Source organism: Nyctereutes procyonoides, unplaced genomic scaffold (assembly GCF_905146905.1).
Source record: "Nyctereutes procyonoides isolate TBG_1078 unplaced genomic scaffold, NYPRO_anot_genome, whole genome shotgun sequence".
NCBI classification, from domain to species: Eukaryota; Metazoa; Chordata; class Mammalia; order Carnivora; family Canidae; genus Nyctereutes; species Nyctereutes procyonoides.
The window spans coordinates 8,274,195-8,324,860 of NW_026575020.1; the positions used below are offsets into that span (position 1 = coordinate 8,274,195).

General features: G+C 49.9%; 3 protein-coding genes across 3 annotated transcripts; 2 read left to right on the top strand and 1 right to left on the bottom strand.

Annotated features, from left to right (window-relative positions):
* Nucleotides 1-1,875: 1,875 nt before the first annotated feature.
* On the top strand, nt 1,876-31,074 carry ACSF2 (acyl-CoA synthetase family member 2). Its single transcript, XM_055318386.1, has 16 exons — nt 1,876-2,032; nt 18,033-18,228; nt 18,582-18,710; nt 18,980-19,033; nt 19,353-19,471; nt 19,595-19,760; nt 20,327-20,422; nt 20,538-20,695; nt 20,965-21,056; nt 21,338-21,414; nt 27,709-27,816; nt 29,068-29,219; nt 30,075-30,216; nt 30,313-30,423; nt 30,569-30,637; nt 30,926-31,074. Exons 1-16 carry the CDS (start codon nt 1,923-1,925, stop codon nt 30,974-30,976), a joined length of 1,830 nt encoding a protein of 609 aa, XP_055174361.1. The 5' UTR covers nt 1,876-1,922; the 3' UTR covers nt 30,977-31,074.
* CHAD (chondroadherin) lies at nt 21,630-26,145 on the bottom strand. The gene is made up of 4 exons (XM_055318396.1): nt 24,789-26,145; nt 22,805-22,968; nt 22,404-22,549; nt 21,630-22,168 (listed from the first exon to the last, which is right to left on the bottom strand). Exons 1-3 carry the CDS (start codon nt 25,560-25,562, stop codon nt 22,408-22,410), a joined length of 1,080 nt encoding a protein of 359 aa, XP_055174371.1. The 5' UTR covers nt 25,563-26,145; the 3' UTR covers nt 21,630-22,168; nt 22,404-22,407.
* Nucleotides 31,075-32,163: 1,089 nt separating the features above from the next.
* Nucleotides 32,164-45,367, top strand: RSAD1 (radical S-adenosyl methionine domain containing 1). Its single transcript, XM_055331193.1, has 12 exons — nt 32,164-32,231; nt 32,482-32,617; nt 32,772-33,173; nt 33,551-33,684; nt 33,800-34,004; nt 36,770-37,135; nt 37,324-37,387; nt 37,841-37,961; nt 38,184-38,238; nt 38,566-38,669; nt 38,851-39,000; nt 40,298-45,367. Exons 1-11 carry the CDS (start codon nt 32,164-32,166, stop codon nt 38,966-38,968), a joined length of 1,773 nt encoding a protein of 590 aa, XP_055187168.1. The 3' UTR covers nt 38,969-39,000; nt 40,298-45,367.
* The last annotated feature ends 5,299 nt before the right edge of the window (nt 45,368-50,666 follow it).

Here is a 50,666-nt window from a genome sequence, read left to right on the forward strand (position 1 = left end):
CCCCAGGAGCCTGGGATTCAGGGAGATCTGAGGTCACTCTCAGGATCTAAGGAGGAACAGCATAGTTCCCTTCTCAGGACCTCAGTTGAGAGAAAGCCAGACATTAGGACAGATCTTCTAGGGCCAGGCTCTGCCCCTAACCAACCTTTCTGCTTGGCCCAGATTTTCATTGCTGCCCCTGGGACAGGAACGGGGAAATCTCTTTTTTTTAATAATAAATTTATTTTTTATTGGTGTTCAATTTGCCAACATACAGAATAACACCCAGTGCTCATCCCGTCAAGTGCCCCCCTCAGTGCCCGTCACCCATTCACCCCCGCTCCCCGCCCTCCTCCCCTTCCACCACCCCTAGTTCGTTTCCCAGAGTTAGGAGTCTCTCATGTTCTGTCTCCCTTTCTGATATTTCCCACTCATTTTTTCTCCTTTCCCCTTTATTCCCTTTTACTATTTTTTATATTCCCCAAATGAATGAGACCATATAATGTTTGTCCTTCTCTGATTGACTTACTTCACTCAGCATAATACCCTCCAGTTCCAACCACGTAGAAGCAAATGGTGGGTATTTGTCGTTTCTAATGGCTGAGTAATATTCCATTGTATACATAAACCACATCTTCTTTATCCATTCATCTTTTGATGGACACCGAGGCTCCTTCCACAGTTTGGCTATTGTGGACATTGCTGCTATAAACATTGGGGTGCAGGTGTCCCGGCGTTTCATTGCATCTGTATCTTTGGGGTAAATCCCCAACAGTGCAATTGCTGGGTCGTAGGGCAGGTCTATTTTTAACTCTTTGAGGAACCTCCACAGTTTTCCAGAGTGGCTGCACCATTTCACATTCCCACCAACAGTGTAAGAGGCTTCCCTTTTCTCCACATCCTCTCCAACATTTGTGGTTTCTTGCCTTATTGATTTTCCCCATTCTCACTGGTGTGAGGTGGTATCTCATTGTGGTTTTGATTTGTATTTGGAAAGGGGAATTCTCTTGGCTAAGGCCTTCCTCCCATTGCTCTCCTCCTTCTCCTTTGGAGGAAATGGCAAGAGCGTGTGAAACTGACAGGTGTGCCACTCTCTGGTGCCCAGTGCCACCTTTCCTAGTCAGGACCAGAGCTGGAACAGGCACGGTGGATTGAGCTGCTGTACAGCTGCTTTGTATTCATGCCTCCGGCAGGGCATAGAATTGTGTCCTAGGCTGGAAATAGCTCTGGCAGGTGGGGGATGAGAAGCACAGGTTCCAGTACCTGATGCCACCTTACACAATGCACTGCAATGGGTCAAGGCAGAGGCCCAGGGTGGGAGGCTGCCCGTGGGAGACGGGGGTACGGACTAGCATCCCTTTAGCTGACTCCTGGCCCCGAGGGGGCTCGCCCACCGCACTCTTGTCCTGGCCACCTCCCCAGCCACCGCGGGTCCTCTGCTCCATCTGGCACGCCTGGAGGACACTTTGTGCCGGCTCCCTTGGCTCCGGCTCGCAACCTGGGGAGGTAGGGAAAGCAGTCCATGACCCGCGCGCTAAACTGGCCTTGGGGGTTGGACGCGTCCAAGCTTCGCCTCCGGCCTGCAACCCCCCCTCTACGAAATCAACAAACTCTTGGCGCCCTCAAACCTAGGCCCCTAGTGGTCGGGACGCGAGCCTGTCCTTGGACTGTGGCCGGGGCCTTCAGATCCGTAGGGAAACCCCCTGCACGTCTTGTGGGTGGGAGGGGAGGGCCGCGGGTACGGAGGGAAGGTGGCCCCGCGCGCGTAGCCGCTTCCTCCACGCCTCGCCCCGCCCCGCTCTGCCGGACAGAGTCCTCCGCACCCCATAGGCAGAGGCAACCCTCCCCGCCTCCCCGCCTGCTCGGCTCGCCCCGCCTCGGCTCACTTTAAAAGTTTCCTCGGGCCGGGACGCGCGTAGAGAGCCCTGGCCATCTACGTCGGGATGCTGTGCCTCGGGAGGCTGTGTGCCGGGACCCCAGGGGTGCTGGGGGCCCGCACCGTCCTGGCCCGGGGTTGGCAGGAAGCGAGATTGCAGGGCGTCCGCCCCTTCAGGTAGGCTGCCCGGGGAAGAGGCGAACGACCCAGACCTACCCACGTCTCCAGGGGAGTCTGGGGGAGGGAGGGGTCCTGCAGAGCTTGCCTAGGGGCCGATCCTACTCTGGCTGGCAGGCCGGAGGCTGCCGCACCTCTGGATAGCACGCGCTGGGGAGCAGATACTCCGCACCCAGCGCCTAGGCAACAGGAAATACTGGCCTGGCTCGTGCAGACTGGGGCTGCAGCTGGTGGCTGGCAGTGACCCTGCACTGACTCTGCGTTCAGATCCAGGACTCCTAGTCCTTGCCATTCATGAGCACACAGAGGACCGGGAATGTAGGCCTTTGGCGGTCTAGCCCAAGAAAGAGGGCAGGGGTAAGACTTTAGCTTCAGAACACTGTCTCTGAGCTGGACTCCCTTCAGGGATGCACTCACGTATCTTCGGCCTGTCTTGCAAGGCCGCTAAACGTAGCGGTCTCCCCTCTCCTCATTACATGCTGACGAACTCTTGCTTTCGAACCTTGGTACCTGCTGGGTCTATTTTCTTCTGTCCTCAGTGCAAAAAGTGGGATGGGGCCTGGCAGGTGCCCTTTCCCAGTAACTTTGCTGGCTCCTAGCAGTGCCAAGATTGCAAATGTGAATATGTGCTAGTTGCTTAAACAGCTGGGCTCCCACTGATGTTATCTGTGATGGTTATCTTCAGCAGTCAGAGGGGGTAAGTCTGGGCACCACTGAACGTGCCCTGCCACCCAGATGGGCCAGGAATTAAGTGGGGAGGAGAACAAAGGGGCTTCTCCTCTGGAGAGAACTGTTTAGTTAACAAAAATAGGATGGGGTGGGGGGTGGAATTGGAGGAAACTGCAAATTCCTCTTTTGGCTAAACTCCAAGATCACAACGTTTTGCAGTGTTTTGAACTTGCTAGTTCCCAAAAACTAGAATGCATGCAATGCTTTAAGATGGCTATGCCTGGTTTTCTGAGAAAACCTGGTGGTGGCTCAAGGCTGATCAGTAGATGGGACTGTGCCTCCCTAGGCAAGTTCTGCAGTGGCTAACCTGGGCCTCCAAGCCCCACCTCTAGACTCCTCAGTGAGGGCCCTATTACAATGTGAGGACCCTTAGGAAAGTTACTCCTTTTTTTTTTTTTTTTTTTTTAGATTTTATTTATTTACTTGACACAGAGAGATTGAGAGAGCACAGGCAGGGGGAACAGCAGAGAGAGGGGGAGAAGCAGATTCCCCACTGAGCAAGGAGCCCAAAGACACGGGGCTTGATCCCAGGACCCGGAAATCATGACCTGAGCCGAAGGCTGTTGCTTAACCAACTGTGCCACCCAGGCGCCCCAGCGAAGTTACTCCTAAAAGCATCCATGTTTCATGATGCTAAATCAGGCCACTTCTGATCACATAGTAACATTCCTGACCTTTGACATCTTTGTGTGTAAACAGCAGGACCCGGTATAGGCCTACATACAATCTCAGGTTATGGGCACCAGGTCTCAGAGAAATTCTGCCTCTGTAACCAGAAGGAGATCTATCTATCCAAAGAGAAGATTTCCTGAGCATTTGGCCTAATTCCTTCCCCATCCTTTCATTCCCTTGTGCTTGAACCCTTTTCTATTTGGCCTGATTTCACTCCTTTCCCCTTCAGAAACCCTCAAGAGTCTTAAGCATTCAACAGACATTCCTGAGCACCTATGTCATGTCAATTACCTGGTGGGTGCTATGGATATAGAAGCTGAAGAACCCAGTCTTCCAGAGACTTGAAGTCCCAGTGGGGGAAAAGAGAAGTCACATGATCACTACTCCTGTTCCAAGCGTAATGATATGGAAAGCTCTTGGACTTCTATTTTCTGCTTCTTCTGATCTAGTTACACATAAAGCCTGCTTCTCTGCCCTGTAGTGCCTCCCCTACCCCCCTGCAGGCCTATTACATATTAGATCCCTAGTTTTGCCTGTTAGGAAAGAATAAGAACTTTGAAGCCAGACTACTTTGGGGTAATTTATAGCCTTGGATTCTCCACCTACTGACCTTGTGACCTGGAGGGCATTACCTAACTCCTGAACCTGGTGAGTTTGTCATTAATGCTACCTACTTGCTGGATTGACAGTCTTGGCTCTGTTCAGCCTTTCCTTTGGGGTCGGTCTGGTCCCTGAGACCTTCAAATGGTGTGTGGGTAGGAATTCCAACTGATTTAAAAGTAGAAGAGGAGTGCCTGGGTGGCTCGGTCAGTTAAGCATATGACTCTTTATTTCAGTTCAGGTCATGATCTCTGGGTCCTGGGAGGGAGCCCCACACCACAAGCCTCCACTTTGGGCTTCATGCTAAGCAAGGAGTCTGCTTGAGGATTCTCTGCCTGTCTCCCTGCTCAGGTATATGTGTGCATGTGCATGCGTGTGAGCTCTCTATCTCTCAAATAAGTAAACAAACAAACAAATAAAAAGGAGAGACTCCTTGTCAGTGGTTTCCTTCTTGTTCCCGGTTCTTCCTTTTATCCAGTTGCCAAGATGGTAGCCTCTGCCCAGCCCCAAGTCCAGATCTGGGATCTGCCAGACATTTCCCTCTCCATCAAAGTTGGGGTTATTTAAAGCCTTTTTCCCCAGAAGGAAAGAAGAGGCTCTCTTATTGTTCACCAGATCTCCTGAACCACCAGCTCCTTCCCCTTGTCAACACATCCCCTTCCCCAAGGAAGATGGATGGGCTAGTCTGGGGCTTCAGGGAGCCTTGGACGGAAGATTCCTTGATGAACTTGAAGTGAGCCAGATTCCTCCAGACCACTGAAGCTGGCCTGGGGCTGCCTCACAGTTGCATCTTGGGTGTTGGGACCACTCAGAGCAGAGAAGGACAGAACATTGGCTTAAGCCTTCAGAATTAGGAATGATATTCAGAACTGGAGCTCCAGTGACTCCATGCTGATAGTAGGGCAAAGGGGTAATTGAACTTCATGGACAACCCTCTAGGTGAATGGCTATAATTAGGTGGGACGAGTATCAGAAACTATAAAATATTGTCCCTATATGAGGGGATTGCATTAAGCCAAGAAGTGTTTTTGTTGGAAACCATAGTAATTAGAAAAAATAGACTCTTCCAATAATTCCCCAAAGATGATTAACAAGCCATCTGGTAATAATATCCCTACACACATTACACTGGGGATCCTCCAGTCTAAATGTAACAATGGAAAATAAACTACAAACTTGGATATTGTAACCAGTGAATGGTAAGCATCAGTTTTGGTTACCCTTTCTGCTTGCTGACTTCATGCAATAGATGTGCGGTCTCCTTTGGAGGCTAGAGAGGGAGTGTAAAAATGAATGGCCTTGTTTTTACTGAGTTCTTTGCCTAAAACAGATCCACAGAGGAAGATTATAGACTCTCTCATACAAGGCAGAAAAGGTGCTGCAGTCCCTTGGAGGATGGCAATCAAAGCAGGGAAGAATCTAATTAGTGGGAATGGGACTGGGAAAGACTTTCTGATGAGGCTGGAGTTTGAAACTGATCCTATGAAGCCCATATCCTTGCATAAAACTGCCTGTACTTGAACTCTTATGAATCCTGGGTATCAAGCCCTCCCAGCCTCCCCCACATTTAATTTATTTGATCAATAGGCCGAAACTTTGAAGCCAAGCAGATTGGGTTCAAGTGAACCATTTTAGCTGGTAGCTTTGGGGATAAATTGAACCTGGCCTTAATCCTATTTTTGAGAGTTTAATAAGGTGATGTTAAGAAAGTTTTTAACTCGGGCAGTCCCAGTGGCTTAGTGGTTTAGCACCGCCTTCAGCCCAGGGCCTGATCCTTGAGGCCTGGGATCAAGTCCTGTGTAGGGCTCCCTGCATGGAGCCTGCTTCTCCCTCTCCCTCTGCCTGTGTCTCTGCCTCTCTCTCTCTCTCTCTCTCTCTCTCTCTTTCTCTGTGCCTCTCATGAATAAATAAATAAAAATCTTTAAAAAAAAACTTAAAAAAAGAAAAAGAAAATTTTTAATTCAACAGCCTGATACTAAAGAGATCTTCAACTCATTGCAGTGATGAGCTATTATTATACAGGTAGTGCTTGGTAACAATGGGTTTGTGCATTCCTGCAATGACTTTAAGGTCCACAGTTTAGTAACTTTGTATGGAGAGTAGGTGGGAGACAGTTCTGGCAGGGCAATTGCCTATACCTAGCTGGGCTGCTCCAGGTATGTAACATGCCTGTGCTCACAATTTTTGTTTGTTTGTTTGTTTGTTTATCATATGTTGAGCAAACCAAGGTACAGGGCATGATTTCATCTCTTGAATAGGCCTTGCTAGGGGAGTGTCCTTATACATGACAGGTACCCCATAATTCTGCCCAATAAGATTTCTTGCTTCAGACATAAGCAAGCTGTGTTTCTAGCTTACAAATCCTGTCTTGTGAAACCTTGTTGGTGTGTATGTGTTTCTCACTGTGGGAATCAGATGACAAGAGAGTGAATCCCAGCCCTACCACTTCCCATTCATAAGGCTTCAGGCAAGTCACTCAATCTCTCTGCCCCTTGGCTTGTTTGCAAAATAGGCCACTTGGATAAGAAGCACTCTCCATTTCTGCAGACATTCTGTGATTCCTAAGGAGGCTGGGCTTTGAGCCTGATCTCCTAATTCAAGAGTGCTGTGATTGAAGTATGAAGCCTTCAGACTCACAGGAAGTCTCACTTGTGCTAGTACCATTACAAACTCCTCCAAACCGCCTGACACCTTGTAATTCTCTCTCATCCTCCAAGTGAACAGAAACATTGAGGGTTTTGTCTCTAGAAAGCTAAGGTCATAAGCTAACCTCATAGGTAACTTTGTGATCCCGTCAAGGAGCAAATGTTCTGAATCAGCTCATACAAGCTATTTTCTTGAACAATAGCTGTATGTTGTCACTGGTATAAATGTATCAACTATCTAGGCAGGTACATAAAAATTTCAACTTTATTTCGGGACAAAACAGCTGTTACAGGTTCAAAGTTTTCCCCTCCTACCCTAGCATTGGCCGTCTCTACTCTCAAATATCAAGTGTCACTCCCAGATCAACCAATAGCCTAAGTCTTTGTACAAATTACAGAGAGGAGCGGACACAGCCCCACCATGCATGGATCCATGAGTGGTCCAGTGGGCTGGAAGAATGGAGTGTTGGATAGTTATCCTCTGAATCTTGGTGTACAAGGGGGACGGAAGAGGAGAAACTGCCTCTCCTCCACCACAAACTAGAAGATGCACTGGCACATTTCACTACAACTGTGTCTCCTACAAGAGGGAATGTGTTCACTGTGGAAGGAGGCTTGCCTGTGAGTATAGCACATGAACTTCAGAGAGAGATCAGGGCTCTTTCTCATTGCATAAATGTTGGTCGTAACCCAGCCTCTCACTTGATAGAACCATTGAGTCTCCCTCTCTCTATGGTGCATCATTTGAATGTTTGCATTCAAATGGTGCATCATATGAACTCCCAAGAAGGGCACCAAGAAGGAGTTCATCAACCCTCTTGTATTTTCCTTCTTTTTTTAAAGATTTTATTTATTTATTCATGAAAGACACAGAGAAAGAGAGAGAGAGAGAGAGAGGCAGAGACACAGGCAGAGGGAGAAGCAGGCTCCCTGTGGGGAGCCCAATGTGGCATTCTATCCTCGGACTCTGGGATCATGCCCTGAGCTGAAGGCAGATGCTCAACCGCTGAGCCACCCAGGCATCCCTTATATTTTCCTTCTTAAATATTTCATATGGAAAAAAATTAACCACAACCACAGGATAAAATAATGAACCCCTAGGTATCTACCACTCCAAATTAACATATAGCCATACTTGTTACAGAAAATTATAAGTAAGAGAAATAAAACAATAGGGATCAAGTTCAAGTCCCTTTTATAGCCATCCTACAGTCCGACTGTCACTGAGAGCCAATGTCATAAATTGAATGCATGTCGTGTCTAAGTGGGTTTTTTGCTTTTAAGCTGAAGGCAGATGCTCAATCGCTGAGCCACCCAGTGTCCCTCAATAGTACATTTTAGAGACCTATTTACACTGACACTATAGATCTATATTCTTTTTCCACCATATAACTATGTTTCTAGCAATGCAATTGCTGTGTTAAAGGGTTGCCATTTCCAGTTTTTTTTGGAAATTATCTGGAGAGAATGTGGCACGGTGACCACCAGTAGTCACCGAAAGTCTTGTGTCCCCACATCCTCGCAAATGCTCAGTGTTGCCGAGTGAACATTAAAACATTTCCTCCTCTGATAGAGGCCAAAGCATACCTCACTGTGGGCTGAATGAACATTTCCCTGATTAACAGTGAGACTGGGCTCTTTTGCAATGTCTTCTGTGAATTTTCTGTTCATACTTCTTGGCCCATTTATTATGTTAGATCACTTGTCCTTATGGATTTGTGAATTTGTTTGCTTTAAATCTGAGCTAATTTTCTGTTCATACTTCTTGGCCCATTTATTATGTTAGATCACTTGTCCTTATGGATTTGTGAGTTTGTTTGCTTTAAATCTGAGCTAATGAATCCTTGGTCTCTAACATACAAAATGAAAGTTGTAAACCCAGACAGCTGCTTGTCATTTAGCTTTGTTGATGATTTATGTCTTTCTTAGGGACCAGGGACCAGCCTGGCATCAAATGCCTGTGGGGGGGGGGGGTGGTAGGGGGGAAGGGCAGAGGCCAGTCCATGACTTGGAACAAAAACAGGCTATTGCTTTCAATTTCATTTCTAAAGCTTTCTTGCTGTCATTTCTTGCTGCCATGGCACCTTGCCCAGGAGAGCAGGGGTCTGCCTCAGCTTGGGGGGTGTCCCTGCAGTTCCCTGGAGCCCTCATATCTTGTTATACTCCCTGCTTGGTGGCTTCTGAAAGAATTAAGAGTTTTGCCCAGGGTAACCTGGCTAATTCCTGCCCCCAGCAAGGACAGGATCCAGCTTCAAGCCTCTTGCTCACCTCCTTCCAGAAGGTAATGAATGAGTAATAGGAGGCAAAAGGGTTTCTTTCCCAAGTGGACTCTGCAGACCTGTTTACTCATATGCCCCAATTGTACCTGCCTCCACAAACTCCTCTAGGACCCAGCTCTGACCCTGTCAGGACTGTGTGATCCTGGGTGCCCATGGTAGCCTCTAGCCCTGACTGTAGTCACCAGCCCTGGAATGTCTAGAAGGCCATGGGAATTCCCCAAACCAGCCAGCAGGGCCAACACTGGAGCAGAAGGCTTTTCAGCTTGGTATCATCAAGAAACTGCCTCTACAGTTATGGGGCAAAGCCACTGTGGTTGGCGCCAGGAAGAGGGAGCTGGAACATGAGAACAGGTTGGTAAGATCAGAAGCAGTGAAGGTGAATCAGTTGCCACAAATAAATCACAGAAAAGGATCAGTGTGTGCTGGAGGTCTGGGAGGTGGGGGCCAAGTGGGGATACTTCTCCATGTACCTGTGGCACTCAGAGGGCCACAGGTTTGCTGCTTCTGACCCCATAGGTCCCTCAGGGAAGGCTGTTTAAAAATACACACAGATAGGGGTTCAGGGTTTTCCACCCACCAGATTTGGAACCATGAGAAAATAAACCTCTTGCTTCTTCATTCATAAAAAAAAAAAAATAATCCTTGTAAATGTGCTCCAAGACTGATAGTCATCTAACACACATGTGGAAGCCGTCTTTGAGCAATAGGGCTTTACAGAGATTCACTTTGTATTGTATGGAGGCCTTGGAAGTCCTGGATTTGAATACCAGCTTGGCCATTTATTGGTATTTCTTTGAGTTTCATTCCCATGTGAAAGTGAGTATGTACTTTGGTCAGGGAGTGCCTCTGAAGATCACAAGAGATCATACGTGTGGAGAGTGTAGAAGAGAACCTGCGTGAGGATACATCAGTAAATGTCAGTTCACGTTGTCCTGAAATGTGCTTTTTACCTAAAATGTATCAGACATTTTCCATAGAGGTAAATATAGAGAGTATCTTCATTTTTAAAAATTTTTAATGGCATAGGGTTCCTTTGTACAGATGCCCTGTACTTTATCTAATCCCTTGCTTCTAGAAATAAAGTATTTTTCTCAATTCTTTACTAAGCAGCAATTAATGTCTTTATTCATACCTTTAGACATTCGTTCGTTTTTTTGTTGCTTGTTTTTTAGGATGGAATGGCTGGCCAAAGGATATGCACATTCAAATGTTAATAGATATTACTAAGTCAGAAGGGATCCAGATTTGGGGGTTCTGAAGCTTGTATAATTTGGGGTGCCATCTTTATTTAAAAAAGCCCACAAGATTACAAAAGCCAAATTTAATGCAAATTAGATATTAATATGCGAAAAGAATTTGCATGTACGAATTGCTGGGTCCTTGAAGATTCAGATCTTTTTCTTATGAGATTTCTTTAGGCAGTTTGCCAGAAATGCTGACACAGAAATGCCTCTTGATTTGCAATCAGCTTCCCTCTTTAACTCCCAGGAAGCCCCAGCTCTAGGGAGCGGCGAGGGATCCTGTAATATAAGCAATATTATGGGTTTTATCCTTACTACCCTTTAAAAACCTTGTGCCAATTTACACTCGGGCCCATTTCTTCACATCCTTGCCAACATTCTGTATTATCAATCATTCTTGCTTTCATGTTGAGACTAATAATCATGTTATTAATCTTCTCTAGTTAGGGAGCTTTATTTAGGCAATATTGAGGGTAGCGTTATAATCCATGGGCTCTCTGCTGAGTACCCCCTGGTCTTTATCCTGGGATAAGCTCCCGTACTGGCTGCACAGAGCTGAGGATTCCACAAATTGGCTCCTGTGGCAGGGATGAACTGCTTTCCAGAATTGCCTCAGAGTATTCTTTGAAAACAATACCTGTCATGGAATTTTGAAATTAGACTCTTCTAGAAAGACAGCAATCTTTGGTTTGGGCAGATAACTGATTTGTTATATTTTGTCCTGTAATGACTTCGTTTATTACAGAATCAGACAGACTGAAAAAAATATATATATATATGATTTTTGAAATAACAGCTCTTGGGGCCCGGTGGTATAATAATCCAGATGAATGACCAGAATGATTGAATTTGGAATACCAGCTGCTTACTTTTCAGAGGTCCTTCTTTCACTAGGTCCTTCTTCCATATCCATCCTTTCTCTTTCTGTAAATACACACACATGCCACACACACACCACACACACCATGCCACACCCACACACTACACACACATGCAACATACCATACACACACCGCACAATGCAACACATACACATACACTACACCACACATACACAAACACCAACATGCACATGCCAACCACACCACACATACCATACCACTTATACCCCCCACCCCCACACCATACACATATACCACATGCATATATCACACATACCACACACCAGACACACACAGCAGCACATATGCACCACACACACGCCACACACACATACATGCCACATCACACCATACATACCACACCACTCACACCACACAATGCGCCACACACCACATGCCACACACACACCATACACCACACACACCACATATCAGTCACATACACATCCCAAACACCAGACATATACATCCAGACACATTCCAGGCATACACATACACCATACACCACACACTAGACACACACACGCACACACACACACACACACTCCATAGTTTTTTGCCACCACTTGCAGACATTATAATATCAGTGTTTTCCAGCTCTGCTGATCTCTTGGAAAACAAATGCCTCATGGTTGTTTTGCTCTGATTTGTGACACAGACATCTTTTCCTAGATCGTCCTTTGTCCTTGAGTTTGTGGCCGATTTGTGTTTCATGCATCGATGCCACTTGATTTATTTCTGTGGAAATGCTCTTTGTGATTGAATGATGAGGCATTTTAATCAACTTGTATTGCAGCATCTTGGATAATTTGCTTAACCTCTCCCTCCTCCTATAAAACAGGGACAGAACAACTCAAGACAATTTCCTTGAGAAAACCAGCAAGACAGCCTTGCAAGGCGAGGTACTTGATGTTCTCCTTCTACCTTCAGGTCGCATACCCTGCAGGAGATATACCGTTACTGCCCTTTGCCACTTCTGGTGCTCATCTTTTTCATAAATCAGAATCACCCCCACTCCTAACTCATCATTAAAGACATTCCTGGAAATTACATTGTAAGGCAGATGGTTATCCGGTGGTTCTGGTTTCCTGCTAGAGCATTAGTATTCCAGTTGGGGGCTGCCTACTGGATCACAGCCTTGCACCCAGGAAGCCATGTGTGTCATGCAATGTGTCATGAGCTGCTCTGTGCTCCTGAACCTGGGGAACATCCATCCATGTATGAAACAGGTTGGTTGGGCCAATAGTCACAGTGGGACCATGAATTGTACAGAGGACACATACACTGCTTTACCATCTGCTGGAGTTCTCAGGAAGAAAAATCCTGCTACATTCAAAAAGGAGATTCTTTCTTTGAGTAATTTCTGGGACAGGGATCTCAAACAGATGTTGTCTGGTTGACTTACCCAGCATTAGTTATTAATGTATGGATGGATTTTGCACAGAAATGGCACATGCTGCTTTTATTTTTGTGACAAAATGGTAAAAGATGCCACAATCTGTCACTAAATTTAGTTTATAAATTATGAGTATAGCAACACTAGCTTAATCCCTAGGAGAGTTTTCTTTTAAATTTTGCATTGAAGCATACCATAGGTTCAGAAAAGGACACATAGTTTAAGTGCTTTGTTGAATTTTTGATGAACTGTACACACCCATATAACTAGCACCCATTTGGCTACTCTCCTGATTTCCAACAGCATAGATTAGTTTTGCCTGTTTTGTACATAGAAATGAAACCAGACAGTATATACCTTTTCCTTTTTTGGCTTCTTTAATTTTTTTATGAGTTTCACTCATATTGTTGGGTATAATCATGATTTATTTGCTGTCATTACTATATAACATTGAAAATAACGTATCACCATGTATTTATCCATTCTACTGTTGAGGGGTTGAGTAGTTTCCATATTGAAGACAACACAAAAATCCTCATACCTGTCTTTTGGTGAGCACATGCATGAATTCTGTTGGATATAAACTTAGGAGTGAAATTATTCATTTTTTAACTGTACAATTAGTTTTTAGTACAGTCATAGATATGTGCAACCATCACCATGGTCAATTTTAGAACATTTTCCTCACCTCAAGGAGAAACCCCACCCCCCTTAGTTATCACCTCTGTATCTTTCCCTCCCCTCAGCCCTAAGCAACCATGTAATCTACTTTCTAAATCTATAGATTTGCTTATTCTCAATATTTTATGTGCATGGAATTATACCATATGTGTCTTTCTGTGTCTAGTTTCTTTAGCTTATAATATTTTCTTTTTTTTAAAGATTTTATTTATTTATTCATGAGAGATGCAGAGAAAGAGAGAGAGGCAGAGGTAGAGGGAGAAGCAGGCTCCATGCAGGGAGCCTGACATGGGACTCGATCCCAGGTCTCTAGGATCAGGCCCTGGGCTGAAGGCGGCACTAAACCACTGAACCACCGGGCTGCCCATTATTTTCAAGGTTCATCCATGTTATAGTGGATGTCAATACTTCATTCCCTTTTTATGGCCAAATAATATTCCATTGTATGGATATTCCACATTTTGTTTACCCATTCATTAATTGCTGGAACTTATAGGTTGTTTTCATCTTTGGCTATTGTAAATAGTACTGCTATGAACATTTATGTACAAGTCTGCATTGGAGCACCTGTTTTCAATTCTTTTGGGTAGATACCTAGGAGCAGAATTGCTGGGTCATTGGTAACCTCTATGTTTAACTTTTTGGGGAAGCACCAAACTGGTTTCTACATTGGCTGCACCATTTTACATTCCCACCAGCAATGCACAAGGGTTCCAGTTTCTCCACACGCTCACCAGCACTTGTTATTTTGGGTTTTTTGATTTGAGCCTTCTGAGTGAGTATGTATAATGTAGTAGCTCACTGTGGCTTTCATTTGCATTTCCTGTGCTTGTTGACCACATATCTTCTTTGGAAAAAAGTCTATTCAAGTGCTTCACTCATTTTTTAATTGGATTGTTACGTGCAATATTTATAATTCACTCATCTGGTTATTCCACTGAGCACCTCTTATGTTCTAGGCTCCGTGAAGCACTGGAGATAAAACCATGAACACATTAGCTGCCAACAATAAAAGGTCAAGAGAATTCTTTTTTTTTTTTTTTTTAAGGTCAAGAGAATTCTTAAAAAAAAAAAAAAGGGAGGGGCAAGGATGACTGGGTGGCTCAGCCAGTTAAGTGTCTGCCTTCAGCTCAGGTCATAATCTCAGGGATGGAACCCTGTGTTGTCTGGCTCCCTGCTCAGCAGGGAGTCTACTTCTCCCTCTCCCTCTGCTCCTCCTCCCTCGTACATGTGCTCTCTCTCTCTAATAAATAAAATCTTAAAAAAAAAATCTTGTTTCCTGACAATAGAAGTGGGCCTGAATTCTCAAATGCCAACTCTCTGAGAGCACCTTGAGGTGGGGCTTTGTCTCCATTTCATCATGGCTCCCACCTGGCTGACTTAAGCACTTTAGGATGCCCAACCCATGTAGCTGAAGGCATCACTAAATGTTTACAATAGTCTCTCCTTATTCACAGGGGATACGTTCCAAGACCGCCAGTGGAAGCCTAAGACCACAACCAGTACCGAAGCCTATATATGCAAAGCTTTTTCCTATCCATATATACCTATGATAAAGTTTAATTTATAAAGTAGGCACATAAAAGATTAATGACAACAGTTATAAAATAGGACAACTATAATAATATACTATAATAAAAATTACATAATGTGCTCTCTCTCTCTCTTAAAATATTGTATGCTCCTATACTCACCCTTCTTGTAATGACATGAGAAAATAAAATGCCTTCATGATGAGAGGAAGCAAGGTAAATGACATAAGCATGTGACACTGTGTTAGGCTACTAGTGACTTTTTTAAAAAATATTTTATTTATTTATTTGACAGAGGGAGAGAGAGAGAGAGAGAAAGAGCATAAGCAGGGACAGGGGGAGTGGGAGAGGGAGAAATGGGCTTCCCACTGAGCAGAGAGCCTGATGTGGGGCTGGATCCCAAGACCCTGAGATCATGACCTGAGCTGAAGGCAGGCATTCAACTGACTGAGCCACCCAGGCACCCCATGACCTTCTGACTATATGTCAGAAGGAGGATCCTCTGCTTAGCCACAGGTAACTGCATATGAGGGGGGTACTTTTGGACTTTACTTCTTTGAGTTGGGAGCCATAGGGACTGCTGGTTCTCCCTCTCCTGCTCCTTAAGCTTCCCACTCAAATTAAAAAATAATAATAAGGGGTGCCCGAGTGGCTCAGTGGTTGAGCATCTGCCTTTGGCTCAGGGTGTGATCCCAGTCCGGGGATGGAGTCCCACAGTGGGCTCCCCGCAGGGAGCCTGCTTCTCCCTCTGCCTGTGTCTCTGCCTCTCTCTATGTCTTTCATGAATAAATAAATAAAATTTAAAAATAAAAATAAAAAAATAATAATAACAAAGCCAGAACTTTTCCTCAAAGCAAATCTCTGTTGTCTTTTTCAGGATTAGGTGGAATGTATGCCACTTGGTTTAGTTACAGAAAAAGAAATGGCTGCCTCTTTCTGCCCAAGGCCTTTGGGGTGTGTTCAAGGAAGGAGGAAAGTAGAATCAATTGTTTGCCCTTGGGGTTTGGAACCAATGGGTGGTTCTTTCGTTTATGAACAAAGTGCATTCATCCACATTTCTAGGTCCCTTAAAGTCCTTTGGAGGAGCCGCCTCTTTCTACCTCAGTCCAGCCCTGCCCCAATTCTGATTAAGCTCAACCAGCAAACAGTTGTGGAAGAAATAAAATGGAGATTAGATAGTCTGGAGGATACATCCAAAGCCTAAAGAACAGAATTGGCTACCCACTTCTCCCTGATTTGTGGGGGTTGGGGGATGGCGGATGGTCATAGCTCTCCTTTGGGGCAGTTGTGTTGAGGCCTCCACTTCAGGTCCAACTACTACCAGCCGAGTGGGCCACTTGGCCTCTTTGTATTCTTGTTTCTTTACCCAGAGCATGGCAGTTCATGCTTCCTATCTGGACTTTTTAGGATTAACTTAGTGTATGTCACAGAAACCCACTCTCACCAAGGCTTCAAGTGGTGGCGGCATGGTATGGTATGCCCCGCTGTCAAACTCCAGCCCAAGATGAGAGCTACAGTCTCTTCCTATAGCAGATGACATTCCACCCAGTGGAAAGGACCAAGAGATGATGCCCCTTCCTTTAAGGGAAGTGCACATAGTACCTCTCCCTGGCCAGACCACCTGCAAGGGAAGCTTGGGAATGTGGTCTGGATTCCATGTGTTCATGGTCAGCTTAACACCCCGAGTGAGGGTGGTTTATTAAGGACAAGGGCCTCCTGGGGACCTCTGTCGCAGCACCTATCAGAGCTGCCATGAAGATAAGGAATGTAAATGTAACACATGTGACAACTGAAATGGATTTTGTTTGTCTTTTGTTTTGTTTTGTTTTGGTATCTGTTTGTTTGCTGCACATAAATCAACCTGTTGATTTTCCAACTAGAATTTCCAGGAGGTGACTATCTGGTCTGAAATCCATGGCGAATGAGTAGAAGCACGGGTTCCAAACTAAACAGGACTCCTGGTCACTGTGAGAGTAAGAAGAAGTGTGTTGTCAGGCTCTGTTGACCACAAAACCATGAAAGTGTCTGAGATTTGCCCTTTGCTCCCTCCTGATTCTGCCCTGGGCTCCACGCTGATCGTGGAGCCTATTTTTTTAAAAAAAGAAAAGAAGAAAGAAAAGGTTAACCAGGCCATTTAGGTAATATCCCTTTCACTTGAGAATAACCAGTGATCCAGTCCTAAAACTATTCATATATGGGTGGGAAAGCTGAGGTCTAGAAAGGCAAAATCCTGTGTCTTTACTTGGATTCCCCCGAGAATGAGGACTACAGGTGGTTTGTAATGCTAGGAAGCAGGAGTGAGGAGAAAGAGCCTGGAAGAGAAGCTGGTATAGGGTGTGATATTGAAGTCACAGCCAAGGCAACCCCCAGGACCTCTGAGAAGGTCCAGATGCCTCCCAGATCTGTCCAGCTGCAGAAGGGGAGAATTGAAGCCCCCATGCGGATAGAATCTCCAGGGAACTGTCCCAGTAGCGGAAACCAGAGGTGCTCCATGGAGGTGACCTGGGACACCAGAGGTGTCTGCGGCAGTTGCCTACCCAGCCAGCAGCATACCTAGGATGAGATCTCAGACACCTCCTCCTCAGACCCTGTCCCTGATCCCAGCCTGGTGCTCACCTGCTCCCTACAGAGCTGTAGCGGGTGATTTCATGTGTGACTCCACATCCTCTCCCTGGTCCAAAGCAGCCACCAGTCCGGGCGGCCTCCCCATCTGCCTGCCTTGTGACCAGCCCTCCTGCAAGATGGCAGCAGGCTCCTTTCCCATTTATGGGGCCACCCAGTTTTGCTCCCCTCTGCCCTGCATACCTTGTTCTTCCCAGAAATTTTTCCCCCACAAGACCTAAGCAGTCAGTCAACAGAAGATACACATGGTCTTTCTAGCATAGTAGCTGCAGCAGTGAATGGTCAGAATTGGCTTTCAGGCCCCACACTACACCCTCTCTGATGAGAACAGGGTCTCAGACCTGTTGCACTGAACCTTGTGCCCTGCCCCCCACCCCTGTGAGGCCTCAGCGGGAGCCCAGCCCCTGTCACCCAGAGGAACAAGAGAGTGCATGTAGGCCTAAGTCCACCATGTGATAGTTCTACTTCTGGAGGACTATTTGTTTTTGTTTTTAAAATAATAGATTTTTGTTTGTTTGTTTGTTTTAGTACAGTTTTAGAGTGACATAAGAGCTGAACCTTTCTATTGGGTCCTGATTCCTGCAGATGGGGCAGGGTCAGGCAGTTTCTGAGGTAGTCCATCCCATGTTGTGAGCAACCTGCCTCCCAGCCAGGTGTGCCAACACTTGGTGCCAGAGAGGCCTGGTCTGGCCTAATGGAGTCCATTGCCTGTCTCCCCACAGTTCTGGAGAAGTGGATCACACTGTCCTCCTGCCCACTGGAGGCCTCAGCTACATCCAGGGCCCCACCAGACATAGCCTTATCCACAAGACTGTAGGGCAGTGCCTGGAAGCAACAGCGCAGAGGATGCCTGACATAGAGGCCTTGGTCATCCCCCACGAAAACATCAGGGTGACCTTTGCCCAGCTCCAAGAGGAGGTGAGCCCTGCTCTTAAACCTTCAAAGTGGGCAAGTGCTACCCCCCCAGCCTGTGCAGGCTTGGGGGAGCTGCAGGAGCCGTACCTGCTGTGGAACAGGGGGATGGGACTGCCTGAGGACCCCAAGGGATGGCAGGAGAATGGGACAGGGCAGAGACAAAAGGGGCCTGATGCCACCTGCATGGATCCCGCCTGGGATACTTAGCCCTGGGCCCACTGAGGCCTGGGAATTGACCTGTTCCATGTTCCCAGGGTGTTCTGATATGAACCCCTGGGCGAAGGGCTGAGGTGGGAGTCACAGGCCCCTTTCTGCTTACCCACATCTCACCCCTGTGCTCTGTCTGTTTACACCAGGTGGACAAGGCTGCTTCTGGGCTCCTGAGTATCGGTCTCTGCAAGGGCGACCGGCTGGGCGTGTGGGGACCCAACTCCTATGCGTGGGTGCTCCTACAGCTGGCTACCGCTCGGGCGGGCATCATTCTGGTAAGCAGGGGCTTGCCTGACACAGCTGGGTAGGTAGGGAGTCCACAATTCACGGGGGAGTCCCCAGCTCCTTGGCCTCCAAACCATCAGTACCCAGCTGGTTTCACACAGGATGGTGCTTTCTCGTGAAGCCTACCAAGGAGGCCCAGAAGTATAGGACACTGCCTCTGATGACATGGTGTTTCTGTGCCTCCTAAGAATGGAGAGGCAGCGAGAGGGAAGGGGTCTAGCCGAGACACTGATCAACACACCCTCACTGTCTCCACTAGGTGTCTGTGAACCCAGCCTATCAGGCTATGGAGCTAGAGTATGCTCTCAAGAAGGTAGGACCCCCTCCTAGGGAAGGGCCCTGGCCGGCACAGCCAGAGAGTTGATGGGAGGGAGGTTGGGGAGGGCATGCACAAGTGGGTGACACCCAGTGTCTGTCCTTCCTTGGGTCTGTATGGGTGGGAGGGGAGGGTGATTGGTCAGACACAAGGCTGGTGTGTGTATTGAGGTGGTACACGTGTCTTTGAGGGTGGTAGTGCATGTGTGAGGTGGTGTGTATGTGTGAGAGAGCAACTGTTAGTGATGACTACCCTGGAACTGCTGCCTGGGCTTCCTGCTAACTGTTTTGGGTGTGGGGGGGCTCCACCTCCACAGGTAGGTTGCAAAGCTCTCGCTTTCCCCAAGCAATTCAAGACTCAGCAATACTATAACATCTTGAAGCAGATCTGTCCAGAGGTGGAGAAGGCCCAGCCAGGGTCCTTGAAGAGTCAGAGGTGAGGGTGTCCCATATCGGAAAGGGTGCTTTGTGTGGCCCCTGGGATCCCCCTGTCTCCAAGCCCAGGGATGAGGCTCCTATCAGCCTGGGCCCTGACTCTCACGACCCTCCCTAAACCCAGGCTCCCAGAACTGACCACACTCATCTCGGTGGACGACCCTTTGCCGGGGACCCTGCTCCTGGATGAGGTGGTGGAAACTGGAAGCAAAGAGCAGCATCTGGCCCAGCTCCGGTACACCCAGCAGTTCCTGTCCTGCCATGATCCCATCAACATCCAATTTACCTCGGTAGGGCAGAGGTCTCCAGGCTCCACACGCAGGCTAGCATGCTAGCCCCTCCTCACCCCTATGACCCTTCCACAAGAACGAGGAGATGACCGAGGAAGTCTGGAGTGCAGACACTCTTCTGGGGCCAGCCCTAGCTATCCTCTCTGCCCTGGAAAACATTGGCCACTGGTGTCCTTGTCCCACACACACCACCCTCTTCCCTGGGTCCTGTAATCCTCAGCTCAGGGGCAGATGCGCTGGGCCACCAAAGACCAGAGCTGATAGATCCACCTCCTTATTTAGCGGATGAGGAAACTGAGGCCCAGAGTGGGAATCTGCTGGTGGGCCACAGAGTTCTCTGAGCCATATTTATGAGGGGCATAAGGACAGAGACCTTTTCTGCCACCTTTCTGGATCCTAATACCCGGCACGTGGTAAATGTTTGTGAACACAGACTCGGAATGAATGGACCTGAGGCAGTAGTCTTAGTCTCCTGCTGCCCAGTTCCAGGGCTCTCCCATACAGTGTCCCAGAGTGGGAAGCAGATGGGGAACAGGAGGCCAAGCATCACCTGCTTGTCTTCTCAGGGGACGACAGGCAATCCTAAGGGGGCCACCCTCTCCCACTACAACATTGTCAACAACTCCAACCTGATAGGGGATCGTCTGAAGATGCACCTGAAGGTGAGGGCGGCTAGCCCAGGCCCTGCTGGGGATGGGGAAACCGTGCAGGCTAGGGCCACTGGCTCCTGGGGCTTCTGGCTCCAGGACAGAACCAGCTTCCTGCCTCCATCTCCAGCCGCCAGAGGAGAAACGGATGATCCTGCCCAGCCCCTTGTACCACTGCCTGGGTTCTGTAGGGGGCACAATGGTGAGCGTGATGTATGGTACCACCTTAATCCTCTCTTCTCCGACCTTTAATGGCAAGAAAGCACTGGAGGCCATCAGCAAAGAGAGGTGAGCATCAGTGGGCAGCCCCCTGGGGGCTGATGAGCCCCTGATACTTTTCAGAGCCTCCCCCACCTTTAGCCCAGAGAAATGGAGACCAGGGGTAGAGGGGGACGCCCAGGGGAAGACCAGTCCCTGCCTCCAAAAAGCTCATCCTTCCTGTTTCCCACATGGGGGGTCTTGGCCCTTACTGCAGTTTCAGGGTGGGACAGGTGAGAACAGGGAGTTCCCTTCCCCTTCCGAGCCTGATTTTGAGATTCCTCCCCCACCTTACACAGAGGCTCCTTCCTGTATGGCACCCCCACAATGTTCGTGGACATTCTGAACCAGCCAGACTTCTCCAGTTATGACATCTCGACCATTCGTGGAGGTGGGATAGGGCCAAGGGTGGCCAGGCCAGGAGTGGCCTGGTGAGCTGAACATGTGCCCAATCTTTTATTTAGGGGCAGTAAGATCCACAGAGGAGTGGGTGGGAGGGAGGCAGATCCTCAGTGTCCCTGGGCACTAGCCCAAGGCTAGCTGCCAGCTATAGCAACAAGGCCAGGGTCAGGGGTGAGAGGGAAATGTTCTTCCCTAGAAGGAGCTATAGGTGAATGGGGATCCGCTGGGCCTGGGAAGCTGGGAGCTGTGTCAGTCCTCTCTCTGATTCAGGTGTGATTGCTGGGTCCCCTGCACCCCCAGAGCTGATCCGAACCATCACTGACAAGCTAAACATGAAGGATCTGGTGGTGAGTGGAAGGAAGCCGGGCTGGGGCCATGGGCAGGGGGCAGGCCAGGCCGGGGTGAGAACAGACTGGTGGGTGTGCGATGAGCTCAGGCCGGAGATCTCCACAGAAGACCCTCTCGGCTGGCCCTCGTTCCAGAAAGCAGATGTGAGAAAATGCAGTCTGCCCCCCCCCCCCATTAGCAGCTTGGTGAGCCATAGAAATAGGTGACAGGAGAGTAAATATTACACATACATACATTTATATTTATGAAAAATTGGGAAAGAAGTGCAGCACAGTAGGGTATGCGGCAAAGCACCAGTGTCCTGCTAGAGTGTCCTGGCAGGCGGCGGGAGGGGAGGAGGGCTGTCAGACTTGGGGTATGGGCTCAAGACCCTTTCTGGAAGCAAGGGGTGGGGCAAGGATCTGATGTTTGTTTCCAAATGGCAAGGTCTGGGGAGCAGAGGAAAGGAGGATTATGGAAGGGTGGCCATCCTGATGGCTACCCTGTTCTGGTTCTGAAGGACTTGAGGTCTTGGCAACAGCTTCTCTGAGAGGAGCCGTGGCGGTGGGGCCAGGGGTGATGGAGCTCTCACCATCAGGTGGAGCTGGGTCTGTGCCAGAGTACCTGTGTCCCCCTGCCAGGACATGTCTAGAAGTGGACAGCTCTGTGCGCCAGCAGAGGCTGTGAGGAGAAGGTGGGGGTCAGAGGTGGGAAGGTCAGTAGTTTCTCCGGCGGAAGGCAGAGGCCGGTCACCAGGACCAGCTGGGTCAGGACCTGTGGAGAGGCAAGGTTCGGTGTCAGGATTCCAACGACCCAGACGAGGCTTGCAGAGAAGGATGGGAGTCCCCAGCAGTGTCCATTAACACTTTAAAGGGGAGCCCTGGCCCTCCCTGGCCCTCCCTGTGCAGATGGAGGATCTGTATGCCTGTCTGTGGGGATATGGTATCCCAGGACACCCTCCTCCCTTGCTAGAATCTCCAGAGAGGGGAGTGGGGGACCCGCCCCCCACCTGTTTAGTGGCGGCCGGCTTTCTTGGACCTCTTGGTGGGGAACTTGCAGCTGCGAAAGGCATCTGTGTCCCGGATATGCTGGCCTTTGAACTTGGCAGGCGAGGCACAAGTGGCATCAGGGCGGGAAGTCTTGGCTTCCAGCCACCTAGAGAGAGAGAGTTGCTGGGCTTGGGGAAGAGGTGTGGGAGTGCTGGGGGAGGGGCAATCGAGCCAGGGGGGTCAGGATGGACTTAGCTCTAGGACAGCCTGGAACCGTCATCTTCACATCACAACCCCCTAGAGTCCCACCCCTATTAGGTAGCAGATCTAGGACTTATGCCCCTGCTGTGTTAGTGCAGGGCCGGTGCATCTCCACTCCATCACATGAGAGTGGGTTCTGGAAGTGTGGGGGTGCTCTCACCTCCGAAGACCCCGGAGCTGGCAGGTGCACTTCCAGGGGTTGTTGGTGAGGGTAAGGGTCTCTAGGCTGTCAAAGGGGAAGTTGGAAGGCAGCTGGTTCAGGCGGTTGTTCTCCAGATGGACATGTTTCAGTGTGGTCACGCCCAGGAAGGCACCGTCCGAGAACTGGAGAGTGAGGGGGACAGGAGTGAGTGCCCAGCCTCTCCCAGCTCTGTGGCCCCGGAGGGCAGGGTCCTTCCCTGGATAGAAGCAGCGGCTCCTCAAGGAGACTGAGTTCTCTCTGGTGATCTGATCTGTACATCCACATATTGAGATAGGTGGTGTCATTTCCAAAATGCAGATGTGAGGGGCAGTCAAGTCTCTTGCCCAGGGTCACACTAGCAAGTAAACAGTAGCGGCAGGACCACACCCAGCTCCTCTTCCCCCTGGCAGTGCACTCCCTGCACAAACCCTGGGACCAGGGAGGCAGCCAGAATTTGGTTCCAGCGGCCCAAGTTGGCACACCATGAAGCTGGTCAGTGTTTGGTGGGATGGGCAATGGGCCCAGGCTCCCCGAAGCCCCAGGGTCCTAGGACTTCCCCTAGCTCTGTCCTCACTGCTCCCTCTCTTACTGCTTGCCAGCGGCTATTTGTGGAGCCTCCTTAGTGGAACCTTTGGCCAGGCTGGATGGCTCCAGAGGAAACATTCTATTGGTGCCCACATCTTGGCCCAGTCATCACAGTGCTGCCTGGCCTCCCCGGCCCCAGATCAGTCCCTGCTGCCTCCTCTGCTCCCTACTAAAAGGCCACTCTGGCACTGGTGGGCCACAGGGACCTCTGGCTTTATCTCTAGAGGGACCAGAGCTGAAGAAGGGTGGGCTCCATCCCCCCAGACAAAGGTTGGCTGCCATCCAGGCATGATTCTGCCCTCAACTCTGTGCCCATGGATCAAGGAGGGGTGTGAAGTTCCCTGGAACCAGACTGTTCTGATGATGGTCTTCTACACCTTGCCCTGGTCCCCGCCCAAACCTCCTGGCCAAAGCCCCAGTACCAGAGTGATTTTCCAGTTCCGAGAAGGGATCCTGCCCCAACCCAAGGCAGCGCCACTGGGTATCCTATAGGGCAGAAAGGACTAAGCAGGGATGCAGCCAGGTGACGGGTCTGGTCGACCAAGGTGGGCAAAGGGCAGTAAGTGGTCTGGGGGATAGTGAGGCACAGCCAGTCTTCCCTGCAGGGAAGACACCTGGAGTCTTGTGCCAAATGTTGACGATGGTATATGGCTCTCGTCTTTGGCCCTTCATAGAGCCCATGGGTGTCTTCCCTGCAACCCGGGGAACGCCCTGGTTCCCGAGCCCCACTCAGTTGAAATGGCCCAGGGAATGCAGTGGGGTGTGTACGTGGGTGAACTAGGGGAAAGGGAGAACATTCACCAGGACCTCCAGGGGACATGGAGGAGGTCTTCCTCCTCAGCTGTTTGCTTTCCCCTCACCCCCCAGTCCCCCACCCCACCTCAGCACACATGTACACCCCCCACCAAGAACAGGGTCTCTTTGTGGGCCTGATTTGCACAGCTCCTCAGGAAAGCTTCTCAATAAACAAACCTTCCTTTATGGGGTGGTAAGTTTACTGGAGACAGGAAAAAAACAGCAGAGGAGGGATGGAAGGTCCAACAGGAAGAGGTGGCTCCTGCCCACAGCAGGGGGTTTGGGAGCAGTGGACATGCCTCCTAGGGGCCATTGGCGGGGCCAGGGCAGCCCCAGCTCCGTCTATAAGTAGGAATCTGAGGACGGCAGTGGCTGAGACTAGGGACGAGGGCTGCAGGGCGGGATTTAGGGTGGGGATGAGGCAAGATGAGGGACAGAGTTGTCAGAGCTCTTTACCTTAGAGATAGCCAGAGAGACAGAAGCAATTTTAGAGGTGAAGGGATGGTGCCCAGCCTCGGCCCCGGATCCCCGGTCCTCTAGGCAGAAAAGGAGCCAGGACAGAGCTCTGCAGCCAGCAGCTCACCTTCTCCAGGTTGGTGTTGTCCAGCCAGAGGGTCTCCAGGTATCTGCCGAAAGACTGGAAGGCGTTGTCGGGAATGCTTTTCAGGGGGTTGTGGGACAACTTCAGCTCTTCCACCACCCGCAGCTTGCTTAGAGCAGCTGTGGGGTAGCTGGACAGCTGGTTCCTGTCCAGGTAGAACTTGGCCAGGTTCTCTACGTCGTCCAGAGCGCCAGGCTGCAGTGAAGTGAGCGCATTTTCCGACAGGTAGAGCCAGCGCAGGTCCTTGGCGCCCTGGAAGGCACCAGCGCGCAGTTCCCGAATCTTGTTGTTGTTGAGCTGCAGGATGAAGAGGTTGACGAGCGGGGAGAGCAGCCCCCGGGGCAGCTCAGTCACCTTGTTGTGGTCCAGGTAGAGGTAGGTGAGCTCGGTCAGGTCATCGAAGGCGCCGGCGCGCAGCACGCGGATGTCGTTGTGGGACAGATACAGGTAGATGAGCTGCTTGAGGCCGCGGAAGGCGCCCGCAGCCACCTCGCGGATCTGGCAGTGCTGCAGATGCAGCGACACGAGGTTGGGCATGGCGCGAAACGAGTTGGCAGCCAGCACCGGGAAGTTGTTGCGCTGCAGGTTGAGCAGCTTGGTCTTCTCTGACACCTTGGGGATCTTCTGCAGCCCCACCTTGTCGCAGATGACGTGCTGCAGGTCGCCGTGGCAGTGGCAGTTCTGGGGGCACGCGGCCAGTGCCGGCAGCAGGCCGGCCAGGAGGCCGAGGACGAGCAAGAGCATCGGACGGGCCATGGCCGGGACGCCTGAGGCCGGGGCCGGGGTGGGGGGCGGCAGCGGCGGCGGGGCGCGGGCAGCGTCGAGTCCTCGGCACTCGGGTCTCCCGCCCTATTTATACGGCGGCCCTGACCGCAGCCGGCAGCCGGAGCCAGCTCCTACGTGGAGCATCCCGGCCACCGGGCTTAACTCCCTCCCGCCCGGAGATGCGCCCCCGCCCTCGACGGGGAGGGGCGGGGCCCTGCCCCCAGCTGGCGACCGTGCGGGGCTGGCGCCGACCCCCGAGCCCAGGCCCGCTCTCTCCCCGCGCTCCCATCCTGCCCCCGCGCGCCCCCAGCCCCCCAAAACCTCCTCTCCCCGTCCTTCGGGGACCGGGGGCTCGGGCGCGTCCAGGGCCCCGAGTTCACACCGGAGAGAGGAGGCGTCCCCGAGCTTGTTTGTTTGCTCAGGTTCGCGCCCCCATGCCCCCGCGCCCCCCTCCACACGCTCGGCGCGGCGCCCTGGCCCCGGGGAGGCAGGAAGCGGGGCCGGACAGCCGGACGCGAGTCTCGCCGCGGTCGGCCGGCCGGCGGCGCTTTAATGGCTCTCTTGTGCGGCGCGGGCGGAGCGCGAGAGGCGCGCTGGCGGCGGGCTCCCCCTTCCGGCCGGACAGCGGGCCAACCCCAAGGCCGTGGGCGCTCCTGCCCGCCCCCCCCCCCCCCCCCCCCGGGGCTGGTCTCGGCCCTCTCTCCCAGCGCAGGGCTTGAGTTCCGTCCGTCCCCTGCACTCCCGTCCCGTTCTTCCACGGCTGAAAGCTAACCAGAAATGTGGGAACGGGGAGGGGGGTGGGACGACCCACAGAATTCGCAGACACACCTGAAGACCGCAGGCATGGAGTGGGGACAACTGAACAGCAGTCTCACCGTTTCCCCCTTCCCACCTTCCCCCTCCTTAATCTCCCTAAAATATCTCCATCTCCTCACCCGCACCCCCAGTGGTCAGGACCTGCCCCTGAGGGGTCTCTCAGGGTGGTGGCCAGAGTGGCGCCAAGGTGTACTTGGCAGAGGCCACACCTGGGCAGTGGCCCCAGGACTCTGGGGGTGGGGGGGGCGGGGTCAGGTTCTGGCTACCAGGGACGAGCCAAGGCAGGCTGGGGTCCTGTGGGCAAGCCCTGCCCCAGCCGACCAGGTCTCTGTGTGTCCACTTGCCAGCCACCGTGTCCGGATTCCTGTGGAAGGGGAAGGGGAGGCAGGCAGGGTCTGAGCTCTGGGCTGCCAGGTCCGGGTTCTTGTCTGTGTTTGAGAGGGGGAGGGGCCAGACCCCAGCAGTGTGCCAGCTAACACAGAGGAAATTGGGGGTTGGGTTGGCAGGGGGTGGAGAATGGAAGATGGACAAAGGTCTGTTGTCTTTGCTGCTCAGGAGCCTAGAATACAGGGTAGCTAGCCCCTCTCCTAAGCCCCTTTCACCCGTTGCCTCTAGAGGGGGGTCACAGTTGGCTCAGAACATTCCCTGGTGGTATTTAGGCTCCTCTAAGGCTGGCTTCTGGTTTTCTGTTGCTCAGAATGTTCCAACCACTAGAAGTGTTGGTGGTGAGGGTGCCACTGGCTTTTAAATCCTTGCTTTGGCTATATTTTAATTCTGATGGAAGTAAATTTACAGGAAAAAGCTTGGGGATCACCCACCCCAAGGCCAGGCACTGACCCCAGGTTTCGGGTGGGTGGATGGGCAGGTTCTATCTGTGCAGTTCCCAGTTGGGCCGAGGCGGGCTGGCTTTCTAATCAAGTTTATGGGACCTTCAGTTTGGAAGGAAGGGGCAGGGGATGTTGTAGTCTGAAATCAGGAAGGGGGTGGTCAGACAGCCTGCGGATGAAGGAGAGAAGGCTGGGGTATTGGTAATGCAGGGAACGACAGGCTCAGGCATGTGGCTGCTCCAGGAAGCAGGGAAAGAGCTCTGGCTAGAAAAGAATGGCTTCCTTGCTCTCAATTTTAATTTAGACCTGGGGCCCCTGCCAGTTGAGCTAGTCTGCTGGGCACACAGTGCCTCTGACCCCTGACCCCTGGCCTCTGCTCACATGCCTCTTTTCCCACCATTCAGCTGCCTTCTACTTTCTCCCAGGTTCCTTCTCATTCCCCTTCCCCCTGCATCCTAGGGTTCCCTCCAAACAACCCTTCCCCAATCCTCCAGGTGGCTTATGGAACCACGGAGAACAGTCCCGTGACCTTCATGAACTTCGAGGAGGACACTGTGGAGCAGAAGGCAGAAACCGTGGGCAGAATTCTGCCTCACACAGAGGTGAGCCCCAGCCCTGGCCCTCTAGACCCCACCTCCTATCATCCTATCACTCAACTAGGGTGCCTTTCCTGAGGACAGTTATCACCTTCAATTAAAAGAGCCATACACTCCCTCAAGGTGTGCAGAGCTGCCACCCCCCTCCCCCGCACCGCCCCCCAGCTGCAAGGTCCTCCTCTGGCCTGGCCTGGGGCTTCTTCTGTGGGCCGAGGCCTGAGAGGGAAGAGCTGGAGCAGTGGCTGTGAGCAGCTGCCAGCTGAACTCCGCACCCTCCCTTCCTGTCTGAGGTGTGTTTTTGCCAAGCCCCACTGTCTGTTTCAGGGCAGCCAGGACAGCCTCAAAGAGAAGCCAGAGCACAGAGATTTTTCCTACACAGCTCTTTCTCTCCCATATTTCTCCCCCTACTCCCCACCTTCTGCAGAGCTCCTCTGTTTGCTTGGCGTAAACACTTAATTTCCCAAGCAGCCTGTCCCTCGAGGGCCCCTTACACCTTGAAGGCTGACCCAGAGCACCTCGCTCTGAAATTCCCAGCTGGGGTGTCTTTCCTGCGCCAACACTGGTGCTTCATGCCGGCCTGCACCACCACCACCCCCTGCTCTGTGGGGTCACTGCCAGTGTGTCCAAGCAGCCCTTCCCCAGAGGCTAACCACTATCCTCTGTGCAGACCTCTCCTGCCCTGCGCCAGGGAGTGAGTGTGCAGTGACATTAGCCCCTTCCCATGTGTCTGACAGTCTCACTGCTACTTGCTGGGATGCCCAGCTGCAAGGTAGACAGGGGCAAGCCAAGTCCTCCCCATTTCACAGATGCAGACACTGAGGCACACAGACTAAGTTTTTCTTGTACGTTGGCTATGGCTCCTTTCTCTACCAGGGCTTTCAAACTCTGCCTCTCTGCCTCCTCCTGTTCACATGTCTCTACCACACCACCTCTTTGGCTTCTTTATTTACTGCTTAATGGGAAATAAGAGGAGACTCCCTTCTCTTCTGCACAGTTTATAATTCGTCAGCTGGCCTGCCCCTCTGCGGCAGCTGCTTCGCCCTCTGCTTCCCCAGCACCTCCTTGCCTGGGTTGTTCTTCCAGCCCAGCTCAGGTGTCTAGCCGGTGATGGATCCACTCCAGTCTTTGTCTCTCCCTTCCCTGGATTGGGATGGGCAGAGCCAGTGGGTGGAAAGGCAAAGCTCTCCCCATCCCTGAGGGCCCCCTCATCTGAGGTGAGAGGGCAGGAGGCCCCAGACTGAAGCTACTCGGTCCCAGGCCCAGATTGTGAACATGAAGACAGGAAACCGAGTAGAGCTGAACACACCCGGAGAGCTGTTCATCCGAGGGTACTGCGTCATGCTGGGCTACTGGGGTGAGCCCGAGAAGACCAAGGAAGCAATTGGACCAGACAAGTGGTATCGGACAGGGTGAGAAGGCAGCTTGGGGTGAGGAGAGGCTGGGGGGGCGCGGTCTGAGGAGGGGAGGTCTGAGGTCAAGCTGGAAATATTAAACTAAAACAGGGAGAACAAAGGGGCACCTAGGTGGCTCAGTCGGTTAAACATCTGCCTTTGACTCAGGTCATGATCTCGGGGTCCTGGGATCCAGCCCCACTAAGGGCTCCCGGCTTAGCGGGGAACCTGCTTCTCCCTCTCCCCGTCCCCTGCTTGTGTTCTCTTTTGATATCTCTTTCTTTCAAATAAATAAATAAAATCTCCCCAATGGGTAAAATGGGGGTGCTCATGCCCTCTGCACAGGGCCCCTGAAAGGATCAAGCATAGTATGGATGAGAGTGCCCAGGACAGTGCTGTGGCCTACACCGGCATCTGTAAAATCTGAGCCAAGACTCACTCATCTGTCAATTGAACAAGTTCTTATGCACCTGCCATTTGCCAGCCCTGTTCTGGACGCTGGCCGTCTGAGGGAAGCCAAGATGAGGACGGTCCTGCTCTTATTTTCTGCATGTCTAAATGCCATGAAAACAGTAAAGTAGGGTCAAAGAGAGTGGCAGTGGTGGAGAGGGGAGCTTCTCTTAGACTGGGGGGGAGGAGTCAGAGAAAGCCTCTTAGAGGTGGACATGCCTGAACTGAGACCTGAATGATAAAAAAAAAAAAAAAAAAGCCAGCCACGAAAAGCATATATATATAGAATGTCTTGTTCATGCTATATCCCCCAGACTCTAGTGCAAGACACACAGTTGGTGATCAATAAATGTTTGATGAATAAGGGAGCAAGCCAGTTAGATGAAGCAGAGGTGAGAGGCCATTCCTGGGCTTTCCTTGCAGAGACATCGCCGTGATAGACAAACAGGGCTTCTGCAAGATCGTGGGCCGCTCCAAGGATATGATCATCCGGGGCGGGGAGAACATCTACCCCGCAGAGCTTGAGGACTTCTTTCACAAACACCCGCAGGTGCTGGAAGTGCAGGTGGGTCACCCAGCCCAGGTGAGCCAGGTGATCCCCCAGGATTAGGAAATCGGGATGGGCATGGCCATATCTAAGAACTGTTTCTGGTGCTGGAAGGTGGTGGGAGTGAAGGACGCTCGGATGGGAGAGGAAATCTGTGCCTGCATTCGCCTGAAGAAGGGGGAGAAGACTACGGAGGAAGAGATCAAGGCTTTCTGCAAAGGGAAGGTGGGAACGAACCTCAACCCACCCCAAGCTGAAGTTGCTTCATTCTCCAACCCGCTCTCCCACCGTCCCTGTCCTCACCTGCACCCAGTCTCCCTAAACCTATGACCTCGCCCAGCCTCACACTTTATCTCCCTCTCGTCTGTAGATCTCCCACTTCAAGATTCCTCGATACGTCGTGTTTGTCACAGACTACCCCCTCACCGTCTCAGGGAAGGTGTGTAACAGAGACCAGAGAGGGGCAGGGGAGTGGGGGGGAGGGCAGGGGGCTGGGGTCCTAGGTTCCCAGAAGGCCAATTGGCCCCACCTATGCTTCCCTCAGTGATGGGCAGAAGTGTCTCTCCAGGCTAGCAGTAGGGTGACCACACAGCTCATCCTGGTTTGCCCCAAACCTTCCTGGCTTTACCCTAAGAAACTCCCCAATCCCAGGCAAACCAAGCCAGTTGGTCACCATTGCTGGCAGAGGCCCCGGGCCTGGCTCTCACTCTGTTCTTTTTTCCCCTAGATCCAGAAATTCAAACTTCGAGAGCAGATGGAACAACATTTAAACCTGTGAATAAGGGATTGAGGGGTCCTCACAAGCCCTCCCTGCCCTTCCCCCACATTCCCATCTGTCTTTGTGACTTGACATAAAGAGCTTCTCTGTTTTCTTTGGTTGGTCTCTTGCTGGCGTGCTCTCTTGGCAGCTGCTATGGGATGGAGAAGGGATGAAGCACTTTCAGACCTCCCATTCCTTGTCACGATGGTGCTAAGCACTTTGGCGTTCATTATCTACTTAATTTAATCCTCACTCACTGGATCCCTTTGAGATACCCACCCAATTTTTTTTAAAGGGATACTCATTGCTTTTTCACATTGTCAGATTACTCCAGCAAGAAGTATTCCTTTTTTAAAGATTTTATTTATTTACTCATGAGAGACACACAGAGAGAGGCAGAGACACAGGCAGAGGGAGAAGCAGGCTCCACGCAGGGAGCCCGGGTGGATCCTGGGTCTCCAGGATCACGCCCTAGACTGAAGGTGGCGCTAAACCGCTGAGCCACCTGGGCTGCCCAAGAAGTATTCCTTTTAAAACAATAAAAGCTTTATTAAGATATAATTGCACATACCATCCAATTTACTCATTTAAAGTATCCCATTTAATGGTTTTTAGTATATTCATAGATATGTGCAGTCATCCCCAAAGTCAATTTTTTCATTGAAGCATATGTGACACACAATGTTACATTTGCTTCCCAAAGTCAATTTTAAACATCTTCAACACCTTAAAAAGAAACTCCAGGAGATCCCTGGGTGGCTCAGCGGTTTAGCGCCTGCCTTTGGCCCAGGGTGTGATCCTGGAGTCCTGGGATTGAGTCCCACATCAGGCTCCCTGTGTGGAGCCTGCTTCTCCTTCTGCCTGTGTCTCTGTGTCTCTCATGAATAAATAAATAAAATCTTAAAAAAAAAAAACCCTCCATACCCTATAGCTATCATCCCATATCCTGTTATTCCCCTACCCACCCCCCACCCCCAATTTTTTTTTTAAATAGATGAACTTGGGGCTTCCTTGATGGGCTGGGCCAGATCAAGCACACTGGAGCTTGGCCCAAGAAATAAAAACAGCTGGGTTCCAAAAAGCCTATCAGTTTCCAGTTCATAGAGGCCAAAACTTTCCGGCTGCTTTCAATACTTACCTCCCAGTGTGTCTGTCCCTTCCAGCAGCAGCCTCTTTACTTTTTAGAAAATCCAGGGCCCTTTAGGATGTTCCTAGCGCCTGGCACTGTGCTAGGTGCTTTCATAGGCATTTTCTCTACCATAGTCCCTACCAAGTAAGCACTAGCCCCATTTCACAAATGGTGAGACTGGAAACTCAGAGAGGTTCAGAGTCTTATCCAAGGCCACACAGCTTGTTTGGCTCCAAAGCCCATGGTCTTTCCACTCTATCAGGCAGTTCTTCAGATGCCTGCTTTCCTGGCCTTTCTTTCCTCTGCACCGCATCTCTCTCGGACATACACCATCTTTGAGTCTCCTCCCAGGTTGGCCTGACCCAGGAGATGACAGCTTACTCCCCTGGCCAAGCCGGCTGCCCCTGGGAATTTCTGCAACTTCGACACCCAGCCCAAGTGCCCTCTCCTTCTCCCCTGACTTCGCGGCCCTCGTAACAGCCCGGCCACGCAGCACAGAGCACATCGCCCTGGTGTCCAGCAGATGCTGGGTATCTGTCGCCTGCTGTCTCTCCTTAGTTTGCCTCTCCTGTCTTAGGCACATGTACTGAGATCTGGTTTTATGCATCTACCTCCCCAGGGCTCAGCCCTGAGCCACGCACGTAACATGTGAAGGAACTGATTGAACGGACTGAGAATTCCTAGACGGGCCGGGGAAGTCGCCCTCTGACAGGGTGCCAAAGGGGGGCGGTTCCGCCCACAACCCCGGTGCCCTGCAAGGGCGGACAGGCGGCTGCCGGGAGCGCGCCGGTGCCCAGCAGGTGGCGCCGCAGCGGCGAAGCCCCGGGGCCCTGCCTGCCGGTCCGGGAGCCGCGGGGCGGCGCGCGCTCTCGCAACGCCCCTTCCTTCCGCCGCGGCGGCCCAGCCGGCCGGGCTCCGCGCGCTCCCGTGCGCCCCGGGCGCGTGTCCGCCGCGTCCCCCGGCGCCGTGGCGCTCCCCGGGGCCCGCGCCCGAGGCTGGGCGGCGGCGGCCAGAGCGGCCCAGAGGCGCCGCCGCGCGGAGGGCGCGCGAGGACCCCCGAGCTCGCGCGCGGCGCTTTACGTGCACGTGAGTGGGGTGGGGGCGGGGCGGCGCCCACGTGGCGGCTGGACGCGCAGTGAAGCCCCCCGCGTGGGTCCCAGCGCGCAGCCGAGGTCTGGGGCCGGACGCGGCGCCCTGGCAAGGAGATGCCGAGGTCCGGGGACCTGAAGTCTCGGGCGCTCCCCAGCTCGGTGACCTTGACCCAGGGGCTTCCCTCCGAGTCCCAGTTTTCTCCCAGGGAAGTGGGGGCACAGTATTCCGTGTCCCACCTGCCGTGGGGAGCCGTGGGGCTTAGACGGCATAGCCGCTCCTGAGGACTTGGGGGTGGGGTGGGTGCGACGGAACCCGGCAAGTGGCCAGGGCCACTGGGTCACCCCTGGCCCGGCTCATCTGCCCGTCCCCAGTGGCCGTACTGCGAGAAGCGCTGCAGTTACTGCAACTTCAACAAGTACATCCCGCGGGGCGTGGAGGAGGCCGCCGTGCGGAGCTGTCTGGTGACTGAGGCGCAGACTCTGCTGCGACTCAGCGGCGTGCGGAGGTCCGTGCTGGGCAGTAGGCTGAGGTCTTGGAAGTTGCTTCGGGGGGTAGCCAGGACCGGTGCAGGCATCCGGAGGGCTCCTCCAGGTCTCCTCTTCTCCGTCCTCTTTCCCCAGAGTGGAATCTGTGTTCTTTGGTGGGGGCACCCCCAGTCTGGCCAGTCCCAGCACCGTAGCCGCTGTCCTGGAGGCGGTGGACCAGGCAGCTCACCTGCCTGCAGACTCGGAAGTCACATTGGAGGCCAACCCCACTTCGGCTCCAAGCTCCAGGCTGGCGGCTTTTGGGGCAGCAGGGGTCAACAGGTTGTCCATCGGCCTCCAGGTAACCCATCTCACACAGGGCACCCCAGAGCACCCAGGCCTTCAGTGCCATCTCTCCTCTGGGCACATTCATTAATTGGGCAAACATGTGTTGACTCCTCTGGGTGCCAGAGCCCAGTAGGCAGTGGAAGGTGTATGGTGACGCTGCTTAATTGGTGCTGTGCTAGACCACGAGCTCCATGAGCAGGAATCATGCACGCCTTTTTTTTTTTTTTTTTAATCATCGTATTCCAAGTACCCACCATAGCGCATGGCACATAGTAGACACTCAGAAAAATTCTTATTATATGATTGGAGACACAGTAGGAAGCAGGCAGGTCATCAGATCCGTGCAGTATGGTAAAGGCTGCCAATAAAGGGGGTCTCAACAAAAGACTTTCAGAGTACAGCCTGAAGGGCATCTCAGTCTGATGAAATCCTGGAAACTGTCCTGGAGGAGGTGATCTTTGAATGAAGAGGACTTCCACAGGAGAGAGGGTGTGGGAGGAAAAGACATAGGATATTGAAGAGGCTTGCATATTCTGGGGAGCTATGAGTCATTCTGTCACTGGAGAGGCTGGAGGCAAGGCTGCACAGTAGAGCCCAAAAGCCTTGAGCATCATACTAGGGAGTTTGGGTTTTTGCCTAGTGGTAATAAGGGACCTGTTGAAGGTTTGTAAGTAGGGGAGAAACACATTCTTTTCAGTTTGACTCCTGGTATTTCCATATCCAGTATTGTCAACCCTTCTAATATACCTACCACTTACCATAGAGTTTGGAGTCAGGGCTTTGTCCTAATGGGATGTACTGAAAAGAGATATTCTGAGATATTCTGGCCTCAAATGCATATCTTAAATCTAATTGTGAGGAATCACCTGGAAAATCTAAATTAAAAGACTTTTTTGAGGGTGCCTGGCTGGCTCAATCTGCGGTGTATGACTCTTGGTCTCAGGGTCGTGAGTTTGGGTCCCACAGTAGACATCACTTAAATAAACTTTTTTAAGAAAGACCTTTTTTTTGTGGTAAGAACAAATAACGTGAGATGAGTCTACCCTCTTAACAAAATTTTTAGTGTACAATATATTATTAACTATAAGCACAGTGTTGTACAGTAAGTATCTAGAACTTATTAAGAGACATTTTAAAAACTGGTCTGTATTCTTCAAAAATGTCATGTCATGAAAGACAAAGGCTGAGTATCTAGACTCAAAGAGACGAAAGAGGCAATGAGAGCTGAATGCAATGTGTGACCCAGATGGATCCTGGATTTGGGTGGGAAAGGGAAGTTACTACAATGAATATTATTGGGACAACTTTGAATATGACTGTCTATTAGATAATGGTGTCATGTCACTGCTACATTTCCTGAACTCTATAATTGGATTGTGGTTATGTAAGAGATTGTCCTTATTCTTAGGAAATGCACACTTTAGTATTTAGGGGTACAGGGGTACAGTGTTTAAGTTAATTACATTTAGGCAACCACATTGCAAGTGCTCACTAGTATGTGGTCAGTGGCTAGCATATTCTGCTAAAATGTTCTATATCTGAAGTGACCTGTACAGTAGTCACTGACCACATGTCAGTAAACACTTAGAATATGATTATTGAAATTTAACTAACTTAAAATTAAATAGCCATATGTGGTTAGTGTCTACTATATTGGACAGTGCGGATAGAGAACATCCCTGTCATCTCAGAAAATTCTTTTGGTCAGTGCTGGCCTATAACTTACTGTCAGATGGTTCAACATTGTAATCACATACATGTATAATTAGAGACCAAGCAAATGTGGCAAAATGTTACTTGGTGAATCTAAATGAAGGTGTTTATTGTACTCTTCTTTCGATTTTTGTAGAGGTTTGAAGTATTTCAAAAAAGCAAAATTTAAAAACACTCTTGGCTTTAGAATCAGTTTTAAATTCCAGGTCTGACTTTGCCATTGTATGACCTTGGGCAAGTTGTTTAACATTTCTTTTTGTTTTAAGATTTTATATATTTATTTCAAAGAGAGCACGAGGGCAGTCCCAGTGGCTCAGCGGTTTGGTGCTGCCTTTGGTCTGGGGCATGATCCTGGAGACCCGGGATCGAGTCCCATGTTGGGCTCCCTGCATGGAGCCGGCTTCTCCCTCTGCCTGTGTCTCTGTCTCTCTCTCTCTCTCTCTCTATGTTTCTCATGCATAAATAAATAAAATCTTAAGAAAAGAGAGAGAGAGAGAGGGCAGCCCCAGTGGTGCAGCAGTTTAGCGCCGCCTGCAGCCCAGGGTGTGATACTGGGGACCCAGGATGAAGTCCCACATCAGGCTCCTTGCATGGAGCCTGCTTCTTTCTCTGCCTGTGTCTCAGCCTCTCTGTGTCTCTCATGAATAAATAAATAAAATCTTAAAAAAAGAGAGAGAGAGAGAGAGAGAGCATGAGCTGCAGGCAGGGTGAGGGGCAGAAGGAGAGGGAGAAGCAGACTCCCTGCTGAGCAAGGTCACCCCCCCCTTGCAGGACTCCATCCCTGGACTCTGGGATTATGACCTGAGCTGATGCTTAACTGACTGAGCCACCCAGGCATCCCTGTTTAACATTTCCAAACCTCATTTTTTAAATCTATAAAGTAGAGCTAATGTCAGAGGGTTATAAGGATACATTAGACATTGCTTAAAAATGCTTTGCAAGGCTTGACCATGGCCTCCCAGCTTTCTGGTGTGTCCTTTGTATCTGTCCTCAGTAAGGTGGGTCACATGTGCCTGTCTGCCTCTCAGCTGGCCTCCGTGCTTATACCTGGCCCTCTTTCCTCAGTCCCTGGATGACACTGAGCTCCAGCTGCTGGGACGAACACACTCATCCAGGGATGCTCTCCAGACACTGGCAGAGGCACGGCGCCTCTTCCCCGGGCGTGTATCTGTGGACCTGATGCTGGGGTTGCCGGCGCAGCAGGTGGGGCCATGGCTCAGGCAGCTGCGGACACTGCTGGGCTGCTGTGATGATCACATCTCCCTCTACCAGCTGACTCTGGAGCGGGGCACTGAGCTCTTCACCCAGGTGCAACGGGGTACCCTTTCTGCCCCTGACCCTGAGCTCGCTGCTGAGATGTACCAGGAGGGACGGGCGCTGCTTCGAGACGCTGGCTTCCGCCAGTATGAGGTCTCCAACTTTGCCCGGAATGTATGTCCTGGGGCTGATGGTTGAAGCTGGGGAACAGGCAGGTGGGCTAATCCATGACTGGACAATTGTGGCCCTGTGGGGAGGGTGGCGGTTTCTGCTCGGTGCTCTTGAAGACTGAGCTAGGACATCCTAACCAGGTGCCCCTGACCTTCTTCACTCTGAACGGACTATTCCTTCCCTCCCCACAGGGGGCGCTTAGTACCCACAATTGGACTTACTGGCAGTGCGGTCAGTACCTTGGCGTGGGGCCGGGTGAGTCCCCTGTGAACCGTAAAAGGGATGACTCAGGAGCACAATGTCAAGGCTGTGTGATCTCGGGCCACTTATTAACCTCTCAAGGCTTCCGTTTCCTTATGCATAATGTGCAGCAATATCTGCTTTGTAGAGCTGTTGAATATATATTTTGAGATGCTTGATGTAGGGCCTGGCACTGTAGTTCTCAATTGTTAGTGTGTATCAGAATTACCTGGAAGGCTTATTCAAACTCCTGTCTCTGGGCCCCACATCCAGAATTTCTGATTGAACAGATTTTGTGGGAGGAGGACCCAAGGATTTATATTTCTAGCATATAAGATGCTGTTTGTCCAGGGACCACATTTTGAGAGCCACTGATACAACATCAGGCAAGCACACAACATTCGGTGCTACTAAAGTGGGGGTGGTGGTTGATGTTGCCAGGGGCCCATGGGCGATTTGCACCCCAAGGGGCCGGGGACCACACCCGAGAGGCTCGGATTCAGACCCTGGAGCCGGACAACTGGATGAAAGAAGTGATGCTGTTTGGGCATGGCACCCGGAGACGCATCCCCCTGAGCAAGCTGGAGCTGTGAGCATCTGAAGGCGCAGGGCTCTTCACCTAGGGTTTGCGTGCACTCCTAGAGCCTTCCCCACATGCACGTCTTTGTTTTCCTGTCTTGCCCTGCCCCCTCCATCACCATCCTGCTCTTCCTTGTATGTGTATCCCATATACATATCCCAGCATAGGGTTTTAAGAATTGGGGTAGGCCCAGGTCTCCTCTCCAATATGCCCTGATGCTTTTTCTCTCAGGCTGGAGGAAGTTTTGGCCATGGGGCTACGTACGGACATGGGGATCACTCACCAGGTAAGGAATTGGGAGTTGTGGGACACTATTTCCTTCTCCTAAGTCTTGCAGAATCACTGTCCCCTTCTGTGTGCATACACAGATGCATACATCTTTCTCTGGGGCTGGCAGCTGGAGGTTGGCCTCAGCCCAGCTAAGGCCTGATGGGCAGAAACAGTGGGCAGTGTGGTGAGAACCCTGGACTAGGGCCACAACCCCCCCCTGCCCCCGCCAGGGACCGGACCCTCCCTTGCCCTTCACCACACCCCCAGACCTCTGACCAGAGTAGCCTGGACAGCTACCCTCCCCCCCACGGTCTCTGCACCTCTCACCCTTCTGGTTTCCCAGCACTGGCAGCAGTTTGAGCCCCAGCTGAGCCTATGGGACGTGTTTGGAGCAAGCCAGGAGGTGAAGGCTTTGCTGGCGCAGGGCATCTTGCTGCTGGATCACAGGTGTGTTGCAGGGGTGGGTGTCAGGAGGCCCAGGGAGCCTTGACTACAGATCCACAGGCCCAGGAGAAGTGAAAAAGACTGATGAGAAGGGGCCAGTGGGTGCTGGGGCTTCGTACTGGTGGAGAATGAGGATTGGAATTGGTAAGATGAGGCAGTCATGTCAGGCCTCTTGGTTTTCCAGGGGTCTTCGGTGTTCCTGGGAAGGTCTGGCTGTGCTAGACTCTCTGTTGCTGACCCTCCTGCCTCGACTCCAAGACGCCTGGCAGCAGAGAGCCCCTTCCCTTGTGCAAGGAGAATGACCAAACGTTCCTGTGTCCCGGTGCCATGCCAGGTGGGCTTTGGGGGCTGGACTGATGCTCTCCACTGGCAGGTGCCATTTCAGCTCCAGTCATTGCCCAGCCTTGGCATCCCCAAGGGCATGGCTAAAGTGAGGTGCCTGGGAGGACATTTCTAGTTTGGGAACTGGCATCAAGTCTGCCCACCACTGCCAGAGAAGGGAGTAATGGTTTCTGCAAGTGCCTCTCATTAGTGGGCTCTAAAGTGAATCCTGGCTGGCAAGAGATTCTGAGAACTCTAGCTCTCAGACTTCTAGCCCCTAAGGCACCGGGCAGGACATGGAGGGCCTGGCATGTGCTGGTGGACCCGCGCCTCTATCCAGCACAGTGGCCTGCTAGACTCTGAGGACAGTGAGAAGGATCAGAGCAAGCCTTACTCTTTCTCTTTTGGCAACCAGGTTATGTCTGGGGTGCCAGAGCCTCACAGACCCTCCTGGGTGCCCCCCTCCCCTCCCTGCTACAGTCCCTCTCTCAAGAGAGTAAAGGTGGGGCGAGCTTCACAGGGAAAGGGGAGGAGAGAAGAATTCAGGAAAGACTCAGAGTAACTTTGCCCTGGCCTTTTACCTACAGAAGCGTTTGCCTGGTTTTATTTAAACAGCCTGGCAAATCCAATGAGCCCGCCTTGACCTTGGTCTTCTCCTTTGTCCAGGCTCCTTCCCTGGAGTGTAGAATCCTGATTTGGGGGCCCGAGCCTTAGTCCAGGGCTGAGATTCCTTCCCCCACCATACATTCCATTTTGAAAGATTTCAAGCCTACAGAAAAGTTAAAAGCATGGTTCAATGTAAAGCACATAGCCTTCGCTGCAGGGTGTTTGTACAGTCTGGAAAGAGGAAGTATTCATAATGTCACCAAGGACATCTTCGACCTGTAAAAAAAAGAAAAGAGCCATGTTTGCAGACTTTGTGCTCAGCCTGTCGAGTTACTGATTGCTAAATTTTGGCCACATTTACTTTACCTTTGAATAGCTAGCTCTTTCTTTTCTTTGCTGCACCATTTGAAAGAAAGGTAGACATCAAACATTTTAGCTTGTATCTCCTAAGAAAAAGAACATTCTCCTCTATAGCACGGCACCATTATCAACCTAAGAAAGTGTATATTCATGCGCTAGTGTACAGTCCTTTTTCAAATTTCCCCAGGTGTCTCCAAAACACTATAAATTTCCTTGGGCTGGGTGGGAGAGAGGGGGAAAGGGGAGATACAGGCTCCAGTGAAGTTTTATGCTTTATTTTTGGCTGTTATGTCTGTTTGTTCTCTTTTATATTTATTTTATTTTTTGATGATTTTATTTGACAGAGAGAGAGAGAGAGCACACGCACCAGCAGGAGGAGCAGCAGAGGGAGAGGGAGAAGCAGACTCCCCGCTGAACAAGGAGCCCGATGCAGTGCTCAATCCCAGGACCCTGAAATCATGACCTGAGCTGAAGGCAGATGCCTAACAGACTGAGCCACCCAGGTGCCCTTGTTCTTTTTTTAAAAAGCCTCCTTCCTTTGTGTTCATTTTTATGACACTAGATTTTTGAGTGTCAAGGCCATTGTCTTATAGAATGTCCCACATTCTGGGTGTATCTGTTTGCTAATGATTGAGTTTAGGTAAAATATTTTTGGCAAGCATACATATAGATATTGTGTAGCTCAAGGTACATCCTGTCAGCTCAGCCCACTATCAATAATACTAATTTTGATTACTTGATTAAAGTGGTGGATGCCCAATCTATCTGTCATACAAGTACATTTTTCACTTTGAAATTGATAGATTATCAGTAGAGTGATACCTGGAAACCAAACAAATGCCCTGTTCCCTGACAAACATTGCTTCAGTAAGTTTAGTGTTTACTGATGATCCTTGCCTAAATCAGTGACTAGACTGGGAGGTGCAAAATATTCAGTTGTGACTCTAATATACTGTCTACATTTGTAACTGATACACTTCCATTAAAAAAAAAAGGAGCTTTCCCTTTTTTGAAAGGGCTGAAACCCTTAACCTAGAAATTGTATGCAGGGTGTGTGTGTATGTGAGACAGACAGACAGGTGGGTGATGGGAGAGAGAAAGGGCATTTTCCTGTGAAGAGGCTCTCCGACTTTCTTACCTTATATCAAAGGGTCTTGTGATGTCAAAAGTAATTTAGTACTGGTGCTGATCCAGGCATGGTAAGCTCAGCCTCTAGCTGGGTGACTAAGGATGGGGTTCCTTCCGCCCCTCAGATGTATGAGCATGTGCATTCCCTGGGAGCCTAGTTGGTGTGAATAACAGCCCTTCTTTGACCCTGTGGTAACATGGGTAGTGTTACTACCTCTCCTTTATTCATGAAATATTCAGCAAGCACTAATGGTGTCCTCGGCATTGCTCAGGGCAGGTAAGACCTGTCCCAGCCCTCGAGGAACTCACAGCCGTGTTGATAGATGTGTCAAGCGATAAATTCCAGGGTTATCAGTAAAGATGTGCAGGCAGGCTATAGAACCCTGCAGTGCATTTGGTTCTGAAGGGCTAGGAGCAGGAAAAGGGGAATATGTTTTTTAATATCTCCTCTGGCAATGGGGCAGCTTGCAGGGTGAGCTGTGCTGCTGAGGGGCGGGGGGGAGCCTTTCTTCCCGAGCCTTCCCCTGTTCTTGATATTCAAGAAGTGAGCACAGGACCAGGGCAGGTGCACCATCAGATAACCTAGGTGCACTCAGGTTTCTCCCAGCTGCCAGGGCTCGTGCCACCCGAGATGTGTGGGCCCTCCCTGTTGGGGCACCTCATGAGGCCAGTGCAAGGCTTGGACAGGAGCCAGAGCCAGGTGGGGGTGGCATGGATCACCTGTGACTCGACCTGGCCCCACCCTCACCAGCTGAGTCAGAATCTCTGGGAGACGGAGCCTGGGAAGCTCGTTTTTAAATGCTTCCTACATAGCTCTAACGAGCAGGCCAGTTTGGGAAGCCCTGACATCTTTCTATCCTAAGAGGCTGAGGTCTGGAGGAACAAGGCGGGAGGGACATGGCTACTTCTCAGTATGATACAGTGGAGTGGAGCCCATCCCTCTGCATCCCGGGCCTTCCATGGCTCACCCATCAGAGAAGTTTCCCTCCCTACTGAGGCTTTGGTTGTCATCTTTTCACCCACCCTAGTGAAAGCGCAGGAACACAAATAAAAGGGGAGATAAGCCACTTTGGGGACAAAGTGATGAGAGGAGCTGGGGAAATGTAATATGTGTGAGTATGTGGTTACAACATGAAGAACCAAACGTTCCATGTGCAAGAGCATTAAGTTTTAAAGCCTTAGACTGAGTTTTCCCACCCCCCCCCACCAAGTAGTATGAAGTAGGCAAGATAGCTATTTTATTTTGTTTTGTTTTATTTTATTTTATTTGTATTTAATTATTTTATTTATTTTATTTTATTTATTTTATATTTATTTTTTTGTTTTGTTTATTTTATTTTACTTTATTTTTTTAATTTAATTTTATTTATTTGGTAGGCCCTGCACCCAGCATGGGGCTCGACTTTGAGACCTCAAGATCAAGAGCCACATTCTCTGCTGACTGAGCCAGCCAGGCGCCCCTATTTTAATTTCCGTTTTAGGGGATCCCTGGGTGGCTCAGCGGTTTAGCGCCTGCCTTTGGCCCAGGGCGTGATCCTGGAGTCCCGGGATCAAGTCCCATGTTGGGTTCCCTGCATGGAGCCTGCTTCTCCCTCTGCCTATGTCTCTGCATCTCTCTCTTTGTGTCTCTCATGAATAAATAAATAAAATCTTAAAAAAAAAAAGAATAAATAGCAGACCTGGCATAACAGTTCAGGACATCCAGAACTTTCTGTCCTATCATCATTTTAGAAGAGGTCAGTTACCCTGTCTCTTAAATTAGATAGATTTCTGACCACTTTCTGGCCCCTCTGCCTCAGGCTTGAAACTGCAGCGTCTGCCCCATGCCAGGTAGCTTGGACTTGGTATCTCTGTTTTCCCCCCTGAAGAGGCTCCAACAGTGACCCCACCCACTTCCTGGGACAGGACTACATGCTGCAAAGGAAAGGACTGAAATAGATAGGATTGCTGTAGAGTTGGTGTTTGTGGCTCCCTACCCCCAGGAATTCATCACTGGAAACCTAATCCCCAAAGTGATGGTATTAGGAGGTTGGGACTTTTGGGCCGTGACTAGGTCATCAAGGCAGAGCCTCATGAAAGGGATTAGGGCCTTTATAGAAGAGACCCCAGAGAACGTGGAGAGAAGGTAGACATCTATGCACCAGGAAGTGGACCCTTGCCAGACACCGTATCTGCTGGCACCTTGTTCTTGAGCTTCCTCATCTCCAGAACCAAAAAGTCAAAGGTTATGGTTTAAGCCACCTGGTCTGTGGGATTTTTGTTAGAGCAGCCCAAATGGACCAAGACGAGGGTAAACTAACTTTCATGGTAGATTGTATTATTGTTCAAAAGGTCTACTAGCCTTCCTTGAATGCCCCTCCCTGAGGACCTGTGGAAGAGCATATGCCTGCCCTGTTGGACCCGCGGCGGGGGGAGCATGACAGTGGCCTGGCACCATCTGTAAGAGCCTGTGAGTGGGCCACTGTCTCTTCTCTCTACTCCAGAGACCTGCAGTGTTCAGGTAGAGATTGTCCATCTGGGTCCTGGAGTGAAGATGGGGGGCAGAGGAGCAGCCAACCACAACAGAAATAAGCAGGAGTGAGAAATTATCGCTTGTTGTTGGAAACTGGTAGGTTTTCGGGGCATCACTGCAGCGTAATTGAGACTACACTGGCTAATACCATGTTTAAACCCAACATTCAAAGAGTAATCATCATCAGGATTCTGGTGCGTATTTGTAGAAATTTTTATAGGCAAATGAACGTGTTTACATACATAATCTAGGTCTTGCTGTGGAAGCTTCTTGTATGTAATATGTGGTGAGCATCTTTGCACATCTGATTTGTGTCTATACACTGTTAGTGTAGCTCCATAGTGTACCACTGCATGGTTATGCCAAAATTCGGTTTACTAGTTCCTTTTTGGTGAGACTGAGGGTTTAAATGTTAAATTATTATAAACTCTGTGATGAACATCTTATGTAAATATTTTTATGCACTGTCTTGACCATTTCCTTAGGTTTAGGATAAGTCCTAAGAAGTGGGATTGCTGAATCTGAGGAGTCCTTTGAATACACAGTGCCAAACTATCCTCTAGGAAGCCTGCTTGTTCACTCCCTGACCAGTGTTCATTTCTCTGTAATCTTGTCAATAGCAAGCATGATCGACTTGTCCAGATGATCCCAATCTGAAGAGCACTCAACCCTAGCTTCATTATCAGCTAACCGGCTGCCATCCTAACTTGGCAACTCTTCTGTCCATCAGATCACTCTCAAGTCAGGGTGTCAAGTGGATACAATCTCTGAGACGACCAGGTAGAAGGCCAAGCAGGAAATATTGCCCCTGGATTTTAGATACCCTCTGGATTTCTCTTATGCAGAGCCCCTCCCTCCTATATTGCTCTCTCTGCTTTCCTTTCTTTTCCCTAAGGGGACTTTTAAAGCCACTTAAAAAAAATATTACACAAACAACATCATAGAAACATTGGAATTCTAAATGAAAAAGAAAAAAAAATCCCCACCAATCAATGGCCCCAAGGAATTCAGTGTTTTTTATTGGCCTGTGTTCCTTTGCAACCCTCATCCAAATGCATGGAAGAGGGATCCCTGGGTGGTGCAGCGGTTTAGCGCCTGCCTTTGGCCCAGGGCGCAATCCTGGAGACCCGGGATCGAATCCCACGTTGGGCTCCCGGTGTATGGAGCCTGCCTCTCTCTCTCACTGTGTGCCTATCATAAATAAATTAAAATTAAAAAAAAAAAACAAATGCATGCAAGATTTTTGCCTGCACAGATCTCATTTTGCATCTGCCCCTTTGGCCTCCTGTTGGGTCATAAGCATCGTTCCACGTTGTTACATGGCTGTCCTCTTTCTCATTTTAATTGTTGTACAATGTTCCAATGGGTAAGTAATTTAATAATTATTAAAGTTAATAATTTAATTAACTTTTCCGTTTTCCTCTACTATAAATCATGCTGCAGCGCATGCTTTTATGAATTTAGCTTCTTTCATTTGAATTATTTCCTTAGGTCAATTCCCAAGAGTAAGGTAGTTGGGTTAAAGGTTCAGAATGCTCTAATGATTCTTGGTGTGAACTGTTAGAGTTTTCCAGAAGAGTTTTCTTTTTTTCTTTTCCTGCTCAAAAAATAATAATGCTCTTTTTCAACCATAGAGAAGAAAGCAAAAATTCTACTACCCAGAAGTTACCACTACTAACATTTGGATAACCAGCCCTCCAAACATCTTGATGCATATGTATACATATAGATGTAGAAATAAAAATAATTTCTCACTAAAGGGATCATATTCATGCGCCAATTTTGCAAGCTGTTTTTTTTTTATTCAACAACATGTCCTGGGTTTTTCTTATTGGTTCTGCCACCAACAGTCCCTATATGGTGGCATTATGTAGTACAGTCCTAGCTCTAAGCCAGGCATGATGCCAAGAATTTTATCTGCATTAGCTCATTTAAGCTCCACACCGACCCAATGAGATAAGTTCTATTATAAGCATGTCCATTTTATTTATTTTTTTTAAACATTTTATTTATTTATTCATGATAGTCACACAGAGAGAGACAGAGAGGCAGAGACACAGGCAGAGGGAGAAGCAGGCTCCATGCACCGGGAGCCCGACGTGGGATTCGATCCTGGGTCTCCAGGATCGCGCCCTGGGCCAAAGGCAGGCACCAAACCGCTGCGCCACCCAGGGATCCCGCATGTCCATTTTATAGATGAGGGAACAGGCTCAGAGAGTTAATTGACTGTCCAAGTCACCTAGGTAGGTAGTGGTGGGACGGGCACTCAATTTGCATTCTCTGGGGCTCCAAAACAAATGTGTATGTAAATAACACATGAATATGCTCTTATTGTAAAAAGTAATAATAACCAGTGCAGGCAATACCATAGCATAGAAAGCAAAGTGTGGTAGTCCTATCAGTTAAGTTTAGGTTTAAGTGTGTAGTACAGAAAACCAAAGTAACATAAGCTTAAGCAAATGAATATATTTCTTTTTCTTCCATATGGAAGAGGTCTGGACAGAACATTTCAGGGCTGGTATGGTGTGCCTGTGATCATTGGCTATGAAGAACCCAAGCTTCTAACTTTATACTCTGTCCCCTCAGTTCCTAACTTGCATCCCTAAAGGCTCCACATGGTCTAATACGGTCCCTGGAGTTCCAGCCATTAAGTCTGCATTCCCAGCAATAGGAAGCAGGGAGGCTGGAGGGGGGCATGGTGTTTCCTCCAGCTGAATCAGCGTCCTCTAAAGGGCTTCCTCCAAAGTCCCCCTGCCCTATGACCTCAGCTTGCTTCTAATTGGCTACCTTTATCCATAAAGGAGGCTGGAGAGTATAATTCTTAGCCTGAGCATGTTGCTTCTTCCCCACCACCCCCCATAATAGAAGAGCTTGGTTAATTTAGAAAAAAACTGGGTGGGTGTGTGCAAATGGATATTAAGTGGCAGTCAGATAGCTCTACCACCATGTGTATCCTTCTCAACCCTTTTCTACAAAGGTGTATATATATATATATACACACACACACATATAGTTTTAAATATTGTGTAAATTTAGTTTACATATTAAAGTTTACCAACCAGATTAAACATTTTCTATTAAATGTTTATTTACTAATGATTGTATGCATATTTAAGCTCTTTACTTATTTGGCCAGTTAACCCTTGGTTTCCTGCTTGAGTTGAATGCACTGTCTAGATAGACTAGGATAGATATCATAACTATATATTGACTCTTTGTCTTATTTGCTATGAAATTGCTTCCAGTGGGCAGCAGCCTGGGTGGCTCAGCAGGTTAGCGCCTGCCTTCGGCCCAGGGCCTGATCCTGGAGACCCGGATTGAGTCCCACGTCGGGCTCCCTGCATGGAGCCTGCTTCTCCGTCTGCCTGTGTCTATGCCTCTCTCTCCTCTCTCTCTCTGTGTGTCTCTCATGAATAAATAAATAAAATCTTAAAAAAAATTGCTTCCGGTATGCTGGATTTTTACTTTTTTTGGAAATAAGTTTTCTAGAAATGTCAAATATTTACATATTGAGTCCATCCTTTACCTTATGACTTATCTGTCAGTTCCATGCTCCAGAGATAGGGGCAAACTTTCTATATTTATTTTTTAAAATATTTTATTTGTTTATTCATGAGAGACACAGAGAGAGGCAGACACAGGCAGAAGGAGAAGCAGGCTCCATGCAGGAAGCCTGATGTGGGGACTCGATCCCAGAACCCCAGAATCACTCCCTGAGCCAAAGGTGGACGCTCAACTGCTGAGCCACCCAGGCGTCCCTAGGGGCAACTTTCAAGTTGGCTTCTCCTCCCAGAACATGCAGTCTGATGTTGGTGGCTAGGCCCACCTGGGCTGAATCTCTACTCTGCTGCTTCCTGCCTACATGACCATAGGAGGTGGGAGGGGGGATGGGAGGGGGGGGGGGGACAGTTCCCTCATCTGAGATCCAGTGTTCGTGATGGGATTTAGTGAAGGGGTTGGACCAGCTGCAGCTTCTCAATGCTGGTGCTATATCGGAACCATCAGACATGCCATAAAATACACATTCCTGCCCTACCCACCCCCACCCAATCTACAGAATCCAAATCTCTGTATCCAGGAATCTGTATTTTTTAAAAATTATTTATTTATTTATTCATGAGAGACACAGGGAGAGAGAAAGAGAGAGAGAGAGAGGCAGAGACACAGGCAGAGGGAGAAGCAGGCTCCATCCAGGGAACCCAATGTGGGACTCAATCCCAGGACTCTGGGATCACGCCCTGAGCCAAAGGCAGACACTCAACTGCTGAGCCACCCAGGCATCCCAGGAATCTGTATATTTAAATGTTCCCCAGTGAACCTAGTGCTCAGACATACTTCAGGACCACTGGGCCAGCCAATGTCTGAGATTATCTCCTGTACCGGGTGTCTGAGTATGGAGTTGGGGTGGGGACAACAGCCCTTAGCCACTGTGACTGCTGCAGGCAGCATGTCCTGCCTCCTCTCCAATCAACAGCTCCCATTTCACATCCAACCTGAGCAGCAGCCTCTTCTCTCATCTTTGGGACAGGGGATGGTAGGGTAGTTAGGCTCCTGGGGTGTGACCTGAGTGGCTGTCATAGCAATGCTTCTGGGAGGAGGCCAGTGTCACTTACCAGCTGGGTGACCTTAATTAAGCCATTCACTCTGTGAGTCTCCATTCCTTCACCTTTGAAGGCAAGGACGGTGCCTTTTTTGAGGTTATTGTAAGGTTGGGAGTGATGGATAGATGGATGGATAGGTGAATGGATGGATGGATGGATGGATGGATGGATGGATGGACAGCCCTTGTACCATTCCTAGCACAAAATGCACATTTGACAAATGCAGTAGTTATTACCATTAGTGTTTTCATTGTAATTTACAGTGCCCTGGGCATACTAGCCCTAAGGAAGGCAGGTCCTGAACAGGAATTCCTGGTGCCTGACAAGGCACCTGCCATTTCTCTGTGATGCCAAAACTTGCCAGTAGATCGGCTTGGAAAACATTTCCTCCCATTCTACTGTAGAACTTGCCACCTCCCAGGTGGCTGGGAGGGTGTGTGCCCACAGGACAGAGTGACAGCCTCTGGGCATCATCACCCACAGTGGAAGGAAGGGCCCCTCACTAGCTGACTTTTTATACCAGTGTTCCTTTCCATCTCCCAGCAGGTGGGATAGGAATGGCCCCATTCTTCAGGTGGCTGAGCCATGCAGACAGGTCTGCCTCCCAGACCCCTGATACCTGGGGCACATTCCCAGAGTGTGCCTTGCCTTTGCTCCCACCTTCTGATTAGTAGGTGTCTCATGGTGCCCTTTGCCCCTCATTCTTCCCTAGACCTTGGGCCTCCTTGCCTCCATTCCTGCTGTTCCTGACTCAGGCTGGGGCTTCCATTGCCCTAGAATCTGATCAACTTACACAAGCCTCACTTTCTTTGATGATCTTTCTTATTGTGATCAAGACCCCAGTGAGAGGCCAGATTCCTTTCTGAGGGTCTTGCAGCACCAGTGGAGGACAAGGTGGGCAAGGCCTCAGCTCCTGGAGGCTGCTTTAGATCACTGAGGAGGGATCCCTGGGTGGCGCAGCGGTTTAGCGCCTGCCTTTGGCCCAGGGCGCAATCCTGGAGACCTGGGATCGAATCCCATATCGGGCTCCCGGTGCATGGAGCCTGCTTCTCCCTCTGCCTGTGTCTCTGCCTCTCTCTCTCTCTCTCTCTGTGACTATCATAAATAAATAAATAAATAAATAAATAAATAATCACTGAGGAAACAAACACCCCTCCTCCAGGTCCCCACCCAGCACTGACCCTTCAGGCTAATTCATGAACAATACAAATAAATGATGTAAACTGTGAAGCAGGCAACCTTAATCTTGAACAAGGTCTGAGGTCTAGGGACAATTTAATTGGCTCAGGTCATGATCCTGGGGTCCTAGGGATCAAGCACCCCGCCTTCCCACCCACATGTACCCCATATCAGGCTCCCTGCTAAGCAGGGAGTTTGCTTCTCCCTCTCCCTCTGCTCCTGCCCCCTGACTTGTTCTCTCTCTCTCTCTCTCTCTCTCTCTCTTTCTCTTGATCTCTATGCCCAATGCGGGGCCTGAATCCACAACCCTGAGATCAAGAGTCACACACTCCACCAACTAAGTCAGCCAGGCACCTCTTAATGGTGAATTCTATGTAGTGAAGTGTCATGTGAATTTTATCTCAATTTTTTTTTTTTTTTTAAAGTCAGTGGAGCTGAAGTACTTAGAAGGCTACCCAGGCCATGGTGAGCTCTCAGTGCGGTTAGTTGACGTTTAGCTTGAACTCTGTGGGACCTGTAAGGTGGTCCTGATTGAGCTGATAGAAAAAATTCCTAAAAGGCATGTGACCTTTAGAGATTGAACTCACATTCTTAATAGATGTTAAATCATTCCTTGGAGCAGCTGGATGACTCAGTCTGTTAAGCACCTGACTCTTGATTTTAGCTCAAGTCATGATCTTGGGGTCCTGCGGGTCAGACTTCCTACTCAGCGGGAAGTCTGCTTGTCCCCCTCTCCCTCTGCCTGTTCCCTTGCCCATGTGCTCTTTCTCTTTCAAATGAATAAATAAATCTTTCTTTTTTATAGCATTTCTTGGCATAGTTTTTTCTCCCACTTATTTTCATACTCAGTTTCAATTTTACATACTTTATACACATTTCTGTATACATACAATAGATATAAATATGTATTTGGTGTTTTAAAATTTGATTTTCATGGAGTGCCTGGCTAGCTCAGTCAGTAGAGCATGTGACTCTTGGTCTCAGGGTCATGAGTTTAAGCCTCACACTTGGGCATGGAGATTACTTTAAAAAATAAAATTTGATTTTCGTGATAATTTTAGATATTTTTAAGATATGAGATGGGTTTCCAAGGCTCAAACTGCATTTGGTTTTGAAGCTCCATTGAGTTGTAAGTCCACGGCTGCTTTGTGGCTGAGCCAATCTGCTCAAGTCCAGGTCCTTCACCCTATTCCTTACAAGCTATGTGACCTGGGACACAACTAAGGTTGCTAGATTTAGCAAATAAAAATACGGACACTCAGTTTCATTTGAATTTCAAACAAAACAATACAT

What these genes read in the sequence shown, in the direction of transcription:
- ACSF2 (XM_055318386.1), top strand. Translation starts at nt 1,923, where the DNA reads ATGCTGTGCCTCGGGAGGCTGTGTGCCGGGACCCCAGGGGTGCTGGGG. An exon ending in GTCTGAAGATGCACCTGAAG is followed by an intron (nt 20,423 to 20,537) that starts GTGAGGGCGGCT and finishes CTCCATCTCCAG; the next exon opens with CCGCCAGAGGAGAAACGGAT. An exon ending in GAGGCCATCAGCAAAGAGAG is followed by an intron (nt 20,696 to 20,964) that starts GTGAGCATCAGT and finishes CACCTTACACAG; the next exon opens with AGGCTCCTTCCTGTATGGCA.
- CHAD (XM_055318396.1), bottom strand. Translation starts at nt 25,562, where the DNA reads ATGGCCCGTCCGATGCTCTTGCTCGTCCTCGGCCTCCTGGCCGGCCTG. An exon ending in ACAACACCAACCTGGAGAAG is followed by an intron (nt 22,969 to 24,788) that starts GTGAGCTGCTGG and finishes CTCACTCTCCAG; the next exon opens with TTCTCGGACGGTGCCTTCCT. An exon ending in CAGCTCCGGGGTCTTCGGAG is followed by an intron (nt 22,550 to 22,804) that starts GTGAGAGCACCC and finishes CTCTCTCTCTAG; the next exon opens with GTGGCTGGAAGCCAAGACTT.
- RSAD1 (XM_055331193.1), top strand. Translation starts at nt 32,164, where the DNA reads ATGTTCCTAGCGCCTGGCACTGTGCTAGGTGCTTTCATAGGCATTTTC. An exon ending in CGACTCAGCGGCGTGCGGAG is followed by an intron (nt 33,685 to 33,799) that starts GTCCGTGCTGGG and finishes CTCTTTCCCCAG; the next exon opens with AGTGGAATCTGTGTTCTTTG. An exon ending in GGTTGTCCATCGGCCTCCAG is followed by an intron (nt 34,005 to 36,769) that starts GTAACCCATCTC and finishes CTCTTTCCTCAG; the next exon opens with TCCCTGGATGACACTGAGCT.